This window comes from Erythrolamprus reginae, chromosome Z (genome assembly GCF_031021105.1).
Source record: "Erythrolamprus reginae isolate rEryReg1 chromosome Z, rEryReg1.hap1, whole genome shotgun sequence".
Taxonomy (NCBI): domain Eukaryota; kingdom Metazoa; phylum Chordata; class Lepidosauria; order Squamata; family Dipsadidae; genus Erythrolamprus; species Erythrolamprus reginae.
In genome coordinates this window covers 140,401,457-140,462,404 of record NC_091963.1, presented here as the reverse complement: position 1 = coordinate 140,462,404, position 60,948 = coordinate 140,401,457, and the positions used below count along the sequence as shown (strand labels likewise).

At 41.1% G+C, this 60,948-nt stretch overlaps 4 protein-coding genes across 4 annotated transcripts; all 4 read left to right on the top strand.

Annotated features, from left to right (window-relative positions):
- Window positions 1–392: 392 nt before the first annotated feature.
- LOC139154191 (vomeronasal type-2 receptor 26-like) lies at window positions 393–19,307 on the top strand. The gene is made up of 6 exons (XM_070728621.1): window positions 393–520; window positions 1,871–2,048; window positions 11,751–12,611; window positions 15,485–15,712; window positions 16,660–16,786; window positions 18,400–19,307. The coding sequence occupies exons 2-6, from the start codon at window positions 2,013–2,015 to the stop codon at window positions 19,305–19,307; spliced, it is 2,160 nt and encodes a 719-aa protein (XP_070584722.1). The 5' UTR covers window positions 393–520; window positions 1,871–2,012.
- Window positions 19,308–22,278: 2,971 nt separating this feature from the next.
- LOC139153584 (vomeronasal type-2 receptor 26-like) lies at window positions 22,279–39,482 on the top strand. The gene is made up of 6 exons (XM_070727707.1): window positions 22,279–22,406; window positions 25,835–26,012; window positions 26,678–27,538; window positions 29,879–30,106; window positions 32,150–32,276; window positions 38,584–39,482. The coding sequence occupies exons 2-6, from the start codon at window positions 25,899–25,901 to the stop codon at window positions 39,480–39,482; spliced, it is 2,229 nt and encodes a 742-aa protein (XP_070583808.1). The 5' UTR covers window positions 22,279–22,406; window positions 25,835–25,898.
- Window positions 39,483–47,400: 7,918 nt separating this feature from the next.
- Window positions 47,401–48,330, top strand: LOC139175684 (olfactory receptor 2D3-like). The gene has a single exon (XM_070766882.1). The coding sequence runs from the start codon at window positions 47,401–47,403 to the stop codon at window positions 48,328–48,330; it is 930 nt and encodes a 309-aa protein (XP_070622983.1).
- Window positions 48,331–54,136: 5,806 nt separating this feature from the next.
- Window positions 54,137–55,081, top strand: LOC139154189 (olfactory receptor 2D3-like). Its single transcript, XM_070728620.1, has one exon. It carries the CDS (start codon window positions 54,137–54,139, stop codon window positions 55,079–55,081), a length of 945 nt encoding a protein of 314 aa, XP_070584721.1.
- The last annotated feature ends 5,867 nt before the right edge of the window (window positions 55,082–60,948 follow it).

Sequence of the window (60,948 nt, the reverse complement as noted above, 5' to 3'; positions counted from 1 at the left end):
ATGCAATTAAGTTGTTTTGTTTCACAATATTCCAAAGAACTAGTAATTTTGCAAAGATCTCACATGTAGTTACCATGCTGATAATGGTATCTTCTACTTCATATCCCAAAGGACATCCAATATACTTTGGAATAAGAAGGAAACTCTTATCAAAATATACTAGTAAAATATGTCCTGCATTCAAAGAAGGAAATTAACATAGACTGCTTGGTGATATTCTCCTAGTGGAAAGTGGGAGAGGATATTAAATCATCCAGAAATCCTTATAGGTCCTGATGTCCACAAGAAGATGTTTCTACCTAATGCCATCCTTTCTATTTATGATATTACTGCTACTGGGTCAGACTATGACTAATGTCCCAGCTGCTACTTGCAGTATCTATTACCCCTTGCCAATAAGTCACCGGTATTATCAGCCAGGAGATCTCAGCATTGCTGGAATTATTTCTCAAGTCTATACATTTTCTGACCCTGTGATTTACAATCAGCATCCATCTCACAACCTCCTAAATGAGATTGGGTAAGATAAGATTTTAATTAATTGTAGTATTTTTTCATAATGGTTTTATCACTCCAAATGGTATTGTCATTTTAAACAGACAATTCCACAATGAAAGAATAAATTGTGCTGGCATAAGTGCTATTATAACTAACTTTAATTTAGTTGTTATTCCATGAATTTGAATGAATGTTCTTGTAATATTCAGCCTTCCAACTACTCTTTCTTTCTTTCTTTCTTTCTTTCTTTCTTTTTACTTCATTTATTCCTTCCTTCCTATCTATCTTTCTTCTTTCATTTTCCTTCCTTCCTTCCTTCCCTCCTATCTTCTTTCCTTCTTTTTTTTTTCTTTCTTTCTTTCTTTCTTCCTTCCTTCCTATATTCCTTTCTTCTTTTATTTTTCCTTCCTTCCTTCATTATTTTTTCTTTCTTTCTTTGTTTCTTTCTTACCTTTTTTCTTTCTTTCTTTCTTTCTTTCTCTTTCTCCCTCTGTCTTTCTTTTTTCTTTCTTTCTTTCTTTCTTTTTTCTTCCTTCCTTCCTATATTCCTTTCTTCTTCATTTTTCCTTCCTTCCTTCCTATCTTCTTTCCTTCTTTTTTCTTTCTTTGTTTCTTTCTTACCTTCTTTCTTTCTTTCTCTCTTTCCCTCTGTCTTTCTTTTTTCTTTCTTTCCTTCTTTCTTTCTTTCTTTCTTTCCTTCTTCCACCAGGATGATTGGATACACAAGAAATTTGTCACTAGTGCATAAGCTCTCAGTGTACATGCAATCAACAAAGTAATATAATTATAAAATACCAATAGGAGAAGGTAATAGGAAAGCTATAATATACTCCACCTAATTTTTCATAATACCAAGAATAAGAAATGACAGACATGAAAATATTTTCAGGGCAAATATTTTCAACTCCTTGGCTACTTGAGGGATTCCTTAAAGGAAATCACATGGTATTTATTATTTGTCCAACAAATATTAGCTGTATACAGCAGATAGAAATCCACCATCAATTTTGGTAACCAATCTTGTGAAAAGAGGTGGTTTCCCTTCACCTAAGATTCATGTGTGAATGCAAATATTTTTTTAAAAAAAATGGAAAGCCGAGGTTTGAATAGTTGAAATGGGAATGAGTCAACTAATGGCTTCCAGATAAACGTCACTGTTAACTTGATATTTTAAGGCATCTTTGATTGTGTAGCATAAAGATTTGGAAGAAAATTTAGCAAGTTTCTGAAGTTATTCAGCGTGTAAATCACACTGCAGATTTGTGACTCAGATTTACCAACATACCCTGGCCTTTGCATTTGCCATAATGGAGATTAACAGAAATCCTCAGATATTACCCAATATCTCCCTGGGCTTCCAAATCTATAACAGTCATTTTGTTGCAAGTTGGACATATCTCGCTTCACTGGAGCTTCTCTCCACATGGAACAATTTGATCCCGAACTACAAGTGTGATAATAAAGATAATATTGTTGCAGTCATTGGGGGACCGGATTCAGATGTGAGTTTCTTTATGGCAACTATTCTGAGCAAATACAAGCTACCACAGGTAAGATGTGCACAGAGCACTTAGTGCCTGAAAAAACATATATAAACATTATCGATCAGTGGATAATTTGTAATAGACACTGGAATAGCATCTTAAAAAGTGATACCCTATGAATCATATTAGTAGATGTCCATAGCTTTCAAAAAAGAGTTAGGCATGACTCAGATCTTGATGAACAAGTGGCTGGAGTGAATTTCCACATCCTCTATTTGGTAACAAAATTAAATTAATTTTATTAATGCTTGCTTCCCTATGAAGTCAGTGTGTGTGTTTTGAATGTGTGTGTGTATGTATGTATGCATGTATTTATGTATGTATGTATGAGTATGTATGGATAGAGAGATTTGGGTCCAATAAGTCCAATAAGGCTTCTAGGATCACTGGAACTGAATCTGTGCAGCTGGTAGCAATGCTATATCCATCTATAATATTATATTGAAAGTTGTCTCTTGAGAAAACTGAACAGAAATGGCTATTGAAATGGTCAGCGATCTCCTTATTCCTATCAATGCATGTATTATTCCCGGTACTAAGCTTCGTGATGCTGCAGTTTTTCTTCTTCCTATCACTAATATATCTGAAGAAGGTTTTATCCCCCTTCTTTACAGATTTGGCAATTTCTTCCTCTTTTGAGGCTTTAGCAGCATATATTATCTGTTTCGCCTCCTTCTGTCTCATTTTATACACCTCTTTATCAGCTATACTTCCAGACTCTTTATACCTCCTATAAGCAGCCTTTTTTTCATTGACTATAGCCCTTACATCATTGCTAAACCATAGCGGTTTCTTCTTCCTTTTGCCTTTAGTTATATGCCTTACATAGAGTCCAGTGGCTTTTAAGATGGCCTTTTTTAATACAGTCCACTGGGTGCTCGCTCCTGCCATTTTATCCCTCCCCTTTAATTCATTATTTAAATATTCCCCCATTGCATTAAAATATGTTTTTCTGAAATCCAATACTTTGGTTGCAGTATAGGATTGCTCACAATCAGTTTTTACATCAAACCACAAACATAGATGGTCACTGCAACCTAAATTTTCTCCCACCTTAACCTCTGAAACCCAATTCCGATTCGTAAAGACTAAATCTAGAATATTCTCCCCTCTAGTCGGTGTCTTAACCAGCTGTGCCAGAGCTGCTCCTGTAAAGGCCTCTACTATATTCTTACTTTTGCATGTAAGGGCACTGGGGATATTCCAATCAACATCAGGCATGTTGAAATCACCCATAACCACAATATCTCCCTTTACTGCCATTTGGGTAATTTCATCCACCATCTTCTTGTCATATTCCTCAGATTGCCCTGGAGGCCTATAGATCACCCCAATTCTAATGACAGAACCTTCTTTATTTTGCATGCAAACCCAGAGAGTCTCCAGATCTTTACATGTATTTTGAATTATGCCGCTGGCGACTCACCGCTGGCGAGGGTTGCGGCGTGGGCCGGGGAAGGAGGCCGCCATGTTGGGGCGGAGCCTGCGGCCCCCACGTCATCCCCGGGGGCCGCAGCGCGTCGTTTGGGTGCGCGGTCACCCAGTGAACCGGGCAGGAGGGAGGCAGCCCTATAAAAGGGGCTGCCTCGTGGCCAGTGCCTCCTGCCCGCCGGCGTTGGACATCTCTTGCCCCCAATCTCGCCGCAGGAAGGACCGGCGAGGGGGGACCAGCGAGCCTCTTCTCCCCACGGGAGGAATGAGGAGGCGAAGGACGGTGCCCTCGCGAAGCCCCTGGGATCGTTGGCGATCGCCGGGGGAAGCTCGTGTTTGTGGGGGGCGGCGGCATCCAGCGCCCGGGAACATGCTGTTCACGGGCGCCCATCAGGATGGTGACGTCGCCTCTCCTATGTTGCCGGCAGCATGCAGGACGGCGCCGGCGGGGACTTGGGAGCCTCTTCTCCACACGGGAGGAATGAGGAGGCGAAGGACGGTGCCCTCGCGAAGCCCCTGGGATCGTTGGCGATCGCCAGGGGAAGCTCGGGTTTGCGGGGGGTGGGGGGCGGCGGCATCCAGCGCCCGGGAACATGCTGTTCACCGGGCGCCCATCAGGATGGCGACGTCGCCTCTCCTATGTTGCCGGCAGCGCGCAGGACGGCGCCGGCGGCGACTTGGGGGATTCGCCGCTTTTGCCTGCCGGGTTTGCTTGCTGGGAAGGGGGGAGGGGGTCAGATGGCTGCCGCGGGCCGGCGCCCCTCCCCCCCAACTTTGTGCATATGGCGGCAGGGCGCGCGTGGGCTGCGACGGCTTGCCGGATGGCTTTTTTGTTTTCCGTGCCTCTGTGCCACCCGAGCAGGTGAGCCAGGGCTCTCTCGGCCCTGCGGGCTAAGCGCCTGGAGCGTTTCGGTGTGGGGAGGCCGGGGCGATCGCTGGGGATGTGGGCGACAGCAGCAGCTAGGCCGTTCGCCCTTCCTCCACGTGGCTGGACTTTGCGCGGTGCGGGGGGGGGGTTCTGGCCTCCCGCCGGCCCCTCCCCCATTAGCTCTGGACAGGCTGACACTGATTGGGGCCCCATTTCCCCTGGTGGAGGAGAGGTTACATGGTTGTTGCCTCTTGTCAGCATACTTTAGTAACACAGCGTATGCGGTGAACCGCCCCGAGTCTTCGGAGAGGGGCGGCGTACGAATTTAATAAATTGTTGTTATTATCATCATTATCATTATTGTTATTATTATTATTATTATTATTATTATTATTATTATTATATATAAATCTGTTTTAATGGTAGTGATCAGTAAGGCGAATAGTTCCAGCTGTGGGCAGAAGTTGTTTGGTTCGCTGAAACCCACAGGATTAATTTGGTTGAGACCCGGCAGCCTTGATTGAGGGCAGGGGATTTATTAATTGGTCATAAAATTATAATTGGATTGTCCCCCCCCTCCCCCTCATTTCGGGACAAAGGAGTAATTTAGCGATTATAAGGCCAATATTGAACTATTTATTCCCGATTACTTTTGCATATATATAATATGGCACCCAGTTATGGGATATGATGCATTTCATTCTTGACTGATTTGTTGAACAATGAATTATAAAAACAAATAATTAAAGTACTAATTATTATTAATCCACTAGAATCAGGGGGAACTTACACCGGAGATATGGATTAATACAGTGGTTGATGGATCTAATTCCTCCCCTCTTAGGAAGTTTCAGCTGATGAAGTGGTTGGATTAATTGAACCACTGGGTTCAGTTTTGTTTAATATACTATTAATTTATTTTATTAGTTTAATACTAACGGTGGGTTTGGGGTATACCGAATGAGTGGAACAAGGCTCCTGCCTGCAAGTTAATGGTCTGGTATAGGTCAAAGGTTGGGTTTCTCGACTTGCTGGATGCATAAAGAGTTAATCAACGCTACATTGATATATATATTGTCGGTAGAGGGGGGTGACATGGAAAATTAATGAATTGTTATTATGATTATTATTATTATTATGATAAAAGATATATTTTATTTTGATTTTATGGGTTTTAGGAGCTAGACACCAGTAATTTGGCTGGACAGCAGCATTACTATGCCCTCATCGCACGGAGGGGGATTGCCCATATGGCAGTTCCCACCTTTCCCCAGTTTAGGGCAAAGCCTGGAACACACACAGACACACCCTGGCAGTAAGCAGCCTGGGCACAGTCGCTCACTGTAAAGGCTTACGTCTCTAGCTGAGGGGAGTGTATCTGTGAGCACTGTCCGATTGGGTGCCTCGTGTGCTATCGTTGTCATTGTCATTTATTATTTTATGGTTTTATTGAAAGAGTGGTTGATCCTTGGGACGAATGTACAGCAGACAGGGGCAGTGAATCTGCAGTGGCTGAATTTGAACGTTCCTGGGATAAACATATCCATTGCAGGATAACTGTACGGGAAGTAGTGTGGGGGCAGACTGGATGGACCTTGGGGTCTTTTTTACTGCCATCAATCTTCTATGTTTCTATCATTGGCCAATTCGGCCGGGGCACGTGGTCCATACGAGGTACTTGTTGGCCTTATTACATAGGGAGGGAGTCAAATTGCCGATGGCCATCTAGGCAATGGGGGCCAATAATTCGGGATTCCCTGAACCTGTTGTATGCTATTGGCAGTTCCATTCAGGACAAGAACCATAAGGAGAACCAGGTATTGGTAAGATGGGACATTACAGCAGGGAAGCACTTTTGCCTTTATAGGATGTTTTAGGGGTTAAGGCACTAATACTCCCCTGGACACTGGGGGGTAGGGCTCTATCACTAGCCAGATGGTGGGGGCAATAGCCTGGCTCTGTGTGAAAAGTGCTGCGGCCGACATGTTGTGAGCCGCCAGAGGTCTAGGGCAAGGGGGCGGCATGATAATTGCAGAAATGATTAAATAAATGAATTAGTCAGTTTATGCAGCCCCCTTTAGTTGTTCAGGGAAACGGGGTAGTCATTTCCCGGTATGGGGGGCTTGCACGATCGCTACTTTTCCGGTCATCTGAATCAGACTCACGCTTAAGTTGATTTTACCTTAAGATGAGTTATTAAGCATTGTATTCATTGTTTCAGGGAAGAATAATTTATGTAATGTTATTATCGTCAGCTATAGCGAAGTGGGGGTGTCAGGAGGTTACCATGCATATTATGTTATATTGATTAAGTCATGTTGGTCAAGCTAATTCATGCGCTAACAGTAAAGGAGGCATTTTCAGGGGCCTTTTGCTTATCTGCAGAAATTTCTCGCATCTATTCTACTCCCTGGGGGAGCGAGCAGGGCCATGGAGCTTATTGGCTCGTCTCCCAGGCACTTTAAGGCGGAAGAAGAGTATGGTGACTGCCTGAGAGTATACAGGTACATGGGGCTGTGACTGTGGCACAGCTGGTTCAGCGGCGGGGAAGCAAAACAGCAACAGAAGGCCTCGGTCTGTTAACAGGGAGTATGTGCGCATGGGCAGGTGGTTGGCAGCCACATGGCATGGGCGTGGGCACAGGGTACCCAGAATGGTGGGCGGCGCCATCGCTCAAGAATAGGAGGGCAGGTGACCACACGGTTACACGCCCTCATATAGGGACAACAAGGGGGGCTTAGCTCTCCTAACAATAGACCCAGTGGCTAACTATTTGAGGATGGGAATGATCAAGGGATGGTCCAAGGAAAGGACGCAGATGGGGGAGAAATTAGTACGCCGCTATACATTACCCAGTTTCAGGGGCAGCGGCATTGGGTGGGACCCAGCTTCTCACCCAACGAGGAAAGGCCGTTTCACTCGACAGCCAAAACTATGGCCTCTGGGACACGGTGGGTACGCAAGGTGCTGTCAGGGTCACATAGTAGTGGATCCTGTACGGTTCCCTGGGCCAGGAAATTGATGTTAAATTGGGGGCTGTGGCAACCGCGTTGGTTGTGCTCGGAGGCTCCAGTAACGCAGATGGTGGATTTTCACCGGCCAGGCGTATCTAACAGGACAGAGGCCTGGGTGTGAGGGACTCAGTCCAGGTATAGCGAGGAAGCCAGGGAATGGTCCCCTTTGTACCATAAGACGGGCCTCCACTGAGCAAATAACAGTGGGGGCCGTTTCAGGAGGATTGGCAGGAGATCGGGTTGTATTCCCTCAGCAATACTGATTGCGGTTTTCAGCACGTTCTCCGTGAAGTAGTGAATACGGTGGCGGAGCGAAGTCAGTGGGTTTTCATGGCGTAGATTCGAGCACCTGAGTACAAGCGTATTTGGGAGTGGGTGGCTAACACTGTCTTGTTATTCTTATCGTTTCTCTAGGTCCTGGCCCTGCTCCACTTTATTACGTGCAATGTGCGACGGAGCTGCCCTTCCTTTGCCCACAGTAGCGAACTGCGGCCACTGCGTGGCATGTCAGCTGGATGTACAGCTGCAACATTATCTTCAGGAATGTGGAGGTTGCTGAGTCACTGGGGCTTCAGTGGAAGGGGCTTGAGCTCGGAGGTCTCCGTTGAGACGGGCCTCTCCCGTTGGGGAAAGTTGGGAGCTGTGAGGGGCCGGACCCAGATTGTTTGGTGTTGCACACTGGTGGCAACCACCTGTTGCTGGTGAATTGGGAAAGGTGGCCCGACACACGCGTGTGTACCATATATTGCCACGGAGGTGCTGGAGGTATGCCAAGAGCCCAAGGCGGTGGAGGAGGCCAGGTAGAAAGTTAACAGGGCAGCGAAGGAATGGGTACTCCAGACGGGGGGTGGAGTGATAGATCACCCCAACATCAGAGCATCCCAGCTAGCCTTATTCAGAAGGGAAGGGGTACATTTGACAGAAGAGGGGAATGACAAATTCATAGCAGACCTGCAAAGGTGCCTGCACATTCATGTGCAGGGGGGGGAGCAGGGGGAATAAATTTATAATTTCACCCCCTGCTGTGGCCGAAAGGGGGCGGAAATGGGCGTAAGCAGCAACTGTGTGATCTCCTTTAGGGGCACCTCTACTGAGGTGAGGGGCGATCTCCTTCTCGGATTACAGGGCTCGACCGTCTTGGGTTTGGGGAGGGGGTCGCTCCTGTGGCTCGCTGCCTGTGGAGTATCAGAGACCAGTGGCGAGCCATCCCACACGCCGCGGGGGCGTGGCATTGGGCAGGGGGCAGGTGTAATTTTACCTGACCCTGCACCCGGGCAAGGAGCTTTCGCCCTAGAGTTGCTCAGTTGAGTTTGTCGGAAAGTTAACTCCGCCCCCATTTGATTTATGCACCTTTGCAGGTCACGTGGTTTAATTGGCTAAATAGTTAATTTGAATTTTGTTTAATAAAAGTGACCCTATTTATACCCACACCTTTGTGTCCGACTGTTACTCCGCCTGCGCCGCAATGCCGCTGGCGACTCACCGCTGGCGAGGGTTGCGGCGTGGGCCGGGGAAGGAGGCCGCCATGTTGGGGCAGAGCCTGCGGCCCCCACGTCATCCCCGGGGGCCGCAGCGCGTCGTTTGGGTGCGCGGTCACCCAGTGAACCGGGCAGGAGGGAGGCAGCCCTATAAAAGGGGCTGCCTCGTGGCCAGTGCCTCCTGCCCGCCGGCGTTGGACACCCGCCCACCCTCCCTCTGTTACAGGGTGCATATGATGGGTCGCCCTCGGTGGGGCCGAGTAGGAATTTTCTGCAGTCACAAGGAATTGGCCGAATTGTGGCTGTTTTTTCGCCTACTCCACTCTGTGCGTGGGAGTGTGTGGTTAGGGGGTGGTCTCACCAACTAGCGCCCCCCCCTCAAGGTCACTGGGGGGGGCGGCCGAAAGGGGGCGGAAATGGGCGTAAGCAGCAACTGTGTGATCTCCTTTAGGGGCACCTCTACTGAGGTGAGGGGCGATCTCCTTCTCGGATTACAGGGCTCGACCGGCTTGGGTTTGGGGAGGGGGTCGCTCCTGTGGCTCGCTGCCTGTGGAGTATCAGAGACCAGTGGCGAGCCATCCCACACGCCGCGGGGGCGTGGCATTGGGCAGGGGGCAGGTGTAATTTTACCTGACCCTGCACCCGGGCAAGGAGCTTTCGCCCTAGAGTTGCTCAGTTGAGTTTGTTGGAAAGTTAACTCCGCCCCCATTTGATTTATGCACCTTTGCAGGTCACATGGTTTAATTGGCTAAATAGTTAATTTGAATTTTGTTTAATAAAAGTGACCCTATTTATACCCACACCTTTGTGTCCGACTGTTACTCCGCCTGCGCCACAAGTGTTGTTTTTAGACTTTCCTTAACATAAATGGCTACTCCGCCTCCCCTTCTCTCTATTCTATCCTTCCTATACAGTGTATATGCTGGTATGGATATTTCCCATTCATTAGAATCCTTAAACCATGTCTCAGTTATGGCAACCAGATCCAAATTATCTATAGGTATTATGGCCATTAATTCACAGAGCTTGTTGCTCAAGCTTCGAGCATTCATGTACATTATCCAAAGAACATAGTTTTCATTATTAGTTTGCCCCTTATCATCAACAACTGCATCTATTGTATTTGCAGCTCCCTTTTCATAGGTTTCCAGAAACTGATTTATCCTCATTGGTCGGGGACAGAAATCATCCACATCAGTTACATCTCTGTCCCCTTTACCTAGTTTAAATGCCTGTCCAAAAAAGTTCTGAACTCCTCACCGAGCACCTGGGTACCTCTGTATGATGGATGCAAACCATCCCTCTTAAACAGCTCCCTATTAGACCACCTGCTGACATCATGACTTACATAGCCAAAACCTTTAGCTTTACACCACTGCCTTAGCCACACATTAAACTCTCCGATACAAGTTGTTTTATTCTCCTGGCCACAAACCGGTAACACCTCTGAGAAAATCACTGAATCAGTTATTTTACCCAGCTCCTACATTTGTTAATGTAGTAAAAAGAGATTTCCAATATCTAACATTTCTTTGGGACAAATCATTTGTGCCAAGATGCACCACCACATCAACGTTATTACCTTTACTCACAGCCTTGACAATATTTGTAATCCGCCTCCTGTCCCTGCTGGCAGTGGCCCCTGGGAGACACCTCATCAGCTTCACCCCATCTTTACTCTGTCCAAAATTAATACCTCTAGTAGTCAAGTCACCCACAAGAAAATATGTCCTCTTTTTATTTCTACTAACTGTACTTGATGGTTTGGTGACACTATGCACCTCACTTACAACAACTTTCCCTTGGAACATCCCCTCATTCTCCACCTGAGGGGCCTCACTAGTATCTACAACATCCTTACCATTTAAATCTGCAAGAACATTATAGGAATTCGATACAGAGAGACCAAAATTGCTATGTTTTTGCTCCACTGCACATAATCTTCCTGAACCGACCATTGTCCATACAGCCCTCCTCCTCGGGAGGTGCTGTGGAAGTAGAGGCTGCATACATGGCTGCATGTGGCTGGGACAATCTTTCCACTTCTGACTGCAAGATACAAACTAAGGACTGCAATTTAGCGATCTTGCCATATAAACTAGATGTCCTTATGCAAAGAGTGCAGCACCCCAAGTTCCACAAGGTACTATGGAACACAACAACAGGGTTGTATAAATTTTGATAGCAGAAAGATATAAAATCTCCCTGCTGATAAACTGTTAAAACCTGAATGAGAATGGACAGAAATGCATTCATGCACACAAACACACACATATCCCTTGTTAAGCCAGTGCAGAAGTTGGTGATAAATCAATGGCTTGCAGCACCATTTGTAGAAGGCCTGATGTTTTGGGGAACTTGGGAAGGGTTATTTCATGAGGAAGCAGATGCAGCCACAAAGCATTCTTTTGAGAAGTTCGCCACCCTGGTGGAGGTGGAAGAAGGAGTTACCATGCTGGCACAATCTGAGTGGGAAATGTGACAAGTTTGTGGGTAAGGAACATGGAATGTGAACTTTCAATTGAGTGGGAAACACAGATTCAGTTTTCTCGTGAGTGCCAAGATGGCTCCTGAAATAAATTGGAACTTTGAGGAGTATTTTGACTTGGATTCTGGTTTAGCTTGGATGTTACCTGGAATCTTGACACATCCCACATAACAAATACAGTTTCCTGACATTATGAATTGGGAGATTAGATGGAATATACAATATTTCAGATTGGAAACATTTACCAGGATTGAGAGTTGTGTGTTGTATGAATGTATATCAAAATAAGCAAAATGTCATGTCAATCTCCACCTTAACAGTACTTGGTTCTTCCTCATCTTCCTCATCCTCCTCTTCCTCCTCCTCTCAATAAACAATAAACATTTACCTACACTCATCCCATCTACTTAGTCTTTATTTTCTTTATAGCTTGGATATGGATCTTCTCCTGTGATTAATGATCCATCCCAGCAAGTCTTCTTCCAATGGATGTTCCCTAATATTAACCAACACTATGCAGGGATGCTTCAACTTCTTTTGCTTTTTAGGTGGACTTGGATTGGTGTCATTTTTATAGAGGATGACAATGGCCTCAGGTTTGTACAGAAAGAACTTCCCAAATTTTCCCAAGGGGGTATCTGCTTTGATTTTATAGAACCATTGCCACCTCTATATTTTAAAACTGGCATCCATGAAATGCTAGATTCATGGGTCAAATTGTATCTCTTGATAAGTGACAGCAAAGCCAGTGTTATAGTCTTGCATGGGGAAATTCATACAATGGTGGTTTTGAGAATGTTTCCCAGAATTCCAGAACTTGAAGACATTCCTAGGAACAAAAGTGGTAAACTCTGGATGATGACAGCCCAGATGGAGTTCACTTCTATTCCTTTTCAAAAGTTTTGGGACTTAGACATCCTTCATGGTTCCTTAGCCTTTGCAACTCAGTCAAAGGAGCTGGTAGGTTTCCACAATTTTCTTCAAATGAAAAACCCTTATGTGGAAACTGGAGATGGTTTTATTAAGGATTTTTGGAAACAGGTATTTGATTGTTCTTTCTCAACTTCCTTGGAAGAGGACAATGTTTGGGATCACTGCACGGGGAAGGAGAAACTGGAGACTCTTCCTAGATCTATTTTTGAGATGAGCATGTCTTCTCATAGCTATAGTGTCTACAATGCAGTTTATGCTGTGGCCTATGCATTGCAGTCCATGAAGTCATCAATACTGAAACACAGAATAATGTCAGAGGAAAGACATAAGAACTATCTGCATCCATTGCTGTGGCAGGTAATGTCCTGATTACATAAACACAAGATTATGTTTTTCAGCCTCCAATATGTGGTTAGATATTAAATTTATCAGTTCACTGTCTATGTAAAAGGTTCAACATTGTAGTTTTAAACCACAATGATAGAAATGACTACAGGAAATAAATTTATTTTAATGCATACCCTCACTGTATAGATTATAGCTAGCCCCAATTTAGAGAAAGAAGAGCACTGGTTCTCTTATCATCTAAAAAAATCCAGATGAAATCAACTCTGATACATGAAGTGAAGGAAGGAAGGAAGGAAAAACGACTACCGAAGGAGAAAAGAATAAGGGTATAGAAGAAGGGACTAAGACTAGGTCACAAACAGCAGCAGCAGCAGCAGCAGCAAATAAGTAAAAAAACACACTCACAAAAAACCCCCACCTCATCTATTTAAAAAGATAATTATGAAAGACTCACACAGGAAACTAAAACCAATCTTGAAAAATGGGGAAACTTACAAATATCCTTTCTAGGCAGAATAGCAGTAATTAAAATGAATATTCTTCCAAAATTTTTATATCTTTTTCAGACCACCCCCCTTAGCATAAATCAAAAAAGGGAAATTAGTAAAATCATTTCAAAATTCATCTGGCAAAACAAGAAACCTAGAATCAAATATACATACCTCCAGGATAATAAGAACAGAGGGGGACTAGGACTTCCAGATTTCAAACTATACTACTAGGCAGCAGGCTTAACCTGGACAAAAGAGTGGATCAATCTTTTGAATAAAAGGGTCCTCACATTGGAAGGACACGGTTTACATATGGGCTGGCATGCCCATCAATGGAAGGACGAAACAAAATCACAATCTATATTCAATAGGCATTTAATTAGAAAATCTTTATTAAAAATTTGAAATCTAAAAAGAAACACTATATAAAAATTCCTAGATGGTTATCCACCATGGAAGCTATAGTATACCCGAATCTGATTGATCCTACTAAAACTTGAAAATACAATGACATTTTACATCAAATGGAGACCTAAAAATAAGGCAAGAACTGGAAGTGCAAAACAACAAGATAGACTGGTGGATATGCAGTACTTAAAAATAAATTCTAGATATAATAAAGATAAAGCTGCCCCTGGTATTAATCCTTCAACACCATAGATAAAATACTGATAGGACATGAGGACATATTAATAACCAAAATCTACCAACAACTGCTAGAACTTGATAGGCCAGAAGATATAGTTAAAGAATCTATGATTGCTTGGTCTAAAAATATTCAACATAATATACACTTAGCTGATTGGGAAAAATTATGGAACACTATATGCAAAACCACGCTGTCAGCTGCCTACAAAGAAAACATCTATAAACTTTTTTACAGATGGTACATGCCTCCATCAAGACTCGCAAATATTTATCTGAAATTGAATGATACCTGCTGGAAATGTAAGCAACAGACAAGGACTTTTTTTCACATGCTTCAAAATGCAAAACATTTGAAAAAATACTCATAGATGGCTTATAGAAATTACAAAAGAAAAGATAGAGTTTACACCAGAAGGTATGCTTCTAGGAATTTGGAAAAAACAATACCCCCCAAAATGTTATATCTTATGATGCATATAATTACCACAGTAAAAATCTCTATCACGCAAATGTGGAAAAAAGATAAGATTCCACCTGAAAATTTAATTATAGAAAAAATATATAGATGTGCAGAAATGAACCAAATGACGAATGCAATTAAAGGAACGAAAAGTAAAGATACCAACGAGACATGACAAAAATGGCATGAATGGATCCACAACAAAAATCAAATCTAACAATACAGAGTATCAGTATACACAAAAAGAAAGAAAATCAATATAAAAATATAAAGACACATAGAGATATGAAAGAACTATCTATGTTTAATTATTTATTGCTATAAAACAAAGAATATCTTTGTTTGTTTTATACACGTGAGTGCATAGAGCTTAATTTAAGATAATGTGTAGAATTGACAATTCAAAATGTAACAGATACAGAGTATGAATTGTTTAGAAATGTATATAAGCTATTCTTTATTTTCAAAATCAATTAAAAAAAATTAAAAAATCCAATGCCATTATTTTGTTTTGCTCCACTTCATTCAATTTTTTCCCCTGTTCAAACTGGTTACTGTAATAGATAACTATCTTGGTTATTAAGATCAATTCATTTCTTTTGCCATTTTTTCCTGTTTTTCTATTAGTATCAGAGGAATAGTTATAATTAATGATGTTTTTAGATTGACTATAGTGTGCTTATATTTTTGTCATATGATAGGTATTTTTTTAATCATTAATAACACTTCTGGTAAATTGTGATGTTGAATTGCAATTATTGATAATTTGCATAAATATGGCTAATTCTGTCTTCTCAAATAAACTGATCTTATAAGATAGGGGTGCTTAGATCGAGTTTGACACCTCTGTTATCATTTATTACAGCATTTGTATAATTTCTGTATAGCTTTATCAGTGATGGGCTACCAAAACTTTTACTACCACACTGTGGGTGTGGCTTATGCATTTTGTTTCAACATCTTTCAGTGCAAATTGGGTGTTTTGGGGTGGAGCTCCATTTTTGCTACCACACAGCATTCCCCCCCCCCAATCCGGGCAGTAGCCCACCCCTGATTATCTACTATCTAAAGTGTATGTACACACACACATGCACAGCTCTTCTAAAATTATACACATTCAACCTCATTTACTGTGATTTTAAAAAAACATACCCAGAGCCCAGAAGGGGAAAAAAAGAAAAAAAATCAAAATTTTGCTACAGGTACTGCGTACCTGACCGTACCCATAGGAACCCAACACTGAGCTTTATCCCTTATTTCTTTTTGTCCCACTGTTGATTTAGTTCCATCGCTATCTACGAAAAGTCTCATTTAACAACAATGTTGGGGAAACAATTTCCTTTGATCAGAATGGGAACCTAGAAGCAGGATTTGATATTATCAACTGGATCACATTCCCAAATCTAAGCGTACATCGAGTCAAAGTGGGTAAATTTGATTTCAGAGCCCCTAAAGACCAAGTATTCAGTGTTTCTGTGGATACTATTAGGTGGCCAAAGACATTTAACCAGGTATTTTCCATATTATTTATTAGATTCTCGCCAGCTTTATTATTTTAAAAATAATTTGTATTGAAATATATACAAAATAACTTTAATTCAAGATGTCAAACTTCTTGAATTAATAACAATCTTTCTTCCTCCTATTTTTCCCACTACAATCCTGTGATGTGGGTTGGACTGAAAAACTGTAATGGTCATGCACCCAGTTTTCATGACTATGGCAGAACTAGAATTTACATTCTCCTGGTTTCTAGGCCACCATTTTAACAAAAGCACCAGATTAATTTCCCTATATAGTTGGGATCCATATTATTTGTTCAGAATGATGAAAATAGTTGTATGACTAGTAGCTGAATTTATTTTTCAAGATTTTTGCAGTAATCCAGATGTTTTTTCAAGCCAAAAACCACTGCTAGCTGATTTCAGTATACAAATATGGTAATTCTTCATATTATTACATAGAATTACTTTGGATAATGACATAAATTGATGGGATATAACAATACAAAATTGTATTGCCTCAAACTTGGCAGAGATGCAAATGCTTGAACTAGATCATTGATTATGATTTATTTACAGGGCTGTAATAATAGCTTTTGGTTGGGATAGAAAATAAATTTATTGACTTAGAGGCAGTTGCTCTGTGCACATTTCTTTCTCAAACTAAATGTCTATTGAGATTCTCAGTCATCCAGGTCAAATTTGTCCCGAAAGTGCTTATACAAGAGCCAACTGGACTTCCTTGTTTTTCTTGGAAGACATTTTGAAAAGGGTTAAAATCTTCAAAAAAAAACAAACCCCAAGAAAGTCCAGTTGCCTCTTGAAAAAGCATCTTTGGCATTTTCTCAAACTACTGTATTGTTCTGATTATCAAATTAGAATTACTGTTATATGGCTACCTTAGTAATAATCCAACATTTAAAGATTCTGCCTTGTTGTTTTCTCTTTGGGCCTAGGCTCAACCTCTGTCTTTGTGCAATGAACCCTGCCATAAAGGTCACAGCAAGAGCAAGAAGGAAGGGAAGCCATTTTGTTGCTACGATTGCTTTCTATGCCCAAAAGGAAAAGTTTCAAAACAGATGGGTAAGGCTATCATGGATTGAGTTTGAATTTGAAAACAGGTGATCATATTTGTAAAACATCACATAAAGATCAGGATGAATAGAAGTTGGTCTTCTTCTTTGTCAGAATATGTCAGACAGAGTGGAATTCAGCTGCTTCAGACTGGTTTGGGTGGACCAGAAGAGGAAATTTTGAGTAGTTCAGAGAACCAGCAAATACAGCCTTTGGCTGATCCCACCATCACACATCCCATTGCTCCCTGTCCTATATTCCCTTGTTTTTAACTCAACTGATTCACATGGTAGAGTGGATTGCCATGCCTCTGTTGAGCTAAACAACAGCTCAACTCACTAATGCTGGCACCGAAGATGGTCCTTGAGTGCTGTGCATGCAATGGGAATTAGCTTTATTTTTTAATTTTCTTTTTATATAATGGCTTAAAATGCATCCCCTATCATGGACAGTGGGTTGTGGGAATCACAAGCAAAAGGCATTGGCAGCTGGAACTGTGATCAACAAGGGCAGGAACTGCAGGTGGTGAGCAACACTGGACCATAGATTTGTTCTATATGCTCCGAGTCTTCGGAGAAGAGCGGCATACAAATCTAATAAATTGAATTGAATTGAATGTTTGCCTGCACGCTATCACACAACTGACAGCATTTGCTGGTTGTTCAGCCAGATCAGCTACAGAGACGGTGCATCTCCAGTCTTTATAAGCAGTTGGGAGGCAGAGGCTTTGTGTCCAAACTCACTGTGTGCTGAAATTCTGGCTCAATAAACCATTGGAAAGGTTAACCACAAGTGGCATCCTAATTGCGGCTTTGATCCAGAGTTCAGACCTTTGAGAATTACTTTATAAGTAACTCAAGCAGGTGAACATGCATAATACTCCTTCCTTTTCTTATTTTCCTCACAACAACTGGCCCAAAGTTATCCAACTGGATCTCATCTTTAAAAAGAGAATAGAATGAAAACTGTATGTACAAATCCTTTCTGTTCACCATGCTACTTTTTATTAATGGTGGGAGGACTGTTGCTGTTATTTTTTTCTCAAGATAAACAAATAGAAAGGATGGACATTATCTGAAGCAAAACATATCAACAATGTCTTTTTTAGACAAAAATAAATGCAGTTGTGTTTTCAATCCTCAGTTTCTCCCTAAGATCAGTACTTTTAAGAAAATGGCTTCACATATCTACGGAAAAAATGTGGAACTTTTTTCAAAGGTTTCAAACTACCTGAGCAGCGGCAGACAAAAAAGACAAGCCTGCCCATCTTTTGTATGATGGACTAACAGTGAGACTCGTTCCAGTCTCCCTTCACTCATGGAACATCATGGTCACCTTGGCCCTCTCCCTAAGCTGTCTCACTGAGTTCTTGTTGCACTGAAAGCTAGGAAATAGAGGGATAGGTGTATTGCTTAGAGATCATATGAAGGAAAGGTACATATATACTTCATGCATTTGAACTTTGTTTGAGCCATGCATAGTACCTCATGGAACCCCAATTATTTGCAATTGATACAATTTTATTTGGAGCTCATTTTATGTACTGAACTATTCTTTTTAACTTGATTAGACATACCAAATTTTTAATAACAAACTTTTTTAAAAAATAAATTCCTTTACAGATATGGATTTTTGTTACCAGTGTCCAGAAGATCACTATCCCAGCAAAGCCCAGGATCAGTGCATACCAAAAAAGATCAGCTTTCTATCTTTCCAAGAACCTTTGGGGATCATTTTGACTATTTTGGCTCTTTTATTTTCCTCCACCACAGCCCTGGTCCTCGCAGTGTTCGTTCAGCACAAGGACACTCCCATAGTCAAGGCCAATAATCGGCACCTCAGCTACACCCTCCTGGTCTCCCTTCTACTTTCCTTTCTCTGCCCTTTACTATTCATTGGTCACCCTGAGAGGGTAACCTGTCTCCTTCGCCAAACTGCTTTTGGCATCATCTTCTCTGTGGCAGTTTCTTGTGTGGTGGCCAAAACCCTTACTGTAGTCCTAGCTTTCATGGCCACTAGGCCAGGCTCCCAGATGAGGTCATGGGTAGGGAAAAGATTGACTCTCTTTATGGTACCTTCCTGCTCCCTCGTGCAAACCACTCTTTGTATTGTTTGGCTGGTGAGCTCTGCTCCCTTCCCAGATCTTGACATGCATTCTCTATCTAAAGAAATGATCCTAGAATGCAACGAAGGTTCTGCTGCCATGTTTTATTGCATGCTGGGTTTCATTGGACTCTTGGCCAAGATCAGCTTTACAGTGGCTTTCCTTGGTAGGAATCTCCCAGACAGTTTCAACGAAACCAAATTTATCACCCTCAGCATGCTTCTCTTTTGCAGTGTCTGGATCTCTTTTGTTCCAGCTTATCAGAGCACCAAAGGAAAATACATGGTGGCTGTGGAAATCTTCTCCATCTTAGCCTCAAGTGCTGGATTATTGATCCTGATTTTCTCTCCCAAACTTTATATCATCTTGATAAGACCTGAGCTGAATAACAGGCAACAACTCATGCGAAAAATCTGCTTAAAGTGATTATAGGAATCAATGCATAACAAAATTTAGGTTAATGACAAAACCACTCTGTGATTTCAAAGACAAATGGCATAAATGTTTTTTTCAATAGAATAGCTGAGTGTAAGTGTAATAATAAAATATAACATGTTCTATATTGCTTCATTCAATCATGAATATAGGTAATCTAGAGAAAGATTTATCAGAATGTATGAACAAACTTACTGAGTGTGAAAGTGCACCATTCTGCTCCTGAAACCATTACATTTAATGAGTCAGAATACTTAGCAGATGTATTTTCTGAATTTTGTAGTTTCATATTTTGAATGTGTAAACAAAAATAATTGTTGAACAATATATATTATAATCAGCCAAAGGTAAAGGCTTCTTCTGAGAGAATTTGTGGTTGGTGTATAAATCTGAAACATGACAACTGACAATTGCATAATCAGCAACAGGTCATGCAAAAAATCCTCATAAAGTGAGTTGTGACTCTCAGTTTTCTAGACACAGTGGGATTTAGTTTTGTGACCAAACTTTGCAGTTACTATAAATGAAAATGATGTAAGTGCTCCTTAAAACAAAAATCTGTGCATCAGTGTATTCATAAAATATGTAATGTTTCTCCCCATTCTTTTGTGCCTCTGATTTTGTACTCATCAATAATTGTAAGATATGAACTATCTTGTTCCCTGAAACTGTGACATTTCATGAGTCACAATATGTAAACATGGCAGTTCTTAAACAAAACAACTTCCCAAGAAAAATTTGAGGAATGTAAACAGGAACAATTCACCATGTAACAATTTTCAAAAAAAAATTTGTTCCCAGTTGCTAAGTGTGTTTTTCTGATTGTACCTTAAATGAATAGAAAAAAGGTATTATTCCCTGTAAACTTTGCTTTTGTGGTCAGCACAATGATATTTTGAAATTGATCTAATTTTAAGGTTATTCGCAATATTTCAAGATATTTAAGAAGCTTCTGGAATTGTGAGAACAATCAAGAAGTTTCTAGAACTGTCCAGAATCATCTAGAACTTTCTGGGACTGTACATAATTGTAGGTAGCTGTATAACTACAGTTAAATAGGGTCATTATAGCCCTTCCTGAGAGACAGGATCTAATTGATTGGGATTGCATAGGAAGTGGGCAATGTCCATCACAGACAAATGGGAATTGACCTAGACAGACAGGTGTGAATTCAATATCTATTCAGATTCTGATTACGACAGTATTCATACTTCAACCCACACCCATTACAGGAGGAGCTTAGGAATGTAAATGTATATATTGTGTGTTACTCTGGTACCGGGTGATCAATCTTGCTCTGCTGAATCCTCAGTACAATCTTGTACTTTAATTCTGCATGGAATAAAGACCATTTTTATCAAGTTTGGAGAGACATTCTTTTTCCTTACAGTACACAGCAACTTAATCAATTTAGATGGCATCAAGAGTTTGCATACATCCAGCAGACACATTTTGCTACGTATGTGGCCAGTTTATAAAGACAAGAGTGAAAAAGTACTCTGTGGAAGAATCTGCTGAGATGTGTGAGGGCTGCAAAGCATACTTCGGCATGCCTGTTGATGACCAAGACAAACCTTGGGCTCCTCATTTCACATGTGAGCACTGCAAGAAAACTCTTGAAGGTAAGTGGATAAATGGTACTCTCTTAAATAGCAGATTAACTGTGTTAATATTGTAAAATCATCTGTTTCTATAGTAAAAATGCATAATTTTCATTGCCGTGGTCACAAAAGCGAAGTTTATGATGAATGTAAGCAATTTTTAAACATTTAAAAGCTGGGAACAAAATTAGTTTAATATATTTGTAAGGGTAAAGGCTCTGTTTGAGAGGATTAGTCTCATCAGTAATGGGTGCAGAAGTATAAATGAAACTTAAGCCTACTCAAATTATGAAGTTGGCTAATAGCTGTTAGTTGAGAAATTCCATTCTGGCTGCAGAAATTGAGATCTTGATTACCTAGGTCTTCTAATTGCCTTTACCTGCAGACCTGAGGACTCAAATTAGGATTTGAAGGAGAGAGAGATTGCCATCAAAACTGCATGGAGGAAAATTGAGGAACTGAATAAGTTGGTATATATTGGTGGGGGTATTACTGAGTAAAATAAATAATTTGGGTACTAGGAACCTGAATTTCTAGCAACTCCAGGAAACAATGGAGGATGGGGGAGCTGGTACGCTGTGGTCCTGGGGTCTCAAAGAGTCAGACATGATTTAGCTACTGGTGAACAAAGTTCTAAATTTGTTCTATAGACATAGACATAGTGGTAGATAGAAATGATAGAGAGAGAGATGCAGTGCAAATTGGGTGCTCTGGGGTGGAGCTCCATTTTTGCTATCCCACTGTGTTCCCAACTGTCCTGGCAATAGCCTACCCCTCCATGGGAGTAGTCAAGCCATTAGGTGTCAAGGGCGCAAATGAATGTCTGAAGGGTGCTAGGAATTTTTAGGAAATGGTACTACTGGAACATTAGAAAATATTTATGCTAAATGAAATAATTCGAAAATAATCCTGGCCTCTTGATAGCTTAATAAAGTGAAAAAGAGAACCATCTTCTTGAAATATGCAATTAAATTGTTTTCTTCTATGATATTACCAAGAACCCATAATTTTGTAAAGGCAATAATCTCCCCTGTAGTTACCAACCCAACTTCTACTTCATTTCCCAAAGGATTACAAATACATCTTGGCAAAAACTATCCAAGATTGAAGAATGTTACTAAAAGATGTTTTGCAATTCAAGAAAGGGACCAAAAACAGATTGTTCATTTCTTCCACTGAAGACTTCTAAGGCAGAAAGGGCACTAAATTCAGCCTGAACTTCTTAAACACACCTAAGGCAGGAACTGATGTGCAGACAATGTTTATATTTATTGCTACCCTTTGTGTTCCTGATATTACTTCTACTGCCTTGGACTGTGTCCGGTGTCGCAAGTCCTATGTGCCATATCCGTTATCCTATGCCAATAAGTCATCAGTATTATCAGCCAGGAGACCTGAGCATTGCTGGCATAATTTCTCAAGTCTTCACATTTTCCAACCCTGTGACCTACAACCAGTATCCATCTCACAACCTCCTGGATGACATTGGGTAAGGTAAGAGTTTAGTTAATCCTAGCAACAGTAGAGACCTTCAAAATTCTAGGTTCTATCATATCTTAAGACCTAAACTAGTCACCTAACATCAAAAACATCATCAAAAAGCACAACAAAGAATGTTCTTTCTGCGCCAGCTCAGGAAGCTCAAACTGCCCAAGGAGCTACTGATACAGTTCTACAGAGGAATCATTGAGTCTGTCATCTGCACCTCTATAATTGTCTGGTTTGGTGCTGCAACCCAACAGGACCGACACAGATAATCAGAACTGCAGAAAAAACAATTTATTTATTTATTTTATTTATTAGATTTGTATGCCGCCCCTCTCCGCAGACTCGGGACAGCTCATAACAACGATAAAACAATGTACAACAAATCTAATAATTTAAAAATCACTAAAAAACCCGTATTAAAAGCAAACATACACACAAACATACCATGCATAAACTGCCTTCCATTGAGGACCTGTATACTGCACGAGTCAAAAAGAGGGCAGGGAAATATTTACTGACCCCTCACATCCTGGACACAAACTGTTTCAACATTACCCTCAAAACGTCCCTACAGAGCACTGCACACCAAGACAACTAGACACAAAAACAGTTTTTTCCCGAATTTCATCACTCTATTGAACAAATAATTCCCTCAACACTGTCAGACTTTTTACTAAATCTGCACTTCTATTTCTACTAATTTTTCTCATCATTCCTATCATCCTTTTCTTCCCACTTAGGACTGTATGACTGTAACTTGTTGCTTGTATCCTAAGATTTTATTAATATTGATTGTTTCTTCATTGCTTATTTGACCCCTATGATAATCGTTAACTGTTCTACCACATGATTCTTGACAAATGTATCTTTTTCTTTTATGTACTCTGAGAGCATATGCACCAAGACAAATTCCTTGTGTGTCCAATCACACTTGGCCATTAAAAATTCTATTATTCTATTATTATTCTATTATTTCCCACAAACAACTTTCTTGCTTCAAATTGCATTATCTCAAACAAATAATGATTGGGATGCAATTGATTGTAAAAGCATGAATGAGGGGGAAAAACCCTCACACTTCCTTTGTAAAAGGAGACAGTTCCTTCTAACTTCTACTATCTTTCTCTCCCTCCATCTCTTCACTAAGAATGTTCCATTTTTGCTGCAGAAGTTATTTGTAGCAATTTACTAAAGGCACATCCAGTCCTTCCTGATCAGATATAGCTTATTATCAATTCCATTACATCCCAATTGATCTGCTTTGTTATGTTCATTGTTTGTATAGTAAGTCCTTCATTCATTCAATCAGTCTGTAAGCACAACAATAGTTGCATAACTGTTATGCATAACTGCTACTCTCATTGGAAGACTCTGATGTTGGGAACGATTTCTCTCTTCCTCTTTTTCCTTTCTTTTAGGTTTGCTCTCTTCTTTTTCTCTTTTAGTATTTTTCCTTTTCCGCCCCTTTTTTATTTTTTCTTACACTTTTCTTTTTTATGCTCATTTCTATTTTTAAATGTTATGTTTTTGTTTTTATTTGTTTATAATTCCTATAGAAAGGAATAATTCTATATAAAGTTAATAATTCCTATATAAAGGAATTGTTAACCAGGTCTTATAATTTAGCTAATTTGGTGATACTGTGAGATATTATTTGGCTTTCTTCCCCTTGATTTTGTTATTGGAAGTTTTTTGGCGCTTTTTTAAAGTGATTCCTTCTTAATGGGCATTTATTATTTTTAAAAAGGTTAATAAATATACATGAAAATTGATATGGAAGAGATATGGAGAAATTTGAAATACTATAGCCTAATTAAATTAAAATTTGGAACAGCTTAAAAGATGTTTTAGCTAACAGCGTATTAGTATAATATAAGAAAATTGAGCAGCTATTTTTTATCCAGATGTCAAAAGTGAAGGAGGTAGCAATGGATTTGTATACCTTAATTTTAAAATTGATGTATTGTGAAGCAATTTGATGTCGTTGGTATTTTATATTGTATTGTAATTGGAGAGAAAAAGTTAAAAAATTCTTTGCCGAAAAAAGAAAGAAAAAGAGAAGGGGACAGTTCAGGGTGTGATGGTTAAATGTTGTGATTGACCTAGTGGGCATGAGATTGGACAAAGGGGATAGTGGGGGACAGAGGGGAATGGCATGCTATGGTCCATGGGGTTGAGAAGAGTCAGACATGACTTAGCAACAGAACAAAGACAACAAATAACTGCCATTATTAAAAACCACTTGTAATATAAGAATTTCCTGCATGTCAAATCTGTAAAAGAAAGTTCACTGTATTGCTTTGAGAGTAAAGCTCAGTTGAAATTGCCTTTACCTGCAATTATGTACTGAGACTGCATTCAAATTTAATATTTTTGAAGAGTTTCTGGATTGTGTGTTTCATTTCCTCCCTCTTTCACAAATTATTGTGGGGTTTATAATCTTTTATGGTGCATTATTTGCTAGAATTATTTAGTAAAACGTAAGTGCTGGGAATGATTTTACTGGTAGCGATAATGCTATCTTTGCTTAGTTTTCTATGAGTATTGATGAACGTTCCAAATGGAGTATTTATCCTCTTGCTCACTTCACATAATATTTCAAATGTGTCCCATATCAAAATCTTCTGTCCATTAGATTCAATATCATGCTGAGAATCTTCTTAAAATACATTAGATGGTACTGATTATTTGTTCATCAGAAACCAGTTGTTCATATCACGTGGAAGTTTCTATATATCTTCAAAGATCTTTGAAGATAAACAGATACTTGAGTTGCCTTCCCTCTAAGATGCAGAGGTGAATGGAAATAATGCAAAATAATAGAAGGCTGTTCTTTCAATACTCCAGATAAGAATATGAGTCCGGTAATAGCTTCTAGCCATATAACAAAAAGCGATACAGTGACTCAGTTGCTAAACTTGTTGATCGAAAGGTTGGCAGTTCAATGGTTCACATCCCTAGTGTCGTGTAATGGGGTGAGTTCCCGTTACTTGTCTCAGCTTCTGCAATGCAAGTAGAAAAATAGGGACCACTGTTGGTGGGAAGATAACAGCATATCATTCACCTTTGGTGTTTAGTCAAGCCAGCCACATGACCACAGAGACATCTTTGGACAGTACTGTCTCTTTGGCTTTGAAACAGAAATGAGCACCACCCCATAAAGTCAAGAACAACTGGCACATATATATGATTGGAACCTTTACCATATATCATCATTGCTAAAGTGTGTTTTAACTGTTAAAGACATATGTATTTGCTCTGAGTGAAAAAGTAGCAAATCTTTGCACTCATTCATCTTTGTAAATCATACTGCAGATTTGTGACTCAGATCTATCAACATACCCTGGCCTTTGCATTTGCTGTCATGGAGATCAATGAAAATCCTCAGATATTACCCAATATCTCTCTGGGCTTCCACATCTATAATAGCCATTTTCTTCCAAGTGGTACTTTACTTGCTTCGTTGGAGCTTCTGTCCACCTGGAACAACTTTATGCCAAACTACAAGTGTGATACTAAAGATAATGCTATGGCAGTCATTGGGGGTCCCGAGTCAGATGTGGGTTTCTTTATGGCAACCATTCTGAGCATCTATAAGATACCACAGGTAAGATGCATATACAAACCCATTATATTTCCCATTGGTCTTGAATATAGTTTTGTAAGTGTATCACAATATTGTTAAACAATAAACATCTCTAGATAGTGTGGGATGGAATATATAAAAATAATCGAACATTGGATGTAAAAGTGATATAATCTATGAAATACATCAGTAGAACCTCATAATTTTGAGCAATGGGTTAAATATATGGATGGTTTAAAGAACCAAAAGCTTAATTAATTAATCAGATCATCATTTGGTAATCATGTTACAGTGAGGTCAGATAACAATAGCAACAGCATCAGACTCATGATGGCAAACCTACGGTACATGGAGCCATTTTGCCTGGCATGGATGGCATCATCTATTCCTCTTTTAGGTTCTGGTGCACATGTGCATGAGATGATCAGCCCCCTTTGCAACTCCTGTTCCTGGCCATGGCCTAGAAGATGAGGCAAGTGATGGGAGCTATCCTACCATGCAGAACCAGGCCTCAAACTGCTGGAGACAAGATCATCTCCAGCATCATTAAGCCACTGAATCAACCTCTTGTAGCCAGATAGCATAAATAAAACCATTTATTCCCTGAGATTTGGGTATTATATTTCTTCTGATTTGGATAGAGATTGGGAATTAAATTGTCCCTTGTTTGTTTCTTTTCATTTCAGTTCACTTATAGTTCTGCTCCAGTAATAAATGACCCATCCCAAAGTGTTTTTTCCTTACAGATGTTCCCTAGTAGGGATCATCAATATTTGGGAATTCTACAACTGCTGCTTCTTTTCAGGTGGATCTGGATTGGAGTTATTTTTATAGATGATGACAACGGATTGAGATTTGTACACACAATACTGCCCAAGTTCTCCAAGAACGGCATCTGCTTTGATTTTATAGAAACTTTGCCCACAATTTATTTTTCCTCTGATGTTGGTGAGATGATAGATGGATGGATCAAAACATACACAGTGATTAGTGATAGCACAGCCAAAGTTATACTCTTACATGGTGAAATTCACACCATGATCTTTTTGAGGATGTTCCCTCGTGTTTCAATATTTGAGAACATACCCATCAAGACCAAGAGTAAAGTCTGGATTATGACAGCCCAGATGGAATTCACATCAATTCCCCTTCTCAAAGACTTTGAGATTGATGTCATCCATGGTGCTCTGTTGGTCGCCCTTCATTCAACTGATGTGATGGGATTTCAAACATTTCTGAAAGGAAGAAACCCAAATGAGGCAAATGGAGATGGGTTCATCAAGGACTTTTGGCAACATGTCTTCAACTGTCACTTCTCTTCTTCTAGAGAGCACAAGATGGACAGAAATGTCTGCACTGGGAAAGAGAAGTTGGAGACACTGCCTGGGTCAGTTTTTGAAACCATTATGACCAGTCACAGCTGCAGCCTCTACAGTGCAGTTTACACAGTGGCTCATGCTTTGCAATGCATGAATTCATTCCAGTTCAACTCCAGAATGACAGCAGAGATAAAAACTAGGAATTCCATCAGTAAAGAACCATGGCAGGTAATGTTCTGAATGGAGGATTTCAGAAGAACTGATGAGAACTGCCAAATCATTTTAAATGTTTCTGCTTAGCACGGAAAGCTTTCTCTGCAACAATTTTGGGGGAGTGTCTTTTCATTTCACTGGGAATTCTGCATCCACTTTTGGTTGCCATGATGTAAAAAAGATGTGGCGACTCTAGAAATAGTGCAGAAAGAACAACAAAAATGATTAGGGAACTGGAGCCTAAAACATATGAAGAACGGTTGCAGGGACTGGGTATGTCTAGTTTACTGAAAAAGACTAGTGGAGACATGACAGCAGTATTCCAATATCTCAGCGGTTGTCACAAAGAAGAGGGAGTCAAACTATTCTCCAAAGCACCTGAGGGCAGAACAAGAAATAATGGGTAGAAACCAGGGGTGTGCACCAGCTGCTCTTCGAGTAGCAAAAATGGAGCTGCGCACACAACGCCATTACCATCCACGATGCATGTGCTGTGCATGTATGCAACTGGTGAGATTCTGGTGAAAATCACCAGGTTTTTGCTTCCGAGCATGCACGGAACCAAAGAAATAACATTTTTTTTCCAAATTGTCATTTGCACAAGATTTCGGTTGCTGCACATGTGCAGCAGCCAAATCTTGCCATGGTTCCTAGAACAGCAGAGAATGGCAGCAGCAACAGCTGTGGTACCAAGCTCTGGCCGCCCAGCCAGCCAGCTCCCCTTGCCAAAAAGATCTTGAAGTGGCAAGGGCAAAGATGGTGGTGCTGCTGTAGGAGGGGTGGCCGAAGGAGCATGTGGCCTCGGTTCTTCTCCAAAACAAGGTAAAGGCCAGGGCCAGGTATGATGTGAGCACCAGCGGGACTGGGCCGGCTGCAATTGTCAGGGCTGTGTGGGCCGCTGGGCCACAAATGCTGGAGCCACAAGTGTTAGGGCTAGGCAGTAAGCAAGTGTTGGGACTGCAACCACTGGGACTGGGCAGGCCGCTGGGTCTTGAGTGCTGGGGCTACAAGCACTGGCCAGGACTGTACTTACCTGGTCTATTTTCAGCAAAAATCTTGTTCTTGTGTGAGATTTGGTTTCTGTGCACTTGCTCCCAGCCCATTTTGGTAGCACTGGGAAATGGTGGCCTACCACTGGTAGAAACTAATCAAGGAGAGAAGCAACCTAGAATGACCTAGAATTTCCTGATAGTTAGAACAATTAATAATTGGAACAACTTGCTTCCAGAAGTTGTGGGTGATCTAACATTGGAGGCTTTTAAGAAGATATTGAATAACTATTTGTCTGAAGTGGTGTAAGGTTTCCTGCTAAAGCAGGGGGTGGATTCGAAGATATCCAAGGTCCCTTCCAACTCTGTTATTCTATTCTATTCTGTTCCGTTCCGTTCCGTTCCGTTCCGTTCTGTTCCGTTCTGTTCCATTCCATTCCCTTTCCATTCCATTCCATTCTATTCTATTCTATTCTATGGGAGTAAATGAAAGGTGAAAAAGACTGATATGAAAATTAAGTCAATTTAAAAAATTGACTTAATTTCTTATAAAGGTATGGGAGGCAAACAATTGTTACAATTGTTTTGCTGCTTTCTCCTTGCATATAATGATGCAAAAACCAGAAAACAAGACATTCACATTATGAGTTGAGGTGCAATATTGCATCAAAAATGAAGGAATTTTCTTTCTGATGTGAGGAGGAGGCAAAAAGGTTTACTTGATGAAAAAGTGGCTTCCTTTTCCATCCGTCTTACTTTCTACCATGTGTGTGTGTGTGTGTGTGTGACATGTTTTTGTTGAATTTGAAAATTAAGGGAGACTAGGATAGATCTATTTCGGCCTTATTTTGGCTTCATCAGCTAGCCATACCCTCACTGGGATTTGATATATGTACATACATATACACACAAATGCACATAATGTATGTATTTCATCTATTTTACACACACACACATTTTCATATATTTCATATATATATATCTCCCTTAATTTTAAGGTTCAGTAAAAACATGTGACATATATATGCATATATGTAAGGAGATATGTTCCAAAAAATGTGCATGTCACTCACTGATTGGCTAGCCATGAACGCTGTCAGAAGCCTGCTGACTCCAAAGCAAGTCTTTAAAAGCAGCTTGTCTGAAGCTGGCTGGCATTTTGAATTTGCTACAGCGAAGATACAATAAAGCCTTTCCATTGTTACTATGATTCTAATCTCTTTTGTTATGGGAATCTAACATAAACAAATCTATATGCATTAAATTAAGAGGCTTTAATATTAAAAAACAACCTGAATATTAGAAATTCATCAACTATACCCCTAATTTACTTGGATTTTTTAATTATTATTCTCCCTCCATTTAGCTCCACCATTACTTAAGAAGCCTCTCATTTAACAATAGTCTTGGAGAAACTCTTTCTTTTGATGAAAATGGGGAACTGAGAGCTGTGTTTGATATTATCAATTGGGTGACATTCCCAAATCAGACCTTTCAACGGGTCAAGGTGGGAAAAATTGATCCCCTTGCTCCAAAGGACAAGGTTTTCACCATTTCACTGGACTCCATTGTGTGGCCCAGGCCATATCATAAGGTACAGTGAATATAGTAAATGAGGAACATCTAATTTTTTATATTTTCCTAATTTCTAATTAAGTGACTCAGGACAGTTTATGAAACTGACCCTGGGCAGTTCTTTGGTTAATATTTGCGCATGAAAATAACTCTAGTTGCTTTGTAGGCCATTGTTTAATTTCTTCCCTTCCTATAGTGATTATTTATGATAGTTCTATGGGGGAAATGAGCTCAGGAAGTCGGATCCTCTAAAACACAGGTGTCAAACTCACGGCATCACATTTATTTATTTATTTTATTTATTTTTTCCAATACACAATAATACACAATGATGGTTCTAGTGGATATACTTGAGGGGAAATATATCAAGGGAAGAATAGAGGAGAAAATATAGGAATAAAATATATCAATGAGAGCATAGAAGAAAAGATAAAGGGATATAAGAGAAGAGATATGAGATACAGGAGCGACAATAGGACAGGGAATGGGAGGCATGCTAGTACGCTTATGCACGCCCCTAACTGACCTCTTAGGAATCTGGAGAGATCAACCGTGGATATTCTAAGGGTAAAATGTTGGGGGTTAGGGGATGACACTACGGAGTCCAGTAATAACTTCTACGGTTTGACAACTCGATTACTAAAGTTGTATTTTTTACAGTCAAGTTTGGAGTGGTTAATATTGAGCTTGAATCTATTACATGCTCTTGTTTTGTTGTGGTTGAAGCTGAAGTAATCTTTGATAGGCAGGACATTGCAGCATATGATCTTGTGGGCAATACTTAGATCATGTTTAAGGCGTCGTAGTTCTAAGCTTTCAAGACCCAGGATTGTAAGTCTCATTTCAGAGAGAATTCTGTTTCAGGTAGAGGAGTGAAGGGCTCTTCTAGTGAAGTATCTTTGGACATTTTCAAGGGTGTTAATGTCAGAAATGTGGTATGGGTTCCAAACATATGAGCTGTATTCTAGGATGGGTGGGGCAGTTCTTCAGGTTAATATTTGCTCATGAAAATAACTCTAGTTGCTTTGTAGGCCATTGTTTAATTTCTTCCCTTCCTATAGTGATTATTTCTGATAGTTCTATGGAAGAAATGAGCTCAGGAAGTCAGATCCTCTAAAACACAGGTGTCAAACATGCGGCATTACATTGCCATCATGTGATGGTTTTTCTTCCATTTGTGGAGCTCAGTTGGCCATGGACTGCACATGACACATCTGGCCTGTGGGCTGCAGGCTGCCAGTTTAGTACCCCTGCTCAAACTGGAAGCAAATATTATTTTATTTTATTTTGTTTTATTTTTTATTTGTCAAGCATATATAAGATTACAAATAAAAGTATGAACATGATTGTGAATACATGAAATATATAAACATGATTATGAATACATCATGAGATGGTCACAAATAAAAGGGAACATCTTCCCCAAACCTACACAATATTAAAGTTTTGTGGGTTTGGGGGAAGAAACCACAGTCATGTAGTGCATTCCAGGCATTGATTACTCTGCTGCTGAAGTTTCTACAATCGAGTTTGGAGCAGTTTACGTTAACTTTGTATCTATTGTGTGCTTGTGTATTGTTGTGGTTGAAGCTGAAGTAGTCATTGAGAGGGAGGACATTTTAGCAGATAATTTTATGTACTACACTTAGATCAGACTGAAAACGGCATAGTTTTAAATTGTCTAAATTCAAAATTTCAAGTCTGATGACATAAGGAGTGGAGGACGTTTCTCGTGAATTATCTCTGGACTCTCTTGATTGCATTAATGTCTGATATGCAGTGTGGATTCCAGACAGATGAGCTGTATTCGAGAACTGGTCTAGCAAATGTTATTAAACCAACAAAAGAGTTTCTTTGGCAATCATGAAGACTCAAGAATACATCATAGCCTTCTTCAGAACTGATCAGGGAAGGGATAATCTGGTGCTCACTTTTATGTCTATTTGGCATATTTTGTCTGTAACTAATACAGCACTAATAACAAAACTCTAGAATTCTCATTCTTTCATATAATATTGGGTTTTTTGTCAATATCCAAACATCTGCTCTGTTTTGCACACAGGAACAACCCTCTTCTTTGTGTAATGACCTTTGCCATTTGGGTCATAGGCGGATAAAAAAGGAAGGCAATCCATTCTGCTGTTATGATTGCTTTCCCTGCCCAACTGGGGAGATCTCAAGCCAGATGGGTAAGAGATGGTATTTTTGAGTTTTGTTGCATCATATTGTACAGTGGTACCTCTACTTAAGAACGGCTATATTTAAGAAATTTTCTAGATAAAAACTGGGTGTTCAAGATTTTTTTGCCTCTTCTTAAGAATCATTTTCTATTTAAGAACCTGAGCCCAGAAAAGTTTCCCAGGAAATTTGAGAATGGCACGAAGGCCCAGCCAGTTTCCTGCCATTCCCCCTTTAATCCGGGCCATCTCAGGCTTTTCTGGGCTGCCAGAGGAGCCTTTCAGTGACACTTAATGAGGCTTTGGCAGCCCAGAGAAAACTGAGCATTTTCCTTTCTCTGGGCGCTTGGAGAGGGAATAAACCACCTCGCTATGGTGACTTCCTCACGTTGCCTCCCATACACCCAGCACCAGGTTGCCCTGCCAGATCAACTCAGCTTCAGCCAAACCAAGGAGTCACAGTGAAGGAAAGGCGCTGGCTACAAAGCGAGTGAGGTAGAGGAGAGGGGAGCCCTTCAGCATGGGAAGGAAGAGGCAGCAGGTATCAGTAGCAGCAGCCGCCTTTCAGAAAAAGGAGTGGGAAGTTTCCCCCTCTCGTCCACCTGGGTTTCTCTCTCTGGTGCAGTGTATGGGAGGCAGCCTCACACTGGGTGTATGGGAGGCGCGTGCTCCTCCTCACCACCTCAGAGTCCCTCTTTTTTTAAAAAAAAAAAAAAACCTTAAAGTTTTGGATTTTTTTGATTCCCCTCACCTCACCTTCTTCCTTTGGCAGCGACTGTCCACCTCCTCTTATTCTTTCTCCTCCTCCCACCAAAATTCTGTGCTTTTATTTCTTTCCTAATGGGTTTGTATTAAGTCGGAGGCTCAGTCAGCATAGAACACAACTTTATTAGAATTTACATGAGTTTAGTTTCATAGATGAGGAGAGAAGAACAACCAGAATGACAGGATATTTATACCCTCCCACTCAAGAACAACCAATCAATAAACATGTAGTAAATCTCCCGCCAAAACACAACCTAACTTTCCTTAGTAACAAACACAACCAATAAAATAGCAATACCCAATTTCTGGGCAGGACATAACACTCCTTCCCCCTTATGTCGAGCAAACATAATCCTGTAGATAACCCGGTGGTCTCCGTGCTCTCTCTGAGCGGCATAACGATGCAGTTCCCCCGCCTTCTCCCTGTAGCAGAGGTTGGCTTAGCTCCACATTGGTAGTGACTCCACCCATCACCTGATCCTCCCCATTAAGGGTGTCAGCCCCGGTAGGTGGTGCACTAGTGCTCGGTAAGCCAGATTGGTTAGCATCAGACACTTGTGGAGTTAGCTCCAGGTGGTCATGGGGTGAGGGAGCCTCGGAGTGATGGTGTCTGAGTTGGTCAATGTGGCGATGCCACAATCGGCCATCTTGAATGCTTACTTTATAAGATTGCAGTCCCCTAGTGGCTGAAATCATGTCCACAACCAATGATGGGCCCTTCCCAAATGCACGGGCAAAGATCAGATCCTCCTCAATCCACAGCTAACATTGGAACACCATCTTTCGGCTGTGGAGAGAAGGGCGTTTGCCCAGGTTCGCCTGGTGCATCAGTTGCGGCCCTACTTGGACAAGGAGTCATTGCTCACAGTCACTCATGCCCTCATCACCTCGAGGTTCGATTACTGCAACGCTCTCTACATGGGGCTACTCTTGAAAAGTGTTTGGAAACTTCAGATAGTGCAGAATGCGGCTGCGAGAGCCATCGTGGGGCTCCCTAGATTCGTCCACATTTCTGCAACACTCTGTGGCCTGCATTGGCTGCCGATCAGTTTCTGGTCACAATTCAAAGTGTTGGTCATGACCTTTAAAGCCCTACATGGCATTGGACCAGAGTACCTCCGGAACCGCCTGCTACCGCACGAATCCCAGCGGCCGATAAGGTCCCACAGATTTGGCCTTCTCCGGGTCCCGTCGACTAAACAATGTCTCTGTGGTGGCCCCGGCCCTCTGGAATCAACTCCCCCGGAGATTAGAACTGCTCCCACCCTCCTTGTCTTCCGTAAACTACTTAAGACCCACCTATACCGCCAGGCATGGGGGATTTGAGACATCTTTCCCCCAGGCTTATTATAATTTATGTTTGGTATGTATGTGCTGTTTGGTTTTTAATTATGATAGGGTTTTTAGTTTTTTAATATTAGATTTGTGCCATTATAATATTGTTTTTATCGTTGTTGTGAGCTGCCCCGAGTCTTCGGAGTGGGGCGGCATACAAATGTAATAAATTAAAATTAAATTAAATTAAATTACCGCATGAATCCCTGGGTGCGGTAAGGCTGGGTGGACATTTCAAAAGCTCGTGCCTCCGACAAAGCGGCTTTGAACGTAAGATCTTGAAAGGCCAGCAAATGCCGCTTCAGGCAGCTGTCCTTCACGCTGAACACTAGTCTGTCCAGTAGATAATCATCAAGATTATCAAATTCACAGTATAGGGCAGTGTGGCGGAATGCCGCAACGAATTCATTGATGGATTCACCCTCGCCCTAGTTTCGGTGGAAAAACTTATAACGGTGAGCACAGCGGTAGGGGGCGGGTGCAGAGTGGACAGAAATTCATGCCACGGCACATCATGAATGGATTATGGGGCTTTTGCGGTTTCAAACATTTCAGTTCCACAGAAACCTAGGAAATAGGAATGCTTATGATCCCCCGAAATCTCTGTATAACCATTTGAGATAAGGAAGCAATCGAATCTCACAACAGTCCCAAGTTTCACCCAGGGGGTCGAACGGGGGAAATGTCAGTTGAGTTGACATGGTGACTCATGCAAGCGATGTCTCTACATGTAGAAAGGACACAACGTGGGGATGGAATCCTTCGTCGCCAATATTAAGTCGGAAGCTCAGTCAGCGTAGAACACAACTTTATTAGAATTAGCATGAGTTCAGTTTCATAGGTGAGGAGAGAAGAACAACCAGAATGACAGGATATTTATATCCTCCCACTCAAGAACAACCAACCAATAAACATGTAGTAAATCTCCCACCAAAACAACCTAACTTTCCTTAGTAACAAACACAACCAATAGAACAGCAATACCCAATTTCCCGGCAGGACATAACAGTTTGCACACATTATTTGCTTTTACATTGATTCCTATGGGAAAAATTGCTTCTAATTAGAAACTTTTCTACTTAAGAACCTGGTCACAGAAAAAATTAAGTTATTAAGTAGAGGCACCACTGTATTTGGTTTAGAACTCATTGCATGGGGATGTGAGGACAATCTGACTGTAACATCTATACCATTGATTGCTTGATCTGACTGGCAACATGGATGTCACCTTCCTCTTTTATTGCTCCATGTTGTTATTGCTAAATTTGATAGAACAGGAATAACTCTTTGGATGTACATTCTCCTTATGTTTCAAAAATAATGCCCATGTGAATAGTAGCTTCTGAGAATTAGATATATGTAGGGAGCTAGTTTAGCTTTATTTGGTTGTAGGAAGCCTTATAGATAAATGTATTTAGCATTCAAATTTAAAGCAGTCTTTGTCATCATCCAGAAGAACAAAAACAAAACACAATGTTGGGAAGAACACAGAAATTTCAGGAGGCAATCTAAACAGCATGTACTGTATGTAGAACACATGGAAGAAAACACAAACGGGAAAATCCACTTTTATGATTAGAAACCAATTATAAATAAATAAATAAATAAATAAATAAATAAATAAACAAACAAACAAACAAACAAACAAACAAATAAATAAAGTGTGGGCACGCGCTATCATACATGCGCGAGTTTTGACATCCATAATTTGTTCCCCCTCCTTTCTCTCTCTTTCTCTCTCCTTCCTCTCTCATCTCTCTTTCCTTTCTCTCCCTCCCTCTTTCTCTCTTTCCTTTCTATCTCTCACTCTTTCTTTCTCTCCCTCATTCATTTGCTCTTTCTCTCCCTCCCTTTCTCTCTTTCCTTTCTCTCCCTCCCTTTCTCTTTCCTTTCTCTCTATACTTTCTCTCTATACTTTCTATCAATCACTCTTTCTTTCTCTCCCTCCTTCATTCTCTCTTTCTCTCCCTCCCTTTCTCTCTCCTTTCTCTCCCTCCCTTTCTCTCTCTTTCCTTTCCCTCCCTCTTTCTCTCTATCCTTTCTATCACTCCCTCTTTCTTTCTTTCTCTCCCTCCTTCATTCCCTCTTTCTCTCCCTCCCTCCCTTTCTCTCTCTTTCCTTTCTCTCTCTCCCTCTTTTTTTCTATCATTTCTATCTCTCACTCTTTCTTTCTTTCTTTCTCTCCCTCCTTCATTCCCTCTTTCTCTCTCTCCCTCCCTCCCTTTCTCTCTCTCTTTCCTTTCTCTCCCTCCCTCTTTCTCTCTATCCTTTCTATTTTTCACTCTTTCTTTCTCTCCCTCCTTCATTCCCTCTTTCTCTCCCTCCCTTTCTCTCTTTCCTTTCCCTCCTTCCCTCTTTCTCTCCTGGGGCTGCCTGTGCCTGCCCTGCACTCCCCACCATGGATGGAAAGCATTTGGCTTCGGTGCCCCCCCACAGAGGGCAAGAAGCTTGGTGGCCCCCAATGGGGGGCATCAGTGCCCCCCAATGGACAGACATCAGGCTGGCAGGGCCGGAGGAACCGCCCCCCAACCCCCACCCCCTGGCGCCTGGACAGCTGGCTCCCTCCCCCCTCCATGTTCCCGGTGCAGGAAAGCTTTGCTGGCTGGCGCTCCCTCCCCTTGGCTCTGTCTCCCACCGCCACCATGCAGCTCACCTCGTCAGCGATCACCACAGCATCATTGCTGTCGCAGCGGCTGCCCTTCACCGGCCAGCAAAGCCAGCTCCCCAGGAAAGTGCCGTGTTTGAAAAGTGTGCCGCTTCCCGGGCAGCCGGCGCAGGGCTTGACATCAGTGGACATCGGCTGTCCCGACAGCAAGCTCCGGACAGCCATGCTTGCCTGGTGCCACCGGGGGGGGGAGGCGGGCTGTATGTCAAGAAAGAGGCGGAGGGAAAGAAGGCAGCAGTGGCGGGACCCGCAGTTCGGTGGGCGTCTCCTCATGGGACGGAACCTTCTCTCACTTTCTTGTGGTGCCGCCCCATCCTGTGGCTCCTCCCACCATGGGCCATGGCTGTGTGGTCTCGGTGCCCCTGGCTGAGTGTCGTCCTGTGGTTGGTCTTGGGCTTCACGGTTGCTTCCTGGTTCCCTCTTCTCCCATCACCTGTGTCTACCGCTGGCACCTCCTTCCCCGGGCAGGAGCTGCCGCTTCCCTCTGGGCAGCCCAGCCACATGGCCATAGAAAACACAGAGGTTATTGCCGCCGCCTTTGCCTCCAATCAGGGAGCCACTGTGTTTGAGCTGAGTGAGAGGAAAAGGTGCAGTGACCACGGTGGCTCCCTGAGTGGAGGCAGACGTGGTGGCAATAACCTCTGCGCTTTCTACAGCAGCGTGGCTGGACTGGCCAAAAGGAAGCAGCAGCTCCCACTCGAGGAACCCATGGCAACGGCCGCCACTTGGTGGGAGGCAATGGCGGTAGACACAGGTGGTGGAAGGAGAGGGAACCAGAAAGCGACTGTGAAGCCCAAGAATAGCCACAGGACAACACTCAGTCAGGGGTGCCGGGACACAGGCGATGGGACAAGGAGCAGGAGCCCCACAAAATCTGCTCGGCTGAAAAGCACAGCAGGACGGCGGCCAGAGAAGCTGCAGCCTCTCTGGTAGGAGCCAAACCGGGCTCCACAAGGGAGAGACCTAGAGGTCGACCTCTGACCCCCCACTAACACTGACTGCAACCAATCGGAGAGGTAGGAGGAGAACCACTGGAGAACCATGCCTCCCACTCCAAACCCCTCCAGCCGGGGCAGAAGGATACCATGGTCGACAGTATCAAAAGTCGCTGAGACAAGCCCCTGTCCCGGGCCCACCAGAGATCATCCATCAACACAACCAAAGCAGTTTCCATGCTGTAGCCGGGCCTGAATCCAGGTTGTCTAGGTTGAGGACCTAGATAATCGGCTTCTTCCAAGGACCGCTGGAGTTGGAGCGCCACCACCTTCTCAACAACCTTCCCCATAAAGGAATGGTTGGAGACTGGACGGTAGTTATTAAGCACAGCTGGGTCCAGGGAAGGCTTCTTGAGGACGGGGCGCACAAGTGCCTCCTTATAAGGGGCCAGAAAGGACCCCCTCCCCAAGGAGGCATTGACAATCTCCTGGACCTAGCTCTGTGTCACCTCTCGGCTGGCCGAAACCAACCAAGAGGGACACGGATTCAGTAGACAGGTGGCGGTAAACATCCCTGAATATCTTTTCTACAAAGAAATTGTCCTTTTCTTTTTTTCAGATATGGATTCCTGCACTCCATGTCCAGAAGATCATTATCCAAACAAAGACCAAGATCACTGCATTCCCAAGGATGTCAGTTTTCTGAGCTATGGAGAACCTATGGGGATCACCCTGGCAACACTTTCTGTTTTCTTTTCTTGCACAACGGCTCTAGTGCTTGGGATCTTCCTTAAGTACAAGGAAACTCCCATCATCAAAGCCAACAATCGGAACCTCACCTATGCCCTGATTACTTCCCTCCTGCTCTCTTTTCTTTGCCCATTGCTTTTCATTGGTCAACCAGAGCAAGTGAGGTGCCTGCTTCGGCAAACAACTTTTGGCATTGTTTTTTCAGTGGCGGTCTCTTGCATTTTGGCCAAAACTCTCATTGTAGTTCTAGCCTTTATGGCTACCAGACCAGGCTCCAGGATCAGGAAATGGGTAAGGAAACCACTGGCCCAGTCCGTTGTCTTCTCCTGTTCCCTTATTCAAGTCACCATTTGTGTAGTGTGGTTGGCAACCTTTCCTCCATTCCCTGATGTTGACATGCATTCTCTGGCTGAAGAAATTGTCTTGGAATGCAATGAGGGTTCAACTATCATGTTCTATTGCATCCTGGGTTTTATGGGCTTCTTGGCCATGATTAGCTTCACTATGGCTTTCCTAGGAAGAAAGTTACCAGACAATTTCAATGAAGCCAAGTTCATCACCTTCAGCATGATGGTCTTCTGCAGTGTCTGGCTCTCTTTTGTTCCAACTTACCTCAGCACCAAGGGGAAATATGTGGTAGCTGTGGAGGTCTTCTCTATTTTGGCTTCTAGTGCTGGTTTACTAGGCTTCATTTTCCCTCCCAAATGTTATATCATTTTGATAAGACCTGAACTGAATGACAGGCAATACCTGATGAGAAGGAAATAATGGACAGAAATCGATATAATTTCAACCCAGTTAAATTAAACTTTAGCTGTCAATCCCATTGTATGGTTTGAGTGGTCATAAATGCATTGTTATTTTAAGATTCAGTGCAAGCCTACATTTTTATTTAATTAATTTATATAGCTTTTTGTAATAGATCAATTTCTAGGGTGACTATTTGGATTTCCACTGAGAAGCTGTTGCACAGGCTTGAATGAGGTGGTCCAATCTGAGAGGTAAAATTGCAAAAATGAATTGATCTTGTTGTAAACTGTAAAAAGGAAGTTGGTTAATTCATTTTGCTTTTTTTTCAATTGGTAGAAATCTAGTCTACCACAATTTCTCTATTCCTGATATTCCTGAACCTCAAATATTCCCACACTTTCACAGACACACATATACTGTTAAACTAATGTCCTTTTTTGTTTCAAGATGGATCTTTGTCCTTAGAGATTTAAGACAACTTTTCCCAGGAAACATATCTCTTCAAATCCACAAGGCCATTTATGATAATGTGATCCAATTATTGATAGGTCAATTAAATTCCATTCTAGGTTAGAGCTGCCAAACACCTGTCTAGATTTCTTTGTAAAACTAAGGGTTTTTTCTTTCAGTAACCCACTCAGTTGGCAGTCAAAGATTCAAATTCCTACTCTATAAAATGCTTATTGTGCTGCTTCTGCTTTCATTTTAAATGCTAATGATCTTTTCTCAACATCACATTGCTTCATTTTTTTAAATAAATGCTTAATGACTTCCCTACAGAGAAGATGGACTTAGATTATTAGCTCCTTCATCAATTCATCCAGCTAGCTACTGTAATATGGGCTATATTTATTTGTAAATATATAAAATAGCCCAAACTGCTGATTTTATGTTTAAGTATGCTGAGTAACAGTTTCTAGATCAATAAGGCATAACTTTATCATTTTCTACTCAAGAGGATTGTAAATGGACATCCATATTTCAGACAGATGTAATCATTATGGGTTTGGTTTGATCTTTCTAAGTATTCTCTCAATTCTTAGGATCCAGGTTCAAGTTTGTGATAACTGTGAGCATATTCCACAAACTTGCAAAAGCTAATGCAGGGATTAAATTTATAAAGATGATGAAAGACTTTGACAGTTGAAGTAAATAAAGTTCATTAATGAATAAAGCAAAGCTGTCAAAACCTTCCTTCCATGCTTATTTATTTATTCTCATCTATTTTACATGATTTTGCTGTCCTAACCACACTGTCAGGGTTCTGACTAATGCCCTAAATAAATCATGAGCCACATACCAGGTTTCAAAAGAAACCCAATAATTTATTAGGAGCTTCATGTCAGCACGGATCAAATTAAGCCAATTCTGACCTCAATTTATATCCTGGCTCTGACATTTTTACTCCCCTCCCTCACAAAGGTGTGTCATCAGTCATATTCTCCAAAAAAGCAACTTTTGGGGTTGTAGAGATCACTCCACTCTAGCCACTGTGTGTTCCCATGGATATGACCCCGGCATATCAGTTGGAATGTACCTTGTTTTGACGGAGATACCAGCACCTTGATGCAGCTACAAAGTTTATTTTCCCATCCCCCTTCCTTATGGCAACTCAACAGCAGTTTGGGCTGCCTCTAAAAAAAATATGTTTCTCCATTTCTAATTTTGGAAAATATAATATTCAGTCTTTTTAAAATATTCCTCAAAATATTTTATTCTTCTAGGAGAGTGGTTGCTGATTTTCTACATTATAATGATAATAATAGATAAGGAATGTAAACCAAACCAGAGTCTGCGAAAAGATCTTGTCTAAATGTTTGGTTTTAATAAGAAACACAGAATAATAGTCAAAATTCCATCCCAAGGTTCTGAGAGCCAAGTCAGGATTATCATCCAGTCTAGAAATCAGAACACCCAAGCAGAGTCCAAACATCACAAAAGATCCAGAGATCAGACAGTTGCTCTTAACAAGGGATTAGGGCTTCCTTTTAAATCAGACTGCAGCCAGCTGTCATTCTTGGCTTTGTCTTTCCTAAAGGTGCCATTCACAGGTACCACTGAAGTAGTTTCTATACATCAGAGTTGTCATCTAGTTTTTAGGTCATAATAGAATGAGATGGCGGAAGGAAAAAAAATAAATTGGTTATACACATGCAAACTGCTTGTGATAAATGTTAAAATGCTCTGATATTGCTTGGTCTAGTTTTGAGTCCTGAAGTCAAACTTATATCCATTAATTCCCTTTTGCATAATTTATCCCAATGTGGAATTCTCAGTTAAATACTTCTAATTTTAGTAGATAGATTTGTAGGTTTAGATCAATATAACCCTACCATTATATTGTTATCATTATCAGTCTCAGTCCCATTGGAATATAAGCCTACCAGAATAGGCTAAACTAGGATAGGCTAGGATAGGCTAGGATAGATAGGATAGGATAAGACAGAACAAGACAGGACTGGACAGGACAGGACACGACAAGACAGGATAGTAGAGTTGGAAGGGACCTCGGAGATCTTCTAGCTCAATACCCTGCTTAGGAAGGAAACTCTATACCATTTCAAACAAATGGTTATCCAACTTTCAGTGTTGGCGCATTCACAATTTCTGGAGGCAAGTTGTTCCACTGATTAATTGTTCTAACTGTCAGGAAATTTATCCTTAGTTCTAAGTTGCTTTTCTCCTTGTTCAGCTTCCACCCATTGGTTCTTATTCTACCCTTAGGTGCTTTGGAGAATAGCTTGGCTCCTTCTTTGTGGGAGCCCCTGAGAAATTGGAACATTGCTATCATGTCTCCCCTGGTCCTTCTTTTCATCAAATTAAACATGATTAAAGGATAATTAAATGATTGTCCACTATGACCCCATGATCCCTCTGATAGCAACTACTATTGAGCAAGGTATCCACACATACTGTGCCTGTGCAATATGAATATTCTGAGTTTTCTTTTGATCGATAATAGATTTAGAGGGCAGTGATTCAAGGACATAGCTGTTTAATCAGTAGGTTTATACAAGAACTACGAAATCAATTAAAGGAAAGAGAAGAGGGCAACCAGCAGCAAGCTTGACAGACTTGATAGAATTGATAAACAAAGAGAGAAACAACTTAGAACTAACGAGAAATTTCCTGACAGTTAAATCAATTTATCAGTTGAACGATTTGCCTCCAAAAGTTGTTTTTAAGAAGATGTTGGATAACCATTTGTCTGAAGTAGTGCAGAGGATCAGGGGGTTGGACTAGAAGACCTCACGGGTCCATTCTAACTCTGTTATTGTTATTATTGTTGTTATTATTATTGTTATTATTATTACAGTTACAGTGGCAATTGTTGGATTTCTATGTAATTTATGGTTAAAAGAGATGTTCTTCACTTCATCCAGCAGAGCCTGTTCATAGCAGAACTGTGCTTTTATGTTATATTGGGTACAAATACAATGACTCCAATATGAAACTTATGGTTTATTTTCTTCTTTTATCATTGAACAGGTTTCATATTTACACAAATAAACAACTTGACAGTATAACTATATTTCTGTATTCATCTGCTCTCTATGATGCAGATTCACCAACAGTCAGCATACAAATCCCCAAGAATTCTATTCTTCCAACTGCCACAACTGACCACATGCCAGTATGCAAATTAGCTTCTCTCTCAACATTCTATTCCCCTTTTCCATGCTATATGCTAACAGCAATGGAATTGCCTTTAGAAGAAACAGGACCACTTAGCAACAAATCATCATGAAGACAATCTATCTATGTGATCCAGGATGGATTCTACTTAATTTCCCTGCCAGTTTGCATCACATCAAAAATGTGTGGATTTTGCATGTGCATGTGTACACTTTGCTCACATGCAAGCACTTTTTTAAAGGTTTTTTTTTAGAGATTATATTTGACTTCTTTTTATTGCTGTATCTTTTGTATTGTATTATATTACCGTGTTTCCCCGATAGTAAGACCCCCCCGATTGTAAGACATATGGGGGGTTTCAGGGGGGTCGGCTAATATAAGCCATACCCCGAAAGTAAGACATATGTCTTACTTTCGGGGAAACACGGTATGAAGAGACAGTAGAACCTCGACATACGTCCCCCCCGCCACCGCCGCCGTTCCCCCCTGCCGCCGCCTGCAAGCGCTCTGCCAGGCGGCTCTCCCCGCTCCGCTCTTCGATATGCCGGAGAGCCGGAGAAGGGGGCGTCCGGACCCCCCCCCCCACCCCCAGCAGAAGCCAAGGGGGGGTCCTTTCAAGCGGCGCTGGGCGAAAGAGGGCGGGCGGCCAGCAGCAGAAGGCGAGAGGTGCCTCCTTCTCCGGCTCTCTGGCAGATCGAGCATGCGAAGAGGCACCTCTCACCTTCCGCCGCTGCTGGCCGCCCTCTTTCGCCCAGCGTCGCTTCGGAAGCCGCCGAATGCCGTCAGGGGGGCGCTTGGCGACCGCCACTTGGCGAGCGGAGAGGCGGTCACCAAGCGCCCCCCTGACGGCATTCGGCGGCTTCCGAAGCGACGCTGGGCGAAAGAGGGCGGCCAGCAGTGGCGGAAGGTGAGAGGTGCCTCTTCGTGCGCTCGATCTGCCGGAGAGCCGGAGAAGAAGGCACCTCTCGCCTTCTGCTGCTGGCCGCCCGCCCTCTTTCACCCAGCGCCACTTGAAAGGACCCCCCCCCCCTTTCCACCCCTTGTCGCCCGACAAAGGAGAAACTTCTGCAAATCGTGTGCCGTCTCCAGCGCTCTCTCCAGGTCGGGTTATGTGAAAGAGGCCGGGGTTGGGGGAAGGGGAGAGGTAAGATGTGTATGGGGTTTTTTTTGCAACGCCGCTCCGTTGGGGAAAGAGGGAAGGTGGTTCGCTCGGAGTTGGGGCTGAACAGAAGCGCGTGGAGAAGCCCAACCTTGGGGTGGGGTGGGGGAGAAGGGAGAGCAAGAAGGGCCATTGTGCATTGCCAGGTGGTGGGGGTCTCCCCCAGTTCAAAAGGTGCCTTGGCTGGAAGAGTAGCTGGTTTCCAGGGTATAAACTGGCTCGCTTCCGGGGATGGTGCACATCCGCTCACTTGCAGAGAAACAGCTTTGGGGCTAAAGAGGCACTCCGGGCGCAAGATTGTATCCCGAGTAGTAATTCCATTTACTGCTCCGATGTGCCTTGCTGCAGGCTTTCTGTCAACGAAATAACAGCAACATGTTCTCGGAAGCCACCGCCTCTTCCCCTGCCTCGCTGCCCCTTGTCTCGGGCGACAAGGGGTGGAAAGGGGGGGGTCCGGAGCTGCGCCCTCCTTCGCCCGCCTCCTTTCCAATGTAAGACATACCCCGAAAGTAAGACATAGTGGGGCTTTTGGGGGTAAAAAGAAAGTAAGACACTGCCTTACTATCGGGGAAACACGGTATGTTGTAAACTGCCCTGAGTCCTTCAAGATTGGGCGGCATAGAAGTTGAATAAATAAATAAATAAAAGACCCTCTGCATGTGTGCAGAAGCCTCTGTGCATATGCAGAGGGTTCTTTGCAAGCCACTCTCAAGGAGCAGCAACTGAAGAACCTGTTTGGGGGCATGGCCAGTCGGCCATCACTGCTGGTTCTATTGGCAGACTATCCATTAATCTCCCTATTCTACTCTATGTTGTCCATTCATTTTCCTGGCTAAGAAATCATAAGCAGATAATCCATGATGGAAAAAAGCATGGAAATTCTTTCAGTATCTCTGTCAATTCTAATATAACTATTTTTATGTTTTAACATTGTCATCTTCAACTTTGGTTTAAAGTTGACACAACCTCTAATAATCCCGCAACGAAACAAAGAGAAAGAAATAAAGCTAATTGGCTTTCTACATTTCAAACCTCCTACTTAAAAATCATCTACTGTACTTTTGTGTTCTTAGTTAAAGAAAATCCCAATGGGATGAGTTAGTATTCTGAAGAATTGAAAAGAAAATTAAAGAAGTCCCTCTAGATTAGATCCAGAGTCTTTATTATACTTGGAGCTTCACCCTAATAATGACTTAAAGAAAGAAGAAAAGAAAGTACATTTTGCACTTTCAAGCATTGACTGAGAATGAACAAGCAGTTAAATGAATAAAATAAGATTTGATTGAACTATGTCCCATATATATACTTTTTGAACCTTCTGATAGAAAATACATCCAAGTAATCTAGCAAAATAAATGTATTGGCATTGGACATCTTTTGCATGGTTAAGATTGGTAGAGACTACAGTTCACAAATGGGATATAGGGAAGATTTTCTGGAGAGCTATTATTGACATAAGAAAATATTTGCCTATCATGGGCTATAAAGGCAGGACTAAATGAAACTTTTTTTTACTTCTAACGGCGCAGCTGACAGTAGAACGAAGTATCACCATTTATTTGCAGGTACTTATTTTGACTGGCAATATTATGCTAAATCTGTCCTGCTCTCCATTAAGATCAAAATTGTTACTATAACAAAGATATTCAAATTTTAATTAAGGGTCTCATTTGGCAAGATATTCCCTTTTAAATTCTCCTTCTTCTTCTCTTCCTTCTCCTCCTCCTCATTTTCCTTTTCTTCTTCTTCCTCTTCTTCTTCTTCTTCTTCTTCTTCTTTCTTCTTCTTCTTCTTCTTCTTCCTCTTCCTCTTCCTCTTCTTCTTCTTCTACTTCTTCTTTCTTCTTCTTCTTCTTCTTCTTCTTCTTCTTCTTCTTCTTCTTCTTCTTCTTCTTCTTCCTCTTCCTCTTCTTCTTCTTCTTCTTTTTCTTCTCCTCCTCCTCCTCCTTCTTTTCCTTCCCCTTCTCCTTTTTCTTCCTCTTTCAAAATGTTTTAATTTACATATTCTACCTTCAGATAAACCTAAGTTTAAACAATGGTTGCCTTTTTCTGTTCTCAATTGCAAGGGACTTCTTTTTTCCTTCTGACTGGAAATTATAAAAGTTATAATAGATTCAATGTAACCAATTTATTTATTTTTCTTCTTTTAAGAGTGCCACTTGTCCAGATAATGCTTAATATTGACCAAGAGGGATATATTTTGTTCAGAGGTTACAGGATATTTTTTTAAAGGAAAAAAAGAAAATAGCGCACAAATCAGTTTTATAAAAAATGTGATTCTATTCTATCTGTCTAATCCTTTGCTCATAACTTTTCTTCCAATCAATCTAATGCTCTGCTTTAATTAATAGCAAAGCCAGGAATACTGTACCATATCTCTGGCTATACAGTTTTCTTTGCACTTCAGGGGTGAATTTTAACTGAGATTAATTTTAGATAGCCTTTGATCCAGGGGCAGATTGATGCTACCTACTGCTATCAGTGCACTGTTTATATAGTTTGGGGAATCTTGTGTGCATACTAAGCACACATGTTTGTGTGCATCCCCAGCATGATTTTGCTTCTGCATATGTGCAGGAAGAAAAAATGCATCAGACTCTTGTGAGGGAACACACGCCTACATCCGTAGAAGCAAAAAAAAAAATCATAGAAACATAGAAACATAGAAGTCTGACGGCAGAAAAAGACCTCCTGGTCCATCTAGTCTGCCCTTATACTATTTTCTGTATTTTATCTTAGGATGGATATATGTTTATCCCAGGCATGTTTAAATTCAGTTACTGTGGATTTATCTACCACGTCTGCTGGAAGTTTGTTCCAAGGATCTACTACTCTTTCAGTAAAATAATATTTTCTCATGTTGCTCATCAAAATCTCTCTCCCATGTGCGAGAGATTTTGCTTCTGTGCACATGCAGGAAGCAAAATATGAGCAGTCACGTGCAAATTGCACAATCTGGCAGCCACTACTGGTGCACAGTTGCCTACTGCACTGCAACCCATCCCTGCTTGGATCCCTCAAATATGGGATGTGTGAGCTGTCATCCAAGAAATGTCGAGAGAACTGGGAAGATTAAGAGTAATATAATATGGGAGAAATCTCAGTAACTAATGGATTTTTTTTGTCCCAGCAGAAGCTGATAATGGAGGCTGAAAACAGCACTGTGGTCACAAAATTTGTCTTGGTAGGACTCACTAATGACCGTAAGACCCAGATTTTACTTTTTGTAGTCATCCTCATTTTCTATTTATTTACTCTTGTGGGAAACTTTGTGATCATCATACTGGTTCAAGCTGACTCCAGGCTTCACACGCCTATGTATTTCTTCTTGACTCACCTCTCAGCTCTGGAGATCTGTTATGTCTCCAGCACTGTGCCCCAGATGTTGGCTCACCTCTTCTCTGGAAATGGAACCATTTCCTTCATACGTTGCACGACCCAGATGTACATTGCTTTGTCCTTAGGTAGCACTGAAGGACTTCTCTTGGGGGTCATGGCCTATGATCGCTATTTGGCCATCTGTCATCCTTTCATTTATACTGTTGCCATGGACAAGTGGCACCAATTGCAACTCACCATAGCTTCATGGGTTGGTGGCTTTCTCCTCTCGGTGATGAACGTAGGTTGTACACTACGCCTGCCCTTCTGTGGCCCTAACCGCATCAACCATTTCTTCTGTGAGCTGCCAGTGGTGTTAAAGCTTGCATGTGCTGATACCTATGCTACTGAGAACATAATTTTTGGAGCAGCATTTCTGATCCTGTTGATTCCTCTTTCAGTTATCCTGACTTCCTATGGGCTCATTCTATCAACCGTATTACAGATGCAGTCAGCTGCTGGCCGAAGCAAAGCTTTTTCCACTTGTGCTTCCCATTTGGCGGTGGTCACCTTGTTCTATGGGACTGTCATATCTATGTATATGAGACCTCGGTGTAGCACAACTCCAGACAGTGACAAGAAAATTGCTGTCTTTTACATTGTAGTCACACCTCTGCTCAACCCTGTTATTTATACTCTGAGAAACAAGGATGTTCACGGGGCATTGTCCAAGATACTAAATACAAAACACTAAAAAACAAAATACAAGCACTGGTATCTTCTTAGGCTTTACTTGGTTTTGTGGTTACCTTATTACACATTGAATTAATCATCATGTTTTGGATAGACAGGAGAAAATAAAAGTTTGCCTAATATTGACATCCCCTCAACAAATCTGGAGTTCATGCACCATTTCTCAGCTTCATGTTCATTATCAGCGTTCCCCGTAACCTGCGTGCATGCGTGCGCCCCAAAATATCCCCTGTGCACCTTTTTCCACGGGCGTGCACCCCCCATCCCCCTGCCAGCCCGCGGGGGGCTGTGCGGGGGCGGGGAGGCGCTGGCAATAGAAGAAAAGGGAGCCGCGGCCGCCCCTGCCTCTCCACAGTGCCTCTGGCCCGCTCACGCCCCTGGCCTCTCGGCGCTGCCCCTGCCCGCCCGATCTGCCCCCTCTCCTCCTCCTCTACCTCCTGCCTTGGGGCGCGACTTCTCCCGCAGCGGTGGCCGTGGCTTTTCCTCCTCGTTCTTATCTGCGCTCCCAGCCAGGGAGCTGCGAGAGAGGGTTTTCTTCACACGCTTCAGGAATGCCCGCCCCACCCCTCTCGCAGCCCCCTCACTGGGAGTGCTTTTGTCCCAGACTTTCAGCAAGGGGGCTGCAGTACAGGCAGGGCAGGCATTCCCGAAGCGCTCGGAGAAAGCACTCTCTCACAGCCCCCTCGCTGACAGAGAGAGAGAGGGAGAGAGAAAGTCAGTGAGAAAGAGAGAGAGAGAGAGAAAGGGGGAAGAGGGAGATAGCGAGAGAGGGAACAAGAGAAAGAAAGCAAGAGAGATAGAAAGAAAGAGTGAGAGAGAAAGAAAGCAATAGAGAGAGAGAAAGAAAACAAGAGAGAAAGAGAGAGATAGAAAGAGAGGGAGAGTGAAAGTGAGAAAAAAGAGAGAGAGCAAGAGGGGAGAGAGAAAGAGAGAGAAAAGACTCTTGATTTAAAGCATATGGTAAAAAGCACCCAAATAATAACAGAGAAAAAAAACCCCAGCTGTTTGTGTGTGTGTGTGTGTGTGTGAACTCTTGAACCATTTCCAATAGCTCACCTGTTATTGGAAATGGTTCAAGAGTTCACACACACACACATACACACCACACACACATGGGGAGAGGAGACAGGGATGGAAAAAGAGGAGAAAATAGTAATAATAGTAATAGATTTTGGTTCCCCTGAGGTCTGCGGCCTATTTAGCTTACATGCGGCCTGCTGAGATAGTGGAGCAGGATTTCACGTGAGGTAACCTGTCTCTGCTCCCTTCCAGATAGCCCCTGCAGGGTGAGACCGACGGTGTTGCTGTGTGGCCACAGTATGATCTTTTGGGCTGGCTGCTCCGCAGCAAGATCCGCCGTGGGGACCCAGCTGTCTTTGGGCCATTGGGTCAACGTCGCCTGGCTGGGAAGAAGAGGCTTGCGATGGGAGGGGCTCCTTTCCCTGCTCCTGGGAGGGCGCCACAATGTGATTCCACCCAGGTGGTTGGTCTTGCACCTTGGTGGCAATGACCTGTGTGTAATGGGGGGCCTGGCATTGATTTGCCAGGCACGTGAAGACCTGCGTGCTCTTCACATGGCTTGGCCAGCCACACAAGTGGTCTGGTCCGAGATCCTCCCGAGGATTGTTTGGAGGGACGGCATTTCCCTTAGGGCCATTCATAAGGTTAGGAGAAAGGTTAATAGGGCCATTGGCAGGTTGGTTAGAGAGTTGGTGGGGTAGTGGTTTCCCATCCCAACATCACTATTGATCAGCCGTGGCTTTACCGCGCTGACGGCATTCACCTGTCAGAACAGGGGAACGCCATCTTTTTACAGGACCTGCAGAGGTCACTGCATGAGCTGGCGCAGATAGAGCGGGGAGTTGGGGGGCCAAGATAGAGATCTGACCCCCACTCCGTGGCAGGTTAGGGGCGGAAATTGGGAGGTGTTTAGCAACTACGTGTTCTCTGTTGGGCATCTTTGGGGATGATTGGCAGACTCTCTCCAAGGGCTCATGGTGCCTTTAAGTGGATCTGAGCAATTGGGGAGAACCTGCCTTTGGGTCCCGCCCATTTCAATCCCCTTTCAGGGATTGGATGTCGAGACGTCCCACATGCAAGGCATGGCTGGGATACAGGTGAGGGCGTGGTCCCTTCACCTGGATCAGAATGGAGCTACGCCCATATGTTGCCCCAGAATGTTTTCATTTCTACCCCGGAAGTAATTCAGTTGACCTCTGTGGGTCCATGTTAGGTTGAATTAAATTAATTATAATTTAATTAATAAAAATGACCCAGTTTTAAAATCCAGCTCTGTGTCCGCATTGTTATTTTGCCTCTGCTGCAATGTAGAACTCACAAATGTTACCTTAATAAAACTTTTTCCATCTTTAAAAAGAAAAGAAAAAATACCTCACTGAAACAATGTTTAAAATTATTAAAACCTGGTTAGATGCCTCATATTCTTTCTTAAAATGAGGTACCCAAAATTTGACACTTATTCATTATCTATGTATAGCTCATAAATTTAGTTTTACCCCCTCTTGATCATATCCTCACTTCTTCAATTTTGTTACATGTGAATGGGAAACAAAGAAGAAAGTAAATGAACGTTTTACTTCTGGTTAATTAGATTAATCTTTATTTCTTTGATCTTAGCTTCCCTATCACATTCAGGCTCTACTTTATCAGAGATCAAGGTCTTTTTATCTGATTCACTTCTCTTCGATCATTGTGTATGTCTCAGTGGTGGTTACTGCCAGTTTGGATGGTTCTTTAGTGGAAATGTAGTGCCGCTCACCCAACTGGCAGGGATGACTAGTGGTCCATGCTTCCAAACTGATCCTCCAGTTGCCACAGCTTGCAAAAAACACCCTCTGCACATGCACAAAGACTTCGGTGCATTTATGGGTGTTTTGCACAATGTGACAGGGTTGCCCATGTGACCAGAGTGCTTCCCTTCTTTTCCACTCCTCCAGAGAGGTTCTGACCCAAATTAGCATCTACAATCAGCTGCAGCTCAGTGTTTCACTCAAAGCTAATGAGAGAAGTGTCCATCTCACACACCCTCCCCCCTGTTCTGTCTGGGTCCCCCCAGACGCCAACACCAACCAAAAAGAGTATCCAGACACACTAGTAAAAAGCAAAGGCAGTTTATATAATTCAAAGCAAACACAGGTAACAAAAACTGTTCTTACAGACAGGAACACTATGAAGCTTCACAGAGGTTTCACGAAGGCCAGGCAATAAAACAGGATTCTTGCTGGCAAAAACAACGCTGGAGATAATAAAACCCACGCCTCCCCCAAGTCTTCCAGACTTCTAGGCCACAAGCCAAGATCAGAGACGCCGAGGATCGAAGCAAGGTCACAGGACTCCCAGTTGATAACTCTCCACAAGACTGTAAGGGCGGGCCTGCCTTTTCAACCCTGCTGAGGAGAACCACACCCAAACCCAGCTGTTGCCAATTCAGGGATGGAAATACCTTTCTAATTGGCCCCGTCTTTGAGCTGCACGTCGCTGCCTCATGTCTATTATAGCCTGTGCGTCTTCATCCAATGAATCCAGGCTACTAGCTGGGGAGAGGCCCCCCCAGGGGTCTCAGGCTGCTCTGCCTCCTCCTCTTCCTGACGTTCCTCTACCCCGTCTGCCTGGTCCTCCCCCTCCTGTTCACTGTCCTCCTCCTCTGGGCATGGATCCGGCAGAGCTCCAGCCGGTCCCTGAGGAGACTCAGGCTGAATCACAACACCCCCACATAAGATTTTTGAGGCAGATTAATTTAGCCTCTTGGATTAAACTGTCCATGAAGCTTTCTGGGTACAAACATCTTAGAATGTATGACAATTGATTTTGAAAATCCCCAAATCCATATGTTAAAGCGATGAAGGCCCAATTTCCCCACCAATATCAACAGCATTGAAGAAGGAGATAGCTCCTGTCCCCAAGAAGTTCCATTATTGTAGATTTATCTGATGGCAGGGAAATTAGGGAAGCTGAAATTCATTCACCAACTCCAAATTTAGGCCTAAGTCTAGAGTTGCTAAAACTATACTGGCTGGAGAATTTTGAAAGTTGAAGTCCACAAGTGTTAAAGTTGCCAAATTTGAAGGCCTCTGTGCTAAAGGAAGCAGACTCATTAAGATTAAATCATTTATTTTAAATTAGTCTCCCAGGTTCCCACAAGATTTAAAGAAGGAGCAAACACTTATAACAATCTACAGAAGATGACTCAAGGGAGTTAAGCAATTAGATATCATCAAATCCACTCTGTAAAGAATTAAACAAATCTTATAATAACAAAGAAGGAAGCCAGTGTGTTGCTCCTTTCCTCTTAGGCACTGAATCAAGGTAAAGAGTCTTTTAAGTTGAATTTAGTTCCTGAAGAGGTAATTAAACCATCTAAGTAGCTATCTCAGAAATTATATAGAACCTGTAGCCTGGGTCTTCTTTCTTCCCATTATGTTCTTTCACTTTCTAGCCCCCTTTCTAAAACGTTACTGAGAACCTAGTTCTAGCAGTATTTTTGAGGACAGAAGTTTGTGATGAACTGTGCCCAAATGCTTCATTAAAATTCAGAATTGTAGGGTGGGAATTAAACTCCCATCAACCAAGTTTTGGCACAACTCTTCAGGAGTGTCAAATTCCTTAAGAAGCACAAAGGTAGAATTTGTTTTGTTATTATCATCAGTGTATGGATGAAGGACCAGGTAAATGGCATATAATCTTAATTGGTCTCCAAAAATGGGAAAAGGTGAGATCATATCAAATGGAAAATCAGCAAGCTATCCTACAGTTATAGACTGGACTGAGAAATTGATGAAACATCTCAGAAGAGGACAATGGCAAATTACTCCAGATGGTAGGAACTAGTCAGACATATCACTCCTTACTTTCTTCTTTTCAATTCTATGTTTTTCTTTCTTGATGCAACTTATCTATATATCTCCTATAACTATTAAGTAGAAATTCTAGCTTGTCAAATGCTTTGAGTATGGGATAAATTGTAGGCAAGACTGTTGAGTTCCATAACAGCTCTCTCAAGATAGTAGTCAATGCATTGTTTGCCAAAAGGGTAGAGAGGGTATCATCTGGTATGACTGAAAACATACGTTCCTGTTGCTAACAAACTATTATCCTTATAGAAGAAAATATTTGTAGCTTAAGGTTGAATTGTGAGGTCCTTGGTGGTCTATCAGCTTTGTAGTTCTCTTGAGGATGTTTCATTACCATATTAGGTAACCTTATTTGACTGCAGAAAATATGACTTCAGCAACAGAATGCCTGGAACTCGCTACTTGACTCTGTTGTTTCTACCCCTAACCCCAAAATCTTCAACCTTAAATTATCTACTGTTGACATCTCCCCATTTCTAAGATCTCTGTAAGGGGCGTGCATAAGTGCACTATTGTACCTACCGCCCCTGTTCTTCTGTCCTATTATCCTTTTTATCACTTCTGTATACTTTGTTATGTTAATACAAACTATAATTCTACACTTATTTGACAAAATAAATAAATAAATAAATAAACAAAATAATAATAATAATAATAATAATAATAATAATAATGCTTTGAAATGAAACTGCCAAGCTCAGAGAGCACCAAGGATCTCACAAATCTATGATTAATAATAGCCACTGACATGTATTGAAAATAAGGACTCAGGGTTTAGATTATATTATAATGCTCTGAAAAAAAGTATTTTCTCTCCTTCTTCTTCTTCTTCTTCTTCTTCTTCTTCTTCTTCTTCTTCTTCTTCTTCTTCTTCTTGTTTCCCCCCCCTTTAATCTCAGCAGCCATCAACATCTCCGCTCTCAACAGGATGCCAGAATGATATCTGAGAACTTCACCTTTGGAAGAGGGTTTATCCTTTTGGGGCTTACCCATCAGCGAAATGAACAGATTTTGCTCTTCATCATCTTCTTCATAATCTACTTGCTTACAGTATTAGGTAATCTATTGATCATCCTACTGGTATGTTTTGATGCTCAACTGCACACACCCATGTACTACTTCCTCACCCACCTTGCAGGCACAGAGATTGTGTATGTCACTACTACTTTGCCTCAAACACTAGCCCATCTCTTGGCTGGGAATGGAATGCTTTCCTCAATATGTTGCATGTTACAAGGAGGCAGTGCACTGAGCATGGGCAGTACAGAATGCCTGCTGTTGGGAGTCATGGCTTACGATCGCTACTTGGCCATCTGCAATCCCTTGAAATATGCTTCTGCAATGGATAAGAAAGTCCAGCACCTGCTTGCCAGCACCTGCTGGATCATCGGTTGCCTCTTTTCAATGGTCAATGTTGTTTGCATCTTTCAACATTCTTTCTGTGGTCGTAATTCCATTAACCATTTCACATGTGAGTTGCAATTTGTCCTGAAGCTGGCATGTGGCGATATAAAACGCACCAAAGCCATTCTCAATGGTCTGTCAGCATTTATTGTTCTGGTTCCCTTTTCCATTATTTTATGTTCCTATACTTGCATCTTGTATTCCATTTGTCAAATGCGGTCAGCTGCAGGTTGGCAGAAAGCTATCTCCACCTGTGGCTCCCACCTTGTTGTGGTTACCTTGTTCTATGGTACCATCATCTCTATATATATAATTCCTCAATCAAGTTCATATCCTGACCGGGAGAAAAAAATTGCAGTCTTGTATATTGTGGTGACCCCATTGCTTAACCCTATCATCTATACCCTGCGGAACAAGGATGTCCATAAGGCTATACGTAAAGTGTTGAAAAGACATAGCTTTGAGAAAAAGTCATAAATACCTTTCTCTTTCTAAATTTGTCTGTTTCAAGTAAAGTCTGCAAATATGCTCTTAATATTGCACCAAACATTTCCATTCTGGGGACAATCTTAATAGTATGGATTGACATTTAAATCTGGATCTTCAAATGGGGGGGGAAATCCTTAGGAAAGCCTACAGGTAGCAAGTATGGGAAAGGAATTATAAAATGACAATGGCAAAAGCATTTAAAGAAAATATGTATAAGATGTTTTATAGATGGCATAAGTCCCTAGAGAGAATAGAAAAAATGTTTAAAAACAAATAAATGGTTGGAAATGTAACCACATACGTGGCTCCTTTTATCATGTGTTGTATTTCAATGGAAGCCAAAAAATACTGGACAGAGATTCAGTATTAAAAAGATTTTAAAACAAAGTATTGACTTAAAACCAGAAATATTTTTATTGGTCATACTGCCAGAGAAATTTAACAAAGAAGAAACATATTTAATTTTACACATAGTAACAACCACTAGAATAGTTTATGCACAAAACTGGAAACTGAGTAATATACCAATTGAGAAGAAGTACTAAAGAAGATAATGGACTGTGCAGAAATGAACAGATTGACAATGAAAATTAAAGATAAAGAAGATTCAGAGTTTTATAAAGTTTGGGTGAAATTTTATGATTGCTTTGAAAAAGAATACAGATAAAGCTTTTATTATTAATGTAATATAAAAGGGAGAAACGGAAGTGCAAAATATGATTGTGATAACCTGGATGATAAAAATAGACAAGGAGGTAGCACTAGATAAAAAAATAACATATACCAAAAATTAAATTAGAATAGAATGGAAACAGAAATAAGATTTAAGACTGTGATTAATAGAAGGAGAAATTGCCTATCATGTCATTTAATGAAATTAAAATTAATTATTTGATATACATTTTAGACCTACTAAATTATTGGGAATTCAAAATGTGATTTGATGTCTTATTACTTTAATATAAGAGATAATACAAACATATGGTTTGTTGTTGAAGGTATATGTGTTGTTTTGTATGTTTTTAATGTGGAGAAAAATAAAAAAATAAAAAATAAAAATGTGATGCTGATGTCATGTCTGACTTTTGAATCATTGAACACGTGTGAAAGGCTTTGCAGAGGGTTAAAACCATGAAGTAACTAACATCTGGGCAGGTGGGCAGAACTTTGCGCTGCCACCGCTACCAGTTCTCTGAAACATGCGCTGCCACCATTACTCACTCGTGTGCTGGATGGAACCGGGAGGATTTCACCAATGAATTAGATTCTAGTTAATCAACCTCCTCCAGTGTGAAGCTTCCCTTTGGCAGAATCAGGTCTTAGTTTCTTGCAGAAAGTCAGAAGAGTGGGAGCCAATCTCACTTCATGAGGTAAGATGTTCCAGAGGGCAGGAGCCATGGCAGAGAATGCTCTTATTTTGGACCCTGTTAGCTGAAATTTGACTTGACTAACAGGATCTGCACTATGGCACCATTGCTGTCATGGATGAGCCAATCCAATCCCATTGGGATTGGACATAACTCAAGTAATCTGGACCAAGCTTTAAAGGTGGTAACCATCACCACCCAGTACTCTTTAACAACTTCATAAATGACCTAGATGAGGGAATAGAAGGGGAACTAACCAAATTTACAGACAACACTAAGCTAGCAAGAATAGCTAGCATCCCAGAGAACAGCCTCAAAAAACAGATCAATCTTGACAGACTTAAACATTGGGCCATATCTAATAAAATGAAATTCAATGTTGAGAAAAGTAAAGGCCTACATCTAGGTAAGAAAAATAAATACACACATACACATACACATATAAAACTGGGGAAACCACATTCAATAGCAATGACTGAAAGAGGGATTTTGAAGTCTTAATAGACAACCAGCTAAACATGAGCTAGCAGAGTGATGCAGCAGCCAAAAAAGCCAATGTAATTCTAAATTGCATTAATGGATACAATCAAATACTAGGGAGGTACTAATACCACACTATAAAGCCTTAGTTAGACCACACTTGGAGTACTGCATCCAGTTTTGGCCACCACACTACAAAAAGGTTATATATGCACCAAACACAAATCAAAAAGCTTTTTTTATTGTAAATTATATCAGAAATTAGTACAACTGGAAGTTGAGGATATTTGTGTAATTGGGGATTTTAATGGTATAATTGATGTTGTTAAAGACTATAAAAGTGTAAATAAAAATTCATATAAAAAAGGAAAGTGCTTCCGAAAACATTCCACTAAATGTGTGAAGAATTAAGTTTGAGAGATTGGTGGAGAATGGGAAATAAAGATGAGAGAATATACATTTTACTCCAATGCCCACCAGAGTTGGTCTAGAATAGACATGGCTTGGGCTAATGGTAAAGTAGAAAATTTAATAAATCAGACTAAAATAGATATTAACGAATGGGCAGATCATAACCCTATAAAAACTTTGGTAAAGGTAAAGGTAGAAAAAATAAAAGATGGATGCTGAACTCGCAATTATTGAAAGATCAAGAATATATAGATTGGATAAAAAAGAAATGGAGTTATTTCTTAAAGAAAATAATAATCAAGAAACTTCTCTGCAGAATTTATGGGACCCAGCTAAAGCATACCAGAGAGGGTTAACAATAGCCTATACATTCAGAAAAAAATAAAGAAAAAAGACAATGGAAAATTAATTAATACTCAAACTGAAAAATTTAGAAAAAGAATCTCAGGACGATCCAGGAAACTAAATTACAAGACAATAAATTGAATTAATTAAACATAAATTAGAATTATTGGGTCAGGAAGAGGTAGTAAGGAAATTAAGAGCTGCAAAACAAGATCAATTTGAAAATGCGAATAAAGCAGGTAGATGGTTATCTTATAAATTGAGGAAAGGAAAGGAAAAAAGATAAATTCAACAGTTAACAGACAAGAATAAAATATTACACCACCAATTAGAAAAAAAGAAAGAGATAGCATTAGAATATTATAAAGAACTATATGATAAAGATAACATTAGAGAAGAAGATATATTAAAATATTTAGAAGACTCAAAAATTAGACCAATAAGTAAAGAAGATAAAGAAATGTTAAACAAAGAAATAACTAATGAAGAGTTAGAACAAGTAATCATGAAACAGAATAATAACAAAACCCCTGGACCGGATGGATTTCCAAACATATAACAGGAGATTTATTATTAGGAATTTATAATAACGTTTAAAAATGCCATATATCCCTTATCGTGGCAAGAAGCCAATGTAACATTGATACATAAAGAAGGTGCAGATCCAGATCAGATTAAAAACTATAGACCAATATCTTTGCAAAATACCAATTACAAACTGTACATATCAATTATAGCAGAGAGATTGAAAAAAATACTAAATAAGACAATCCATCCAGATCAGAATTGTTTTCTGCCTGATAGACAAATAAGGTACAACACTAGAATAGCTTTGAACATGTTAGAATATTATGAAAGCCATAGCGATAAAGAATCTGCAATGTTGTTTTTATATGCTGAAAAAGCCTTTGATAATTTAAATTGGGACTTTTTAAAAAAATTAATAAAAGATATGGAATTTGGATCCAATTTTGAAAATATGATAAATAATATATACTCTAAACAAAAGTCATGGTTGATGCTACTGCTGCCAGCATTGCTGCCACTACCGCTCAAGCTACAACAAAAGGAAGGGAGGGGGAGATGGAGGCAAGGGGAGGGGGAGAATATGAGAGTGTGGTCCATGTGATACCGATGCCGCCAGTCTCCTCCTCCTCCTCCCCCAGGATCGGGAGAGAAGAGGGCTCCAACTCCAGGTCATCATGCCCCCTCTTTCCCAACTGCCACCACTTGCCCGCACCTTCCTCGGTTGCGCACCAGTCTTGAAGAAGAGGACGTGCGCTTGGGCCACTCCTCCTCGCATGTGAAGTCTGCCGTGGGGTGGCCATGTTGGCTGGTCAGACTTTTGCCTCAGGTATTGAGGAGTTTAAATCACTTCCTTGGAACTAGCTAAGAATTAAACTGGTGAGAATTGCACCACATGTTGGCAAATGAGATATTCCAGTGAGAGAAATAGAGCAAAAGGAAGAGAGAAAGAAAGAGAAATAAAGGGAGAAAGGGAGAGAAAAAGAGAGAAGGAAGGAAGAGAAAGAAAGAGAAAGAGAGAGGGAGGAAGAGAGAGAGAGAAAGATAGGAAGGAAGGAAGAGAGAGAAAGAGAAGGAGGGAGAGAGAGAAAGAGAAAGAGAGAAAGGGATGGAGGAAGAGAGAGAAAGAGAGTGAGAGGGGGGAAGGAAGAAAGGAGAGGGAAAGAAAGAGAAAGGGAAGAAGGAAGAGAAAGAGAAAAAAGAGAGGAAGGACACCTGTCCTCTTTCAAAACTTCCATATTCTTTCCTAAATTTACATCCCTTACAATTGAATCACCAACCAGAAGGTGGGTTCTTTTTTTGGACACCTTACTGCTCCTGTGTGACTGTTGCATAATACCTGATTCACACTTTCCCCTTTCCAATGTAAGTTCTTCATCTTGGATTATGATCACCTGCTTATTTGAGTTATCATTATCACAACTACCAGTGGGCTATCAAGGAAATTTCTTTCTTTTCTTTTCTTGGTTCGGGTTGCAGGATTCTGTTGGGTATGTTCTTTTTTATAAAGCAATTTTTAAAACTTTGCAAATTTTGGGAAATGCTATAAGGAGATAGGTGGAGAAGTCAATGAGAAGAAGAGGAAAGTTCTTCTTTGCTCTTTCCTCCTCTTCTTTCTTTTTTTTGTTTTGCGCTTTTCTTTTTCTTTTTTTCCCTAGCTTTCTTTTTTTATCCTGCTGCCTCTTTACACCTATATTTATCTTATCTATTTAGTGTAATTTTCTATTCTCTGTCTTACTTTTTTTATTTCTTAATTTCTTTGGAGACTTAATTTCATTTTATTTTTTATAGATTTAATTTTATTTTGATTCTATTCTTTTCATTTTAAATTTTTTATATAAAGCAATTAGTAATTAGGTTGGTAGTTGGATTAATTAGACAATATTTGGTGATATTATTGGGTTTATTTTTTCCCCTTTGACTGTAAGAATTTTTCAAATGTTTTTTTAAGGGTATTTTATTAATAGGCGTTAACTATTTGTAAAGGATATTGATTATATATGAAAATTGATAGGGAAGTGATTAGGAGAGATTTGAAACATTTCAGCCCATTCAATGTGAGATGGTAGAATTTGGAACAGCTTAAATGGGGTCTTAGCTAATAGTATATTTCTATAGCATTAAAAAATTGGGCAGCTATTTTTATTCAGATGTGAAAAGTGAAGGTGGTAGCATTGTATTCTATAACTTCCTGAAATTGATTTATTGTAAAACAATTTGACGTTGTTGTTATAATTTTTATTGTACTGTGATTGGAGAGAAAAAAATAAAAAAAAATATTTGCCAGACAACTACCTTGACCTGTCATTTTAGTGTCTGTATTAAGGTCAGCAAAGGCATTATATCTGTTATGCTGGGACACAGCAAAAGCTTTGTTTGTTTGTTGTAATAAATAAATAAATAAATAAAAATTAATAAATTTGACGGGGGAAGGAATGACATGACTGGAATTTTAAAAATGCTTTAAAAATCATTATGTCTCATTTAAATATTTATATAGAATTAAATCTACATTATATATGCTTCATTCATCTAATTAATCAAAAGATGATGGTAAAGAGGTTCAGATATATTTTTTGGATATGCTGAAGTTACAGTCTAGATTTGGTGGGTCTATATAAATGCAGGTGATAATTCATGGCCAAAAATTGGCAAGCAAAGAAATGGATATTGGAAATAGCTGAAAATTCAATACACTTTGGAATATTCTACATTCTTCAGTTCTGG

Coding starts and splice junctions, on each gene's coding strand:
- LOC139154191 (XM_070728621.1), top strand. CDS start 2,013: ATGGCAACTATTCTGAGCAAATACAAGCTACCACAG. Junction 2,049..11,750: donor GCAAATACAAGCTACCACAG/GTAAGATGTGCA, acceptor TTTTCTTTATAG/CTTGGATATGGATCTTCTCC. Junction 15,713..16,659: donor GGCCAAAGACATTTAACCAG/GTATTTTCCATA, acceptor CTTTGGGCCTAG/GCTCAACCTCTGTCTTTGTG.
- LOC139153584 (XM_070727707.1), top strand. CDS start 25,899: ATGCCAAACTACAAGTGTGATACTAAAGATAATGCTATGGCAGTCATT. Junction 26,013..26,677: donor GCATCTATAAGATACCACAG/GTAAGATGCATA, acceptor TTTTCATTTCAG/TTCACTTATAGTTCTGCTCC. Junction 27,539..29,878: donor TCAGTAAAGAACCATGGCAG/GTAATGTTCTGA, acceptor CCCTCCATTTAG/CTCCACCATTACTTAAGAAG.
- LOC139175684 (XM_070766882.1), top strand. CDS start 47,401: ATGGAGGCTGAAAACAGCACTGTGGTCACAAAATTTGTCTTGGTAGGA.
- LOC139154189 (XM_070728620.1), top strand. CDS start 54,137: ATGATATCTGAGAACTTCACCTTTGGAAGAGGGTTTATCCTTTTGGGG.